Source organism: Cibotium barometz, chromosome 14 (assembly GCF_041138505.1).
Source record: "Cibotium barometz isolate CiBa-2024 chromosome 14, ASM4113850v1, whole genome shotgun sequence".
In the NCBI taxonomy this organism is placed as follows: Eukaryota; Viridiplantae; Streptophyta; class Polypodiopsida; order Cyatheales; family Cibotiaceae; genus Cibotium; species Cibotium barometz.
The window spans coordinates 36,581,680-36,651,706 of record NC_141059.1 but is presented as its reverse complement, the minus strand read 5'-3'; the positions used below and the strand labels follow the sequence as shown (position 1 = coordinate 36,651,706).

At 43.7% G+C, this 70,027-nt stretch overlaps 1 protein-coding gene across 2 annotated transcripts; it reads right to left on the bottom strand.

Annotated features, from left to right (window-relative positions):
- Positions 1 to 18,868: 18,868 nt before the first annotated feature.
- LOC147631968 (Thioredoxin family protein) lies at positions 18,869 to 56,828 on the bottom strand. Of its 2 annotated transcripts, none has more exons than XM_086808509.1 (10): positions 56,447 to 56,828; positions 55,897 to 55,935; positions 55,551 to 55,671; positions 35,505 to 35,566; positions 35,311 to 35,378; positions 20,251 to 20,300; positions 20,042 to 20,111; positions 19,807 to 19,930; positions 19,544 to 19,660; positions 18,869 to 19,378 (listed from the first exon to the last, which is right to left on the bottom strand). In XM_086808509.1, the coding sequence occupies exons 1-10, from the start codon at positions 56,684 to 56,686 to the stop codon at positions 19,268 to 19,270; spliced, it is 1,002 nt and encodes a 333-aa protein (XP_086664635.1). In that variant the 5' UTR covers positions 56,687 to 56,828; the 3' UTR covers positions 18,869 to 19,267. The 2 variants fall into 2 exon arrangements, with proteins under 2 accessions (XP_086664635.1, XP_086664634.1); XM_086808508.1 differs by having other exon boundaries at positions 18,869 to 19,384; positions 56,447 to 56,824.
- Positions 56,829 to 70,027: the final 13,199 nt, after the last annotated feature.

Genomic DNA, 70,027 nt, shown 5'->3' with positions numbered 1-70,027 from the left:
CATGGCTCTACCATCGATATTTTGAACGAAAATTGTCTCACCAAAACCTATATAAACCTCAATATCTCCCTAAAAATTCACAGAATCCAAAGGATCCAAGCAAAGCTAGAGAAATACTAGTATAGCCTTTAATCTTGAAAGATTTCAAGATTTCAAGAAAATCAATAAAATTTTCAAGAAAAATAGAAATGTAAAAAATTAAGAAACACTAGTCAAGAAGATTATCAAGAGGTTGTGTAGATTAGGGTTTCTAAAAATTGTGATTAGTTAAGCATTAATCTCACTCTTAATCCTCTCAAAATGAAGAAAAACAAAATCTAAAAAATTGCATAAAAGCACTAATTTAAAAATGGATTAAGCACTAATCACTCTCTAATCAAAACATCAAGATCTAAACCAACGGCTCTGATGCCAATGCAATGAACAAATCCATGACTTTGATACCAATGTAATGAAGGAATCCATGGCTCTAATATCAATGCAATGAAAGGAATCTAGGGAGGACAGAACTCATAGGTTCATGAAGAAAGCCATGAAAGCTTGTACAATAAGCTAATATCTCCAAGAAATATTAGTGTATAATATGTCAAAAAGATAAAAAAAAGGTACAATTGCCCACTAAGCGACTTATATAGCCACTTGCGTCCACACAAAAAAAAGGTACAATTGCCCAGCGTCCACACTAGCCCACACCCAAAGCCTACGTGTCTCAACCCAATGTGTACATATGCTAGTGGAAAATAGCTTTGTTACAAGGTGCCTAGCAATGATTATGACTTAAAAAATAAGATACACAAAGGCATTATAAGATTTACCCCACTCTTGACCATAGTGAAGCTATAAGATTTATCCCAATCTTAACCATAGGGATTTTAGAAAGAATGTTGAGAAATGCAATGTAAAACGTGATCAAATAGACATGCCACACTCATGCATCCATAATCTAGTAACCATTTCAAATTTAACGAGACTTCCATAGTCCTTGAGTCGCAACTTTGATGATCACAGATCCTCTAGATGCAAAGTCCGAATGAGGTCTCCACCATTCCATGAACAATTCCAATTCCTCGAGTCTCAACTCAGATCAGATCCTCTAGTTGTTGCAAAGTCCAAACGAGGTCTCCACCATTCCATGAACAATTCCAATTCCTCGAACAATTCCACAAACAATTCCAATTCCTCAAGACTACTTATAATTTATAGGAAATTTCTTATAGCTTCTTTGTTGAGAAATAAAACATGACTAAGCTCAAGGTGGATCAAACCATACAAGAAACATGATTTATCATGTTGATTAAGATAATACACAAATAGGAGTAAGCTAATATCAAGCTAGTGACGATAATACACCACCATAATTTCATTGCATTAGAGTTGATCCAAGTACATCCTTTTATAGCTCTCATAGAGCTCCCAACTCACAAGATGTGTGCACCCTTGTGCCAACCATGTGTCCATAAATACTCACACTACATGTGCCTTTCCATGTGCTACCTTTTTGACCTTTGACTTCACCTTTTACAAATGATCATACAAATCAACCTTTGCTAATGTACCCTTAGTCTATCCTTTTCTAATGTGCATGCTCCTCCCTTTTCTCTACATATGTTTCACCCTCACACATTGCATTACTCAACACCTCCCCTCAATGTAATGAGGATCTAACACCTAACATGTATTGACCTGACCTACACTCCATACTCATATGGTTGGAGTGGTCCGTCTAGGTTGCTCTATGAGCTACAATGTTGGCTTTGTCTTGCCACTTTACACACCGTAAGAGTGGGGTTACAACCATGGATTAAGAGCCATGCTCCTCATATCATCTAGAAGAGGTGATCTGTGTTGCCTACATCTTGGGAGGCCTCACTGTCTTCCTTCTTTGACGTTACGTGGGCTTCTTTAGCTCTCTCTTTATGCCAACAATCCTTTGCTATGTGACCAATTTTGCCACAATGATGATAGGTTATCTTTGTCCTTGGTCCTTCTTTGGTCCTTGGTCCTTGTCCCCTTGAGAAGAGTGCTTTCTCCTCACTTGATGTAGCTTGAGCTGTCTTCCCTCGAATCCGCTTCTCTTCTTTTATGAGTGCTACTTTCATTACTGTAATGGTTGGATCTTGGAGGTTCTTCAAGGTAGCCACTAAGGACCCATACTCCTCAAGTGTTATGTTTTTTAACAATATGGCTATGGCATCCTCTTCTTCTACTGGTGCCCCAATACTAGCCACTTGTTGAGTTATACTCTTCATTTTGTTAAGGTGTGCTGAAAGTGATTTACTATCTTTAATGTTCAACCCAAAGAATTGAATTTTTAAGCTTATTTTTGAATTCTTTTGCTTTGCTCCAAACAATTTCTCTAACTCATCCCAAGCACCCTTAGCTGTATCTTGTGATGCAATGTGATGGATAAATCCATCTCCTAATCCTAATGCAATGATAGCTAATCCATTTTCATCCCAGCTTAACCATTTGTTCTTTGCATCCCCTTCATCCTCCAGATATTGTCCCTCCCATTTATAATGCCCCATATTCCATCCTTCATTAACATAAATTTTATTTTAACTTGCCATGTGTGGAAGGACTTTCCTTTGAACTTGTCAAGCATAAACAAAGTAGTCATTTTTGGGTTTGATGAGGTCTTAACACTTGAGTACTACTTAAGGTCAATGTCTAATCTCAATATACAAAGGATATTTGAATGCAAGTGACCACTTCCTAATGCAAAAATTAGTTCCAATTTTTCAATTCTACCTTCAATTCACCCCAATTGCTGTTAGTTATATCTTATTGATAAGATTAGTGGTTAGTTAGCTTGTGAGTGTGGAGGCTTAATGATAAGATTAGTGCCCAAAAATTGTGGTTAGTTAGCTTGTGAGTGTGGAGGCTTCAGTTGAGCTTGTAGGAGCACTTCTTGATGGGTCTTTTTACATACATTGGAAGAACTTGATGAGAGGAGTAGGAAACCAAGAGATTATACCTCAAAGTTTCCAAAAAATGATGCCAAGAGATTGCAAATCAGCGCGACTGGATTTTCGCGCGTTATGGTGTGTACACTTGATGATATTTGACAAGGCTTGATATGAGAGTTCCTTAGGGTATGGGTAAGATACCCACCACAAGAGGGCTTGGCCCAATTCAATGTGTACACGGAGAAAGAAGCCAAAGATCAGTTCGGCGTTCTAGCACGAATTGCAGGTAGCCAGCAATGAAATTCGTCATTTCCTCCACATCATAGCTTCGCCAGTGATGAGGAATATGTTGCTAGAATATATTCCCTAGTAGTGAAGAGAATCGGAGGAACAAGCCACTTGAAATTTTGGCACAAAGAGAAAAGATGGGTAATGTGGGATTAGTGGGATTAATCAAGATTGATGGAGCCTATTTTAGCTACTAGCTTGAGATAGGATGAGTGACGAGGCATGGCTCTGATACCATGTTGAGAAATCAAACATGCCTAAGCTCAATGTGGATCAAACCATATGAGAAACATGATTTATCATATTGTGGGATTAGTGGGCTTAATTAAGATTAATGGAGCCTATTTTAGCTACTAGCTTGAGATAGGATAAGTGAAGAGGCATGGATCTGATATACCATGTTGAGAAATCAAACATTACTAAGCTTAAGGTGGATCAAACCATATGAGAAACATGATTTATCATGTTGATTAAGATAATACATAAATAGGATTAAGCTAACATCAAGCTAGTGACGCAAGAATTAAGAAATACACCACCATAATTTCATTGCATTAGAGTTGATCTAAGTATATACTTTTATAGCTCTCATGGAGCTCGCAACTCACAAGATGTATGCATCCTTGTGCCAACAATGCGTCCATAAATGCTCACACTACATGTGCCTCCTTGCACTTTCCATGTGATATCTTTTTGACCTTTGACTTCACCTTTTACAAATGACCATACAAATCAACCTTTGCCAATGTACATTGACTTCACCATTAGGAGTAGCCTACGCCGACGCTGCAGGCTGCACAGGCTAGCACATTAATGCACATTAAGTCCCTCATAGAAGGCACGCCTCCCCACTCCACTAAACTTTAGGTTTTGAGGTGGGTGAGTGCAGCAAAGTTTTGAGTCTCATAGCAACAACGTGGAAGGAGCATGTGGATGCTCTGCAAAAAAGAATGTGAACATGTTGCAGGATCAACTCTTAGCCATGTGTGAGTCCCACAAGAGTGTGGAGGAGAGCTTGAATCAAAGGCAGAAGCGGCAGAGTAGGGATCCAAACCTTAGTATGGATGACCATAAACATCTACAACGCCATAGCTTATGCGATAGCCATCTTAGAGTTTGTTTTAACAGTAGTGCTACTATAAATGACCATAGACTTGTATAGGCCATAGCTTATGACATAGCCATGGCCATGGCATGTAGCCCATGGCAACGCGGGCTGCGCAGGCATACATAGGCCATAGCCATGGCCATGGCCTATAGCTCGTGTGCCGGCGTGGGCTGCACATGCCAACATGGCAAAACACTTGTCTTGGCCATAGCGAAACAAAATGTTTTTCCTTCCCAATCATGAAAAAACATGGGCCATAGCAAAACACTTCTCTTGCCTAATCATGAAAAACACAGGCTACGCTTAGAAAAAAATGCAAGCACAAGACAAACCCAAACATGACAAACATCAACATCAAACAAGAGAATTGCCCAGCCTATAGCCCGTGATGGGCGAACTAGAATTGAAGTAATGCACAAATCGAAGTGCAGCAAATTGAATGCGAACAAATCAAAGTGTTGCACATCAACTCAAGAATAATTGGGCTAACCTACAGTTTCTTAGTAGCATGGAGAGCTCGAACTTCCTTGGTCAGCGAAGAGATTGAGAGATGGAATGCTAGGGTTTGTGGAGAGATGGAATGCTAGTGTTCATGCCATGGGCAAGTGTAGGGTCTGTTTTACTAGCAAAGTGCTGAGGGTGGAAAAAAAACGATCGGGCACACTAAAATTTTCAAACATAAAACTGATCTCTCTCTCTCTCTCTCTCTCTCCCCCTCCATATCTCTCTCTCTCTCTGTCTGTGTGTCTCTCTCGCTTACTATTGCTTTACCTCTCTCTCTCTCTCTCTCTCTCTCTCTCTCTCTCTCTCTCTCTCTCTCTCTCTCTCTCTCTCTCTCTCTCTCTCTCTAATCTTCACTAGATCCATCTCTCTCTCTCTCTCTCCCCTCCACTTCAAAGAATAAATTTCTTTGGTGAGAGGCATTTCAAATTTTGTGGTGAGAAGCGTTTCAAATTTCTTAAATTTTAATTATTTCATTGTTTTTGTGGTGAGGAGCCTTTTAAATTCCTTTCATTTTATTTATTCATTTACATCAACATGGCCATCACTCTAAGTATAAATTGGGCCATCGTGATGATTAAAAGGCCATCACTCTACGTATAAATTGGATTGTCGTGATTAAAAGGCCATCACTCTAAGAATAAATTGGGCCATCATTATGATTTTTTAAAAATAGTGCTCAAAGGCCATCACTCAGAATAAATTGGATCATCTAAGAATAAATTAGGTCGTACACAAGAGTTGCTTTTCTTTAATACAAACCCAACTACACTTGTTTTCTAAAACGTTGTGTGTTGCTTTTCTAGCAAGTTCTTTAGTTCGTGCTTATATCCTCAATATCTCCATGTGGCTATTGGTACTTTAGGAGTAGAATGGTTTAGTTTTAAGATCTGTTGGCTTCTTTTTCTTTTTTGTGTGTGTCCATATCAAACGATCAATAATGCCTCATTGTGTCACAATATATGGGCCTACCACAAGAACAAAACGTGACCTTTGTTCTGTCATCGATATTGCGAGGTATCCATTTTGAACCTTCAAAAACATTTTGAATTAGGAGAAATATAGACATTCTTAATGCATTAATCGTCACTACAAACTCCTCCTTGCACCGGGCCATGCTGTCTTGCCTATCGTTGTGGATGATGATGTGGCTATGGATGAAAAAAAATCAAAGAGCACTGACGAGAGGAGAAAAATTACAAAGTGTGTTTGACATGATTAAAGTTCTCTCACTTAATAGTAAAGAGAATGTGGGGGAGAGGGAGAGCTTCAAACCCTAGCAAGCAAACACACACACACACAAGACAGAGCAAGATACAAGAGAGAGATGAATAGCTGAATTTTCTTCTATCTTCTTCTTTTCTACTCAACCAACATAACATAAAGATAAGAGTACACAGTATGTGGTGTAGTGCTCAACGGCTACAACATACAAGGGTCGGTCCATAATGTGAACCTGACTAAATGAGCTGGCGCTATAACTATGCCAGTCTCTAGTAATCCAAAATGGTTGTCACACACAACCTGTCATCCCACTGGCTGCATATCACCTATAATCTCACCAACCATGCCAATGGTGTAGATGCGGAAGCTATCACCCAGGTGGGTCATCAATGTCCGTCGTAGCACTAGTTGAGCTCGATATCTCAATACTCTCCCTCGAGCTCAACTCCACACACTGCACTCCAAAAAGTAAGATCCTAAACTTATGGAGCTTCTCTATGCCCAATGCCTTCGTGAAGATATCAACCACCTGATCCTCTGTGTTGACATATACCAGATCTACATCTCTTGCTAGAACCTTCTCCCTCTCACAAAGTAATAATGCACCTCAATGTGCTTCGTTTTAGCATGATATACTGGGTTACTAGCCAAATGTATACTGCTCATGTTGTCACAATATATGACAGCTGCCCTATCTACCACGGGCACTCCCATGTCACCAAGTAGCTTCTGAAACCAAGCTACCTCACAAGCTACCATAGCAGCACCCATGTACTCTGCCTTTGTACTCAATAAGGCAACTGTTGTGGCTGCTTCTTACTACTCCAACTCATCGCAGCACTCCCAAATGAGAACATAAAACCACTGGTAGCTCACTTGTCTGTAATACTACCATCCCAATCAGTATCTGTGTACCCATGCAACTATATCTATGTACCAGTCTCATAGAAAAGTCCATAATCAATTGTGGAATTTATGTACCTATGGATCCATCTAGCCACATCCAAGTGTGGCTTCCTAGAGGCCTGTATAAATTGACTTACAAGTCCACAACAGCATAGCTCAAGTCTGCCTTGTAATGTTCATGTAGATCAAACTACCCACTATGCGCCTGTATATGCAGTGGGGTCCTCCAAAAACTCACTTGTACTATCTGTGGAAAGCTTTGTGTTCTACTCCAATGGCACTGAAATAGGCTTACAACCTATCATACCATACTTGGACAACATGTCCAAGCCATACTACCTCTGCAATAGCAAAATGCCATGAGGTGATCTCACCGCCTCTATGCCCAAGAAATATCGTAACTCACCCAAATACTTCATCTCAAACTTCTGCTTTAAAAGCAACCTAACATCATGTATATCTACATCACTATCACCAGTGATAATCAAGCCATCCACATAGATGACTAATAGCATGATCCCTCTATCTGTCTTTTTTACATATAGTGAAAAATCTACATTGGATATCTAAAATCCAATGGTAACAAGACACTCCCCGATCTTGTTTGACCATGCTCTGGGTGCCTACTTCAAGCCATACAAGGCTTTGCATAACCTACACACAAAATATGGATGTGCATCACTCTCATAACCTGGTGGCTGCATCATGTACACTTCTTCTTGCAAATCACCATGCAAGAAGGCATTCTTTACATCCATTTGATGTAAAGACCAACCCTTCGCTTGCAGCCATAACAATGACAGCTCTCACGGTTGCCATTCTTGCAACCGGACTGAATGTCTCCTCATAGTCTATGCCATAAGTCTGTGTATAGCCCTTGGCAACCAATCTTGCCTTGTACCTGCTCACTAAACCATCAGCATTGTGCTTGACTTTATACACCCACACATCCAATTGCCTTCTTTTCCTTAAGCAAAGGCACTAACTCCCATGTTGCATTTACATCCAATACTGCCATCTCCTCATCCATGGCATCTTCCCATTTCTTATTTCCAATTGCTTGCTCAAAGTAAGTGGGCTCAACCTCCTGTATTGCTTTTACCACATGTAAGCATAATGATGGGTTGTATATAAGCATAATGATGGGTTCTATATCCATCATATCTCAACCTATCAATAGGATATCTAACCCTTGTAGACCTGTATCACTGCCAGGTGTCCTCATAACAACCCTGGTTCTTCTTACACCAGGAGTAACCATAGACGAAATCCCAAGCTCCTAATCAAGGTTCTGCTCAGAGCCACTAGAGTCACCATCCACATATGAGTGGCCTGCTGATAGATCAGGCACAAAAGGTTAATCTACCTTTTCCTTCCCTTTTTATGATACAGTGTGCCTGCATCACTCCTCAACCTACCTAACCATGGGCTAACATTGGATCCACTCTACTTTTCGAGGACTCCCCAAGTCCACTCAGCACTTGTGATTGCTGCTCTACACATGGTGCAACATCAGTACTTCTTACATTTGCATCTTATGTTGCCTTCACTACTAGTGCATACCAGCCACTCATCTTGACGAAGACAACATCTCTGCTTACTCGCATCTCACGAGTGGTAGGGTTATAGCATCTATAACCTTTTTGCTCCATAGCATAACCAATGAAGATGCATTTCTCTGCCTTTGGATCCAACTTTGTTCTCACTTCATCAGGAACATGTACATATGCAATACACCCAAACACTTTCAAGTGAGACACATCCAGTCTTATGCCTGTAAACTTCTGTTCAGGAGTCATACCATGAACAGCTTCAATGAGTGTCATGTTCATAATGTACACAGTAGCAGCTGCCTCTACTGCTACTGCTTCTACCCACCACCAAAAGTAATGTGGCATATTCTTTTCAGCCATCAAGGCATGTGCCACTTCTACAATGTGTATGTTTTTCCTTTCTACAGCACCATTCTGTTGCGAGGATTGTACCTGCACACGTAAACTGCCTCTTGATTGCCTGCTTTCTCAGGAAATTGCTGAACTCATTGGAGAAATATTCTCTCCCCGCCATCTGATCTTAGGCATTTTATTTGCATGCATTTTTTCTTCTCGACTAAGGCTTTAAATCTCTGAAAAAGTGAGCAAACACCTCACTTTTCTCCTTCATGAAATAAGCCCACACTTTCTTAGTGTGGTCATCAATGAATGTAACATAGTAACTGCAACCTGCAATTATTGCAGTCTTGGTCGGTCCCTATACATCTGAATGTATGACATCCAATGACCATACTGTCAACCTTAAACTTTGGCAAACCTGCAATAATATTTTGGGCCTACATAGACTTCAGTCCTTGTACATTCACGTGACCAATGCGCTTGTGCCATATGTCAATATCTTCAATGACACCTATTCCATGTGCAAACATGGCTACCTTTATCTCAGACATGTTCACATCCAAAGTAAACATCCTGCCATTTCTGTTACCCTTTGCAACCAAGCCACACTTATTTTTTTGAAGTCTTCCACAAAACATTCTTGAGGATTAAACCTCACTTGCAGACCCTGGTGGTCGACCATCTGTCCAACAGAAACCACGTTCTTTGTAATATTCAGAACAACATGAAGTACATCAGCCAAGTACTTCATTTTACCATCCTACATGGACAATGGCACTTTACCAACATGCGCAATGAGATGCGCAGTATCATCATCTATTTCTCAATAACCTGGTTTTTCCATTTTATGCATATCTCTAAACCACTCAGCATGACTGGTCATGTGGTTAGAGGCGCCAGAATCCACATACCATATATCTTGAGATCCTGACACATCCCCTGTTATGGAACTAAGCATGTGCTGCATCACAAACAGCTGCTCACTTTTGTCATCACCTCCATGTTTGCTAGGTGATGCATAGCTACCTTGCTACAACTTCCCACTTTTAATGTCATTCTCCTTTTTGTAGCAGTCCTTTGCCATGTGTCCTGGTTTACCATAGTAATAGTACTCTATGCTATTTGCATTTTGATTTCTTGGCCAACCACCTCGGCCTCTTTAGCTCCCCCTGCCTCTAGATTGACCTCTTCCACCTGTGTATGATTACTGATGTGAATCATTAGACTATTGTTGTTCAGAATTCTGATTTCCTTGTCGACCACCACCTTGGCCGCCTCGACCACGGCCTCTACCTATGCCTCTACCTGAATTAGAGTAAAAGGCTTGTTCCAATGTGTTTTTGCTTTGTGAAGAAGAATCCTCACCTAAAGCCTTTTCTTCTATGATCAGCATAGATATTAAGTCCCGAAAGTTGAGAGAATATTCTCCCTGACTACTGCAATGGAGGTCTTGAATGGCTCTTGTACTCTTTGCCAAGCCCATTCAGAGACAGATACTCAACCAATTCATCATCCTCCACTAATACATTAATAGACCCAAGGGATTCAACAATGTCCTTGATCTTTAAGGCATATTCATTGATGGACATGTTTTTCTTTTCCACAGTATGCAACTCTTGCTTTAACTGCAACTTCCTTACCTTTGTGTTAGTCTGAAACATCTGAACCAGATTCTGCCATGCAACTTCTGGAGTGTTTGCATCATGTATGTGTCTTATCATAGTGTCTGTGACATTAATTGAAAGCCAGTACATGACTTTTCTTGCACTTTGATTTCAATCCTTGAATGCCTTTATATCTGCAGGAGTGGCATTCTCCTCAGATAACTCTGGAGGCTCCTCATCGTTGTCTCCTTCTACATAATCCCAAAATCCTTTACCCATTAGGAAATTGGTCACTCTGAACTTCTAGGCATGGAAGTTATTCTTATCCAGCTTCTCATTAACAATCTAATTAATTCCGTTAGACATGTTTTCCTGTAGCAATCAAATAACCTGCAAACAGACAACTTCTGTATACAACCTATAATACAGCAATATCTCCTGTAAACTGCTGCAAAGAGCAGTGATACTTCAACACAGCCTGTGTCACCAAATGTGACCAGAGTATATGTACATACATCTAGTATCAACAATACATGTGTAAATCCCGTCTACACTTCCAAAATGCACTGCAACAACCAAATTTCGAGCAAAAACAGTTCTCTACCAAAATTTTCAAAAAACTGCCCAAAATACCCTATAGTGACGAAACGGGACCCGTAACACGCCCGAAACATTGTCCAATCCAATAGGATAGTATACTTGTCCTGTAGCTCCGTCCCATGAGTGAAGACAACTCCTCAATCGGAGATGTGTAGCTCCCAGAGCTACTGAGGGGGTGTTGTACCTAAACCAAGAAGGGGAAAGAGATGATGGTGCTATTACCCGTGTAGTATCGCTTCCTTCCTTGCTTGTTCTTGCCTCTTGCCTTCTTAGCTCTTATATGAACCAGGCTCTAATACCATAAAGAGAATGTGGGGAAGAGGGAGAGATTCAAACGTTAGCAAGCAAACACACACACACAAGAGAGAGAGAGAGCAAGACACAAGAGATGGATAGCTGAATTTTCTTCTATCTTCTTCTTCTCTACTCAACCAACATAACATAAAGATAAGAGTACACACTATATGGGTTAATACTCAACTACTACAACATACAAGGGTCGGTTCATAATGTAAACCCAACTAAATGAGCTAGTGCTATAACTATGCCAGTCTCTAGTAATCCAAAATGGTTGTCGTCACACACAGCCTGTCATCCCACACTGGCCGCATATCACCGATAATCTCACCAACCATGCCAGTGGTGTAGATGCGGTAGCTATCACCCAGGCGGGTCATCAATGTCCACCGTAGCACTAGTTGAGCTCGATATCTCAACAAATAGTATCCTGCATATGCTGCATTTTCTAATGTGCAAGATAGACGAGTAGTGCAAGAGCTCACATCTTCATATGATGGTTATATAGCCTTTGAGCTTCCACGGTGCTTGGGAGACTCCTCAATGGTGGGGATGAAACATAGAAATGATAGCCATGTTTGGGTGGATTATGTAACATGTAGCTCTAATTGCTTTCCAAGTCATTTGCAGTGCTAAAATTTGGATTGCCCTATCCTGTCATGATGTTTTGTTGTGAATGAAGCACACTGGTTAGGTAAGACAAGAAAGGTGCCCCCAATAGGGGAGGTGAAGGATGAATTTGGATCTTTGGTGTGTTTGTGGTTGCCACTGGAATGTGTGAAACATTTCCCTACAGTTATGTATTATTTCATTCCTAGAGATCATGTGAATTGCAGTAGATGTGCTAGATTCACTTGGGTCACCGCATGGCCATCCATTTGCAGATGGTTCATCTAGAGTACAAAAAAGGTTGCCCCATGTAAGAGCCACTCCTTATGCGACACCGAAGCATGTTGAGATTGTTGTGGCCCAAGACATGGAATTGGATTTGTTGCTTAAAGAATCCCAAAATGCATGTGGTGAGTTCAGTGGGGGACAAGGAGATGACTGGTTACTTCATTTTTTTACAAGAAAAGAATCCAAAGATGTTTGAAAGAGGGAAGAAAAGGCTCCATTTATGGAGCCAATAGGCTAGAGGCAATTTTAGATCTCAAGAATAGAATCTTGTACTCATTCATTCACAGCCTTCTTTTCTCGTGTCAACTGGATATAAAACTTCAATCTCATGTTTTCAAGATGTCGACACTTATATTGGAAAGTGGCCTGGATTTAGTGAATAGGATGAGACTTGGAGAAAATTTTCAAGGGATATGGGTACACTTTGACCATGTCCATAAAGTAAAAGGCTGGTCCACAATGGGTGCTCATGTCTATGACTCATATCTCCCTAAATTGTTGACAATTGCAACTTGTGAGCTCATAGTTGAGGATAGATATGCCCAGATAGAATTTCGAAAGATGTTGAATGCTACTGTGAAGAAGTGTGGATACAAAGTCACTTAGTTCAAAGGATTTATGGCAGATAAGGGCAGTGCAAATTAGATTGCAGTACTTAATGTATACTTCAAAGAAAAAAAATGCCAGACAAAGAGTGGTCATGTTCATCTCATTGGGAGCAGAGTATGACACAACACACAAAAAAATGTATTCAGTCGAAGAACACAAGGTGCTTTGTAGAAAATGGAGAAACGCAACAACGGAGATAACTGCAAAGAATTGCAAAAACAAGAGTTGCAGTAATGGTGGAGAAAGGGACGTGCCTTTAAGAGTGAGTTGCCATCCTTGGAGACATGGATTGCATGGTGGGAAGCGTGTGTTCCATTGGGGTGTCTAGTTTTTGAAGCAAGAAGATGATGGGCCTTTTGTCTCTACCACTAATTTGGTAGAGTGCAAACACTCTAGTATGAGAGCAACTATTGAGTATAGGAAGCACTTGATATTATTTGAGGCCACAACTGTTGACCTCTCTATGGTGGTCCTTCAAAGTCCACACTGTGATGCCCATCTCACTGGTGGGTATACTAGAACAAGCCCAAGGTTGGAAAAAATCATGGAATGCTTTTACTCTAAGAAGGGTGGTGCCTTCTCTAGCAAGAAATTGGTAGACTTGACACACTCGATCATGGAGGAGGTGGGTTTTAATAGTCCAAAAATGTAGCATGTTCACCACTATGAATAGAGAAGCTGATGAAAGCGACATATATAGGCCAATCCAAGTGATATACTAGAAAATGATAGTCATAGACCAAAATATGTGACGATCGTTGTGAACCAGAGGAAGGTAACACGTAGCATGTCTACATAGGACTCTCGGTAAGTGACCAGATAAAGACAATTGAATCGGAGCTTCTGTCCATTTGTGGAGCTGAGCCGCAGAGCAAAGTTAAATGTTTTTGGGAACACCGCACTTACCCTAGTGGTATCAGAGAGAGCTTTATTTGGTTCTGTAGTTCCAGTAACACACACTCTTGAAAAGTAGATACTACAAATGTGATTGGGCCACCAGCACCGCCTGCTCCTAGGATTTGGTATGTGGTCCAAGGAACTAACTTAAGTATTGGTGAAATAGCAAGTCTGCAGTCTCTACGTACATAGCAATTATGTGTACTATTTACCAATACATAACTTGTGAGCGCATGAGAATTCCAAATAAGCAATATAACTTAGTGAATTGAAGAGAAGATTCATACCTCACCAAGCTTCCCATTTTGTAAATAGCCTCACCTTCTTGTCTCCACAACCAACTATAGATATTGGAAGAATAAACTACGCATAGAAAAAAATCGAAGTTAGTATATAAGCTTACAAATTATGTACCACAAAGAGAAAATGAATGAGTATTTATATACGTGTAATATCTTGTGCCAATCATGTGTCTTGAGGCCATATAATTGTTCCTCTCTACATGATTTATAATAGAGATAGATGCAGTTGTCTCGACAGCTCCGTTAGCTAGGGAAGGCACTACAATCGCACCAAGTCCTAGGCTCTGTTCGAGCAAAATATAGGGATGGCAAGATAGTGCGATGGAGAAGCAAGCTAACTAAAGAGTTCTCTAAGAACATTGAGAAAGGTCGGGTCTATTGCAGCTGAGATCCTAAGGGAGGTGATTATCCTTCGTAATGAGACACACATTTTTTATGTCAACACAAAGGGCTCAAAGACGAATGGTGTGAATTACTCACTCACAATTTTTGAATTCCCAAGGTGTACATATCCAGACTTTCAAAAGGGAGAGGCTAAGCACTCGATTTACTTGCCTTCCAAGCACCTCTACTATGTATTCTTACAAGTGCTGAACTTGGATACTATTGCTCGTGATTTCATGCATCGACAAGCACTCACAAAAGTTGAATTGCTTTAGGCTTTGTCATGGTGTCTATTGTCAGAATACACAGCGGAGATGATGACCAAATCTGGGAACACGAGCAAACGCAATGCATAAAAACAGCACAAGAGAGGGAGAGAGAGATATAGGCGTGTAACTCTACTCTATATACACAAAGAAGATCCCGAATACAAGATACAATGGCAAGGGGCTGTGGGGCCATTTTATATGGCCCTAATGATGCAGTCGGCATGTAGAAGGGCAGTCGACAGGCCCTAATCCTCCATGACCAACCAAGACAGCCAGTCGGCCAATTGTCAGCAGTCGGCCTGCACATGTGAGAGGTCGTGGATCTGAAGCATCAGTCGGCCCCTCCTGCCAACACTGGGCATCTACCCAAGCCAAGAAAAATATGGAAAAATACGGGGAGTGAGGAAAAATAAGAACAACACCTACGAGGGCGGGCACACCCAAATAAGAACAACACCTACGAGGGCGGGCACACCCACCAAAACAAAGGCCCTAGTGTCTACATAAAGACAGGAGATGACTTCTAACACCCTCTCAGCTCCTAGCTGTGAAACCAACCATAGGGAGCTGGGTGCTGCTGCCTGAGCAAATCTTGAGATAGCGATTTCGTGAAGAGGTCCACCGTACAGTCCTCTGTTGAACAGAACTCTAGCAAGATGTCATCAGCCAACGATCTGTTCACGAACAAAGTGTCTCTGGATGACGGTGGGTTTCTCCAGTGGAAGCCCAATCCTGTACTGCAACCTCTGCAACCTCACCACCTCACAAGCAACATCACAAGCAGCCCGGTACTCTGCCTGTGTCGACGGACAAGGCAAAAGATGACTTCCTTTTACTACTCCATAAAACTACTCCTGGGCTTGAAGTAGATCTCCTCGTGTCCGGATCTCCTCCCGAATTTGAGTCACTCCAACCGTGTAGTCGTTGTACTCCATCCATCAATCCCCCTCCTGTGTAAAAGAGTCCATGATCCTTCGCATGTCACAAAAACCACAAGATACGCAATCCTGCCTCCCAAAGAGTCATTTGCAACCATGAGCTCAACTACCTCATCAGGAAGCTCCCGTCCAATCTGGTATCCATCAACCAAATCAATGAACCATTCTGCTTCCGAGTCAAAGAGGCATCACACTGCTCACAAGGAGCAACACTTGTTAACGGTGGAAAGCCAAATCCTGGAAACATGCAAGGACTTCTAAAACCTGTCAACCATCCCCTCTGAATCCGAAACCACAAAGCCTGGAGAGTGCGCAACATCCACCTTCTTCTGCAAGTAATCAACTGCCACCTGCCTGGCTTTCCAAGAGGTCCCCGTGGAAAGAACATCCTCATCTACAGGAGTTTTTGTCCCGAATACTACGAGACATCAGAGCATAAGTTACTTGTTCAATTTTCTCTGACTGACGAACACAAGAACCACGAACATCAGTACTGGAAAGTTCCTGCCAACTGCTGCCATCAACTGGCAAGCTATCCTCCATCTGGTCCCCCCAGAGAGCCTGTACCTGCAGCGTATCCACACTTAAGTGGCCATTACCAGACTGCCACTCATCACAAACTTGAGGACCTAGGAGAGAGAGTGCTGAAAGCTTGTAAACTCCATTCTCCACTCTGCCTTCCCAAACTACCTGGCTTGTTGCCTTGTCCCGGAGAGCAACAAATGCTCATCAAACTCCACCCGTACGCCAGTCTTACAAACCTGATGCACTGACACAACAGATGAAAACCAAGTGACGGAACATACAACACTTGGGAGGATACAACACCTGGGAGGATTACTTCCCCCCTTTGCCATCGAGAACTATCTCCAACCTACCCTCACTGTGAACTAGGATAGTGGATATATCCCCAGTAAAAATGTGACCAGAATACCTGCAGAGATCCTGTATATCTCAACGGGAAGGAGTCGTGCCTGGAAGCAGCAATGTCTAGAATCCACTCCCGAGTATTCGTAGCGGCGGTGAGTCCTCCAACCTCCTCCCTGCCTGAAGAAAATGAAGCATCAGTGTCCATCACCTCCAAGTGCACAAAAGCCAGAGTCTTCATGATTGCTGCTAAGGAATCTTCACCCTTCTCGCTCTTCCGCTTGGAACACTGCCTCCAATAGTGGCCTTTCTCGCCACAATCATTACAGGTCCTCTCTGCCTTTAGTTTCTCGCGGTCAGCGTCGAACTTCTTCTCAGAAGACTTCTCCGATGAAGCCTTCCCTTTGCCCGTGTTACGGCTTTCGATCGTTGACCAGTTAAGGCCTTCGAACCTCCACCCTGAGGAGGGTTCGAGAATCTTTCCTCCTAGTCCAAGACCATGGGCACAAGCTCCTCCCAAGTAATGGTGCTGAGCCTGCCAACTAGTAATCAAAGACGAGTAGAATGTTAGAGTACTGAGAGGGCAAATGCAACAGCAACGTTATGGGCATGTCCTCCGATGATATCTCCTTCCCAGCCTGGAGAACTTTCTACTGAAGAGCCTGCAGCTTGTTAATATGCTCCCGCATCGTCAACGACTTTACAGGGCTCATAACTCGCATCTGTACTTCCAAGAAAATCCTCTTCACGGGCGAGATACCATGTTGTAAAGAGAAGCCAAATGCTGCCATATACCTCTGGCCAGCATTATATGCTTGATATGATTGATAGCCTACGATGTGCAGTTGAGAAAGATAAATGAACACACCCTAGCATTGACACGATCCCACAACTGTGCATGTGCCTCCCGGTCCTTTCGGATCGACGGTAACTCCCCTTTCTCTACTTTCGACCGTGAAACCCCAACAACGATGAAATCAGCAAGGTCGTAAGACTCCAGAACAGATTCCATCATAGCCTTCCATATGTCGTAGTTGTGCCCGTCCAACTGACGATCCACCGAGAACGTGAGGTGTGTAGGGATGTTCACATGCCTCTCAGCCATCTCTAACAAATCTGCCATTGCGAAGATGTACTCTGAAAAGGGTGGGTGGGTGGGAACAAAGAAGAACTTAATCTGCAAGTGGCTGTCCAACAAATCAGCTCGCCGTCCTCTTGCTTCTCTTCCCGAACAGTCCCTAACAGTCCACCAATCAGCAACACAACAATCCCTCTTGCTCACACAAATCCCAAGAACTATCAAGAGCCTAGGGCTCTAATACCATGTCCAAATATGCAACAGAGATGATGACCAAATCTGGGAACACGAGCAAACGTAACGCAAGAAAATAGCACGAGAGAGAGAGAGAGAGAGAGAGAGAGAGACGCATGTAACTCTGCTCTATATACACAAAGAAGATCCCGAATAGAAGATACAATGGCAAGGGACTGTGGGGCCATTTTATATGGCCCCAATGATGCAGTCGGCCTGTAGAAGGGCAGCCGACAGGCCCTGATCCTCCACGACCAGCCAAGACAACCAGTAGGCCAACTGACAACAGTCAGCCAGCACATGTGAAAGATCGTGGACACCTGAAGCATCAGTCGGCCAACTCATGGGCCCTCTTGCCAACACTAGACATCCACCCAAGCCAAAAAAAAAAAGGAAAAAATACAAGGAGTTAGGAAAAATGAGAGCACCTACAAGGGCGAAGCTACTTCCCCGTCAATGCTACATGTCTTAACTTTTTGGTACGAGCATCTCCAAATGATAACTTTGCTCCTCTCAGTTCTACCCATGTGGCAAACATCTTCTGATATTTTCATGTAGCTAGTTTTGATATTTTAGTGGGGTTTTGATAATATGGTGGATCGATGTAGCTACTTCGGATAAAGTGGTGTCTATATTTGTCCTCAGATAACTTGTGCTTCTCTTTTTAATAGTCTACTTATATTGCAAGATGAATAGTGTTATGTTGATCAAAATTTTTGCAATTGCTCATTTTTAGTGTCTCTCACATGAAATGGCTATCCCCTATACGCAAGAAATAGTATATAAAACAACCGTAATTTTGTTGAATAATGAGACTGCTGAATCAATGTTCAAAAGATACGACCAATGACCTGGTTCAACTCATGTGAGCTGAAATGGACTAGAAAGATGGCAATCAGTCCATCAGATGCCTTGAGAGAGGAACCATCTCAAGTCTTTGTGATAGCATCTTGCCTTTGTGCTGGCCAGCTGTACAGCACTACAATCAACTTTTTAAGTACCAAATTCTATGAAGAGAAGTGACAATCCCAATCCTTTTTTGCTACAACAAAAAGAGCCAAATAAAAAAAAGGTTGATTTGTGAGTTTATTCATTATTACAAACAACATTGAGGAAAATTCAGCCCACGCAACCAAGTACATCACATCTGCTATATATGCTAGCAGAGGGCTTTCACCAATACTCCAGAGAGTTGCTTGTATACTAGCAATTCATTGCACTCATTTAAGCATGCCACAATCTATCTATGCACGTCACAGCTAGGCCAAAGTAACATCTCTCCAGATGGCCTGGTTGGTACCATTTCAAATGGTGCTCTTGCTCTGGAAGAGTTCTAGCGGGTCCTGCTGCTGCCAGATGCATCCAAGGTAACATCTTTTCGCTCCTTTTCAATGCTCCTTCAAAGGATCATGTTTGGAAACGTGGACCTTTGGTAATGTTACACTTCCATGCTTTGAAGAAGGTCATGTACCAACTGCAGTCTCACGGAGGCTGTAGTTCTTGAACAGATACTGGAGAATGTCTTCATAATTCCCCAAACTTATACCGGAATTGGGATCCACCAAGAAAGGAATCTGTACCTGGAAACAGCATACTCTCTTTAAAGTGTTCTTTTGGAACCTTCGACAATGTCCCTTTGCCATCACCACCAACATACGGCACAAGAAAGCCAAACACAAGCATGTAGACCATCAAAACCTTTCAAGGCAAGTGCTAGGACTACATTACACAGCTTCTACCTTTGTGGATCCGTTAAGTTGTTGTAGCTTAGAAGAACTAGCAGAACCAATTCCTGCATTGTGCAGAATATAGGGCAGCTCCAATTCACAGAGTGCTTCTCGCACTATCCTTGCTGACTACGAAGGCATGAAGCAAAAACGTGCTTCTCTCAGCACTAACACCCACATATCAAAGTCCATTGAGGCAAAAAATAAGGTGTACAACTTATCTTCCTTTCAGCAGTACACGGATGAGATATTCTGACATACTTGGAGCCACAAACCTGATTGTTCTCATAGGAAAAGAGTTCAAGCTTCTTGGCTGGAATGTCCACAGTTGCACCTTTCCATCTACTCATCCCACGACCGACCCGCAGTAATGTGGGTACCCATCCAGTAAGGATTGTGCTGTACACAATGTAATTAAAAAGAAAAAGCGACATGCAAAACAGTGTTAAGCCTCAAGAATTAGAAGAGAAAATGTGCAAAATCACAAGGGTGACAGTACAAGGTTTGAACCTTTCCAAAAGCCAACTGGAAGGCTCCTTGCCACCACCATACGTTTTGAACAGATACTTTACAATGTCTCCTGTGCCGAAAAAACAATACATGAAGCAGAGACAGAGGTAAACCATGAGCATGCCCAGTCCTGTGCTTTAGGAGAGGACAACTTTGAGATATTTACTTGGGCTTACTGGCACATAAACCACGACAGGCATGAGACATACCGCTTTCATATAATTGGACACTTGTATTTAAATCAATGAGATATGGAAACCTGCAAAAAAAAGGCCAAAGCAGAGATACTTCATACAACTTGAACAGTGTTGTGCTAATGCAAATTTTACAAAGATTCTCTTGGCCCGGGATCAAAGTATTGCTTCTTTTTTATTCAAGCAGTACAGAGGATTTGAATTCTCCAACAGAAGTGCACATAGCCCAGTTGCCAATAACAGCCACAGTTTGACGTGCTTTCTCAGGAGGTGTTTCTTACATAAATTCAGGAGTAGAAAATATTGAGCTCAAGCTGCATGGTTGGACAAATGCACACATTCAGGGGTGATGCCTTTGCAGGCACCCAACATTATTTTGGGGATTAAATTCATGCATTAATACAATACAATTGTCAGTTGAAATCATCACATCGTTACTATGAGTAAATGAGCTGTTGTTTTTTCCAGGAAAGAGTATTAGCAGCCTGAGGACTAGATGTACATGCTTAGAACTCTCATAGGAGGCAAAAAAGAAACTGGGGAGGGGTGTTTCCCTCCATGGCTAGCCACTCTCTGGGGAGGGGGAGGGGGAAGGGGGGGGGGGCGCGGGGGTGGCAAAACTGGCGGAAGTACTCTAGAGTCTAGCTGTCCCGATCAGGGAGAAAGGGACCTCTACGCCATGTGCGCCTGAAGGCCTCTCACCGTCTATGCATGCGATCCGACCCTAAAGCTTACCCAACTGAAACCGCATAGGGTATGAATGATGTCAGTCCAAATGGAGTAGATGGACTCAGTTGGAGGGGTGACAGTACCCTCGATGGCCTCGCTCCAACGGGCCCACCATATATGCCATGCAACGATGCTGCTGATGATCTCCCATCTTGGACCGGTTCCCAGAGTCCAAGGCTCTGCCAACCTCTCGGGAGTGGGAACTGTATCAATCATGCAGTGAGAGCAGACCCCACCGACATGAATAGGTAAAGGTTGCGCTTTGGGACAGTCCCAAAGGCCGTGCCACTGCGACTCCCTGGGGGACCACATCGAACTTGGGCAAGGGGGAACTGTATGAGGAGGAATGTCACACACCTACACCTACAGGTATGACTGGCCAAGGACAGGTGGTTTGGGCAGCCAGGCACACCCCTGCTCCCCACCCCCCCTTTTCTCTCTTAAATAGTGTGTTTGGGCATTTGTTGAAGTATCTCATGATTCTGAACATCGGAGGGCAAGTCCAAAGGCGATTTGGGAGAGCTTGGAGTGCATCTGCAGCCAGCATTGTCTGCTAAGGTACAGCCTTCTACAGTAGATCTAGGGCTGAGAACAAAGAAGATCTCTCTGAATATATTTTGTATTTTGTACTTTCATTCTTGAACATAATCTACAGATTATGGCTGGGTTTACTATGTGTGTGCTTGCATTTGAATGTGTTCCGCTGCTTTTCTCTCTTTGATAACTCTTGAACATCTGGGGTGGGTACGGGTGGTGGTCCGCCCATGCGAGCCTCTATGAACTGTGCTTGCATTTAAATGTGTTCCGCTGCTCTTCTCTGTTTGATAACTCTTGCAAATCTGGAGTGGGTAGGCGTGGTTGCCCGCCCATGCGAGCCTCCATGCGCTCAATCTTTTTGTTCATGATGCGGGAAAACATAGTGGTCATTGCATCTGCATCCATGAAGACAAACTAAGAAACTAGTGGTCAGTAAAGAAACCCAAAAGAACTTTTCCCAGTTCTGATTTATGAACTCAAGTCTAAGGGCTCTATCCCTAATAGGCAGTCAACACACAAATGAGATGTGAGAATTGCCTAGGCTTTGATACCAACATAAGACTACCTGTGGTGTGGCATCCATGAAGACAAACTAAGAAACTAGTGATCGGTAAAGAAACCAAAAGAACTTTTCCCGATTCTGATTTGTGAACTCTCAAGTTTAAGAGCTCTATGCCTAATAGGCAGTCAACACACAAATGAGATGTGAGAATTGCAAGTACCCTAGGCTTTGATACCAACATAAGACTCCGTGATCTCTAGCATGCAGCTCATATTGCTATGACCCTCGAGACGAGGGAAGGTCCCAAGCCAAGGACTCAGGTCCAATAGCAGAGTGGGCAAGGAGATTCCAAAGGATAGAACTATTAAGGCCAAAAAAGAATAAGATGGGTTCTAGTTGGGGAGTGTCATAGATAAAACTCTTATAAAGAGTTCAGAGCTGCGCAGCTGGCCAATCAATGTTTTGTGTGTGACTCCACATGCGCATTTCAAATGACGAAGGTCCAGTTCAAGCAGCAGGCGTCTTCAAGACCAGAGAATGAGTGAGGAGGAGATTCATGTGTAAATAGCTCTTTTCACTTCTTGGGTTAGTCACACACCAGGGTGCAGAATTGCGTAAGGCCGGAGGAAAATTTGTTCTAAGATCTCATGACACTACCACGTCGTCCGGAGAACCATTACCTAGATTATGCCAAATGCATGCAGGAGCTAGCCAGGAGGTAAGAATTTTCTGCCGATATTTCTCTTAGGCCATAGGTTTCCAGCCAAGATTCTGATGGACAGTCTACAGAGCCAATAAAGGAGTTGGAAGGGGAATCTTTGGCTTCACTAATAGCTGCCTCAGTTTCTATGCCAATGCAGGAGGATTCATCAAATGCCATCAAAGAAGTTGGTTGGAAAGTCTTCAAAATTTCAGCAATTTTTGGTGGTTTTTCAGCAAAAACAGCACCATACGCTGACACGTCACTGGATCACAGGAAGGTGTGTTAGTAGATGAGGTTTAACCAGAGCTGAACTTGTCAGCCGCTGATTAGACAGAGACCGGAATGTTTTCTTCGGTGTATCACACAGTGTACAATGTTTTCTTCAGTGTATCACACGGTGTACAATCTTGAATCTGTTCCACCTGCAAATATCCATGAGGAGGACCAAGCATTGGTGCACAGCATACAACGAAAAATTGGTCTAAATATACATGTTCCAAGAGGTACTTATGGACAGAAGGTTGATGCAGCAGTTCTAAGAAGTCTTGTGTTTCCTTGTGATAAATTCATCGGCAAGCCTACGTGGGTTTTTTTGAAGCCATGGTTGGTCAATATGTGGAGATTCATATGCCCAAGTGCTTGCCACCAATGAGAGAGGTTGATCATGCCATTGAGTTGGAGCCACATGCAAGGTGGTCAACAAACCTCCATATATAGGTTGTCAAAAGTCGAAAAAGATGAAGTGGCAAAGCAAGTTAAAGAGCTCGTGATATTGGTTGGGTGGAACCGAGTCAATCGCCATTTGCATCGCCCGTTTTATTTGTGAAGAAGAAGGATGGGACTTTTAGAATGTGCATTGATTATCAGGATGTTAACAAAATCACCATCAAGAATAGGTATAAGACAGCATTTCGTACCGAAAGAGGTCTATCATTTCATGGTGATGCCGTTTGGTTTATGTAATGCACCGGCTACTTTTCAAGCATTGATGAACAAAGTGCTACAGCCATTCCTCTTCAAGTTTGTATTGGTGGTTTTCGATGACATCTTGGTGTATAACAAGACTGAAGAGGAGCACGTGGTTAATGTGAAGGAGGTATTTGATGCATTGAGAGCCAACTACCTATATTTCAAAGAAACCAAGTGTACATTCATGGTAAAAGAGTTGGAATACCTTGGTCACATTGTGAGCATTGATGGCATAAAGGTGGACCCCAAGAAGGTGGAATGTGTAAAGAATTGGCCTACTCCCACCAATCTCACTCAAGTGAGGGGATTCTTAGATCTCTCATCATTCTATCACTGGTTCATTGAGAGGTATGCACATATAGCGGCTCCTTCGACGGATAAGTTGAAGAAAGAGGTATTCTTTTGGGATGCAACGGAACAAAAGAGTTTTGATGAGCTGAAAAGAATACTTACTTCAGCACCTATCTTGGTATGCCCGGATTTTTCCAAGTCTTTTACTATTACAGCGGATGCATGTGGAAGAGGCATTGGTGCGGTGTTGTATCAAGACCATGGGGTCATTGCTTATGAAAGCCGCAGACTTGATGACAAAGAGATGGAGATGCATGTGTATGACCAAGAGATAGATTGCTATTTTGCATGCAATCAAGAAATGGCATCACTATCTTTATGGAAGCAAGTTCTATGCACAAAGTGACCATAGGGTTCTTCAATTCTTCCTATCTCAATCAAACCTCTCACCTAAGCAAAGAAGATGGTTGGCTATCCTTCAACAATATGACTTTGAGATCACATATATGAAGGGAAATGAGAATGTGGTGGCGGATTCACTCTCTAGAATGTGGGCATGTTCTTTGTCGGCCATCACGGAAGTACATAATGATTGGGTTCAAGAGATTCAAGAGGAATATATGCTTGATGATGAGGCTTCACAAATAGTGCACAAATTACAGCATGGTGTTTGTGATGATTTACCTCATTTTCAATTGCAAAATGGTCTCCTCTATTATAAGGAAAGGGTGTATCTTGTATCCCACTCATTCTTCAAGAAAAGATCATGGATGAGATTCATTCTACTCCAATGGTAGGACATTTGGGTTTGTTCAAAACCTATGATGCCATAAGGAAAAGTTTCCATTGGAAAGTCCTATGGAGAGAAATCAAGAATATGTTGCTAAATATATGCCTCGTCACCTCAACAAGGATCCCACACACACAAGCCCGGTGATTTGCTTCAGTCTTTACCTATTCTGGAGGGTAAATGGACGCAAATTGCTATTGCTTTCATTACCGGCTTACCTTCTACCAAGAGGGGATGGGATAGCATCTATGTGGTGGTTGACCGATTGACAAAAGCTGCCCATTTTGTACCAACAAAAAGTGAGACACTCGGCATCTATGGTGGCACACCAATTCATGAAAAATGTGTTCAAGTTGCATGGTATGCGGCAGCAAATAGTGAGTGATCGAGATGTGAAATTTATGGGCACATTTTGGCGTACATTGTTTGATAGCATGGGCACTAAGTTGACTCCTAGTACGGCCTATCATCAGGAAATCGATGGTCAAACCAAAAGGGTCAATAAGTGGCTTGAGACTTACTTGAGGCATTATTGCTATAAAACGCAACATGCATGGGACAATTGGTTGCATTTGGCGGAGTTCGCTTACAATAGCATCTATTATAATAGTATTGAAATGTCGCCTTTTGAGGCTATGTACGGCTACAAGGTGCATGTACCCATTGTAGCATTCAAGAAAGAGAATGTAAATCCACATGCAAGGGATGAAGTGGAAAGAATGTAAACTCTTTTGCAAACATGCAAAGAGAACATCAAGAAGTCTCAAGAGAAGATGAAGCATTATGAAGATGCACATTGAAGGCCATTGGAATTCAAAGAAGACGACTTTGTGTTCTTGAGGATACCTAAGACTCGATATGGATCTCTCAAAGGTAGTACCCACACAAAGCTTGCACACCGTTATTATGGGCCATACAAAGTATTGAGGAGAGTTGGTGAAGTGGCTTATCAATTGCTACTTCCATCTACTACAAGAATACATGATGTCTTTCACGTATCACATTTGAAGGCATATGTTAGTCCGGAGGTGCAAGTATTGGATGAGCTTCCGCCCATGAGTGAAGATGGCATGGAAGTACATACCCGGGAAGGTGTTGGGAGAAAGCGAGGTGGTGTTACGCAACCGCACTTTGCGTGAATACCTTGTCAAGTGGAAAGGTTTACCACAAGGTGAAGTAACATGGCAACCCGCCTTTAGGTTGGAGGGGATGGAACACCTTTTTGATACATCCGAGATGCGTAACAGGCTAGCTAAAAATCTAGCGGGCTTCCGGTGATCCCAAGCTCATAATAGGCTGGCTGCAAATCTGTCCTCAAAAGCTGGGCTGAAGCCACGGGCCCGCATCTTTGTGAAGATCCATCGGCCAGGGCCCCCGAGGCTCGGTGTACAAGCTGAAATCTTGGCCAAGAGGAAATCCTTCCATGGCTCGCCACTTGGAAGAAGTCCTCTAAAAATCAACTTGCCCAACAGGGCACTCTGAATGGCGCGGTCGAATATGCTTGACCCCCCTTTACGTCGCAGTTGTATGATCACTCTCTAGGCCACCTTGGCCTAGGCAAGCCTCCCATCGCTGAACTTGACCAATGCAGGCCCGAGAAGAGGTCCAACAAGAAGTAATATACCACATGGTGGCAAGAAGAACCTGGTTCGTCACCACCACTCGGCCTGCTAGGGAAAGCCTCGCTAAACTCCAGTACAGAAGCTTCTTCTGAATGCTCAGAAGAAGAGGGGCTAGTTGCTGCTCCGGGGAGATATCGATGCCCACCTGGCATCCAAGATAATGGATTGGATTGCCCCACGGGATCCACTGGAAAGCCTCAACTAGACACCAAGTCGGAGCGGGTGGAGAGCCAACCAAAAAACCACACGACTTGTGCCAGTTGATCTATGCTCCTGATGCGTGATAGAAGATCTCAATCGCCTCTGCAAATCTCTAAAGATTCCCCACATCTCCAGATAAGTATGCTGTTGTGTCATCTACGAGCTCTGAGTCTAGCAGCTCCTCTTGAGTACGGATGGGGAGATGCAATCCCTAGAGCACAGTCTCCTGTGCTTCTCAGGATCTGAAAGAAAACTGGTCATGGAATCCACGACAAATAGAAAGAGGTAGGGTGCTAGACGGTAGCCTTGTTGGATCGAGCGAGATAGGTAAAATCTGGCACTATGGGCTCCCTAAATGAGAACGTGACTATGAGAGGCCGAATAAAGTCCGGAAACACCACGGAAAACCTATCCGGTACATCGTGCCCTCTAGAAAGCCCCAGTCAACTCTATCATAGGCTTTCTCGAAATCCAAAAGGAGCACAAGGAGATCTTGTTGCGGCATCTTGGCCGAAGCCGTTGCCTCCCAAAAAGTGAAGATGTTGTCTAGAATGCTCCGATCCTAAACAAAACCTGTGTCAGACTCTTTACTTTTCAGCATTCGTGAAGAGAAGACAGCTTGGGGAATGTGGCAGAGATTGCAGGACTTGTATGCCCAGCAAAGTGCCTCAAGCAAAGTGCCTCAAGCAAAGTGTATTGATTGAAGAAACTCATAGGTCTTCAAATGAAGGAAGGGGCGTCTACGGCAGCCCATCTAAATGAGTTTAATGGTATTGTCAGCCAAGTTATAAATCAAAAGGTGGCTTTGAACTCATCGTCCATTGCCAACTTTTGATTTATAACTTGGCTGACAATACCATTAAACTCATTTAGATGGGCTGCCATAGACGCCCCTTCCTTCATTTGAAGACCTATGAGTTTCTTCAACCAATACACTTTGCTCGAGGCACTTTGCTGGGCATACAAGTCCTGCAATCTCTGCCACATTCCCCAAGCTGTCTTCTCTTCACGAATGCTGAAAAGTAAAGAGTCTGACACAGACAACATGATAGTAGATCTTGCCAGCTCATCCATATCTTCCCACTCTTCAGCAGTAAGAGAAGCAGGCTTTACACCCCTTTCTTTGATAGGCTTGTGCTGCTTCTTCTGGAGCAACACATTATAGCACTGGGTTTGCCAAATATCATAGTTATGTGAGCCTTCAAGCTTCTTGATGTGAAGCAATGAAGAGCTCTCACCTGTGGTTGCCATAGCAATATGCAACCTGTCAATGCCTGACTCCCTGCAAAATGTGCAAACATTGCACCAAAAGCACACAAAGTGCTCACAGTTATTCTCCCAAGCTTTATATCCCATTGCGGAAGCACAAATGCAACTCTACTCCCACTGTATGTGATGAAATCACCAAAATCTGGTTGCTGCAAATTTAGGAGAGCACCTTAAATGTGCTCTGTTCCCCTTCCAAAGTACTATACAGCAGTACTAAGTGCTCACCAATGATGTACCAAACCTGTACCGGCAAGTACAGCAGCTGAAATTGAACCTTTTGCTCACTCAAATCAATGTGCAGCCATGCCAAAACTTGTACAAAGCTGTACCAAAGCTGTACCAGTAGGTACAGTAGCAATAAATGCTCTCCTAGCTGTCCAAAAGAGTGAAAATCAGACTTTTACAGTCCCGAACACTGCATACAACAATCCCCCGAACAGAAATTGGGCAAAAGCCCCTTGACTGCAAGCTGATTTCTGAGGATTCAAGGCATAAATGTCTTGCCTGCTGCTTTGCCAAGCTCAACAAGCATACGATCTTGAAAAGCCCCTTGATTTAAGATCAATTGCTGATCATACATGGTACATTGACGCACATGAAGGCATCCAGAGTCTTCGTGATGCTTCCCCCTGGCCACATATACATCCAATACATGAAAGCCCCTTGATATACAGGCACATTGAGTGCTTGACAGGCATCAACACATTGCCCAAAGCATCAAATGCGATTGCCTGCATGAAAATCAATCCAATCGGCACAAAAGCCCCTTGATCTGCACTGCAATTTGCTGCAATTTTGCCCGAATGTGCGATTTCTCACATCATACAGCATGTATGAATGCTTAATTGCACAATTACATCAAAAGCCCCAAATTTCGACATCCAATTTCTTGCAAATTGATCCTGATTGTGACCAATGTCACCCAATTTTGCCAATTTTGCTCAAAAATTGAGCAATTCGGCACCTGTACCTGCTCAATTGATTGAATTGATAAGAAATTCCCAAAGAATTGAAGCAAATACCTCTTAATTTCTGATTGCAAGAAAAGGGGAGACGTCGAATTCGCTCTGATGAGGTGCTGCTGCAGAAATCTGATGCTGTTGCATTGATGAATCGGATGCTGCTGCTGCTAAGAAGGGTGCTGCACGTGTGTTAATGCTGATGCAGAAACGGGGGGGCGCATCAGGCAGGGTGCTGCACGTGTGTTAATGCTGATGCAGAAACGGGGGGGCGCTTCTTGCTGATGTGCCTGATGCTGTGCGGGTACGGACGGCTGGGCAGCCCTCTGCGCTGCCTGGGGTTGGGCAGCGTGGCTGCTGCTGGGCAGCAGCTGAGCAGCCTACGCTGCTGGCTGGGCGGCCCTCGTTGTGTGCAACACAGTAGACGGCGCCAGGGACACGTGTTCCCAGATATTCGCGAGGCAACCAATTTAATGTTGCCGGGCTACCCGTCGCACGTCGCGTGTACTGGTGGCGTGCCGTGTTTGTTGCCGCCGACTCAAAGTTGCCGCCGCCTTCGCCTATTCACAAGCAACTTGAAAGAAGCTCCGCCATCACTGCCGGTGTGGGGTTACGCCTTGTGGCCACCAACACTTTGCTGCACTGCCTCTTCTAAGCCGGTGCCCTTTGTTACGCTACTGGCTAGTCGCCTGCCTGCCAGCCTCGCAGCACCGTGGTGTACTACGCGTAGCTCTGCCCGCCTAGTCGACCTGCTATCTCAACGATCACACACACTGCTGTAGGCGCCTGGCTCCACCATCATGTTGGAAGTAAACTGCACATGCAGAGAGCTGCAGGCTGGCTCTGATACCAGTTGAATGGGAGAGTTAATTAGGGTTAGAGTTCATGTGGGAGACATACACAGAGAGGAGGAGGGAGAGAGAGAGTTGTGGGGATAAGTCAACTCATCAAGATTAGTGTGTGACTCCCCTATCACACATGTATATTGCACTAGTACACATAGTGCACTTAGTACATTAAAAGTACTAAGTGTACTATGTACTATAACTTATGGGCTTGTACACACTATAAGGGTGGACATAATGCCTTTACCCCAACATGACCTTGGCCAAAATCTTGTAGGTGGGTGATAGATCTCCACTGTTGAATCTCCAATTTGTCACCACTCTCCTTAGGAATCAAGTGAATTAGACCCTTTGAAGCCTCTCTAGCATGGCCAGTATGTTCTTGGAGAAGATTTGACTAGAGCTTTTCCACCCATATGGATACCACACAGCTGAGGATAGCTGTGATTTTAGTAGGGGAGAATGTGACACGCGTTATACCTGCAGGTGTGGCCAACTAGGGACGGGGGGTTCAGGCAGCCAAGCGAGTTGGGAAGGGCGCACAAGATAGGCCGTGCAGCAGGTATTAGATGGGCTGCCATGTGTGCAGACATGCATCTTTTCAAGAATATAACTGCAAATTGCCATAAGTAAGAAGTCTTGATAGACAACGACATTAACTGAGTCCTCTTTCTTAGAACTCTTATCATCGCAGGCAGAATTTCTAGAACCCTTATTGGATTCCTTCTTCTTCATTTTCATTGTTTTGAAGTCTAGAGCAATTTTGCATGGCAAGATTTTTGCAATACCAGCAAGTAACCTTCTTTCGCTATTCGGAATCACCCTTAGTCTCAGAAGTTTTGTTGGAATTGGTCTTCCGCTGAAATTTATTGCAACTCCCAGAAACATCTTCCGCTGAAATTTATTGCAACTCCCAGAAACATTTTTTTTGGAATGTTCCTCCTGCAACACTAAGCTTACAAGCTCTTGATAGGTGAGAGGTGTTGCATTGCCTATCGATGCAAGACAGAGGGAAGTATTGAAACCCAGATAAGATTCAAGCAAAGAATTAGGGTGATGCTAATCATGTTCTTTTTAAGAACGACTTCATCGATATTGAGAAGTTGCTCTCTCAAGTCGTGTAACTTTGTTAAATGTTCATTCATGGATCCCATTTCTTGCATATTTTCATTGTCAAGTTGTCTTTTGAGATAGGCAATCCTTCTATCATCTTTAGCCTAATACGTAACTTTTGGAGTGTTCCATGTTAGTATACACTCAATGCCCACCTCTCAGCATGTGTCTCACTTTGATGTATAATACACATTTGGTTTGCCCCCATTATGAGTAGCCATGGTGCATATGTCTTTAGTGAGAACCTCGGCTTAGACGCCGATGGGATCATTATTGTGACCATTGATGATGGTTAGGAGATGGTCAGGGGTACGAGCATTAGCTAGGGTCCAAGGCATCGCCCCGACTGGGTGGTCCTAGGGGAGCTAGCAACCCCTTTGGTGGGGGTTCAAGAGCGGGAGCGACGGTGTAAAGAATATTCCCTATAATATTCTCTCGAATACTAGGTCCATCATTAGTGGACGGTGGTCGATGGGCCGCGTTCTTGATACGCGGGTGGTGACCATGTCTATGCAGTGTAACCGCCCTCGATGTATACGCATCTACCACACCGCCTATAGTACTATATATGGACATGGTTGCCATGAGCTAAGGTATCCAATGCTTGTGAGTATCCACCCCCTTCTACACTTCGTACATGCTCCATCCAAAGTCTGTCTAGATCGCCATCTAAACTCTACTTGAGAGCGCACGGGTGGACATCACCATCACTTGTACCTCTTTGGTATAATCAGAATTTTAAAGCCTCTATTGTGTATCTATTGCATTGTCTATTGTGCTTTGTCTTCGCTCCGATCGGACGATTGGACATGAAGAATCACACGATTGAATTGCAGGAGAAATCGCCGATTGGACTTTTGGATAGCCGATTTAAATAGGTAAAATCAGACGACTGCAAAAATGCATGATCGGAGAGGTATGATCGGGTGATTGGAAAAAATCACGGATCGAACGATTGAAAAATCTCCAATCGGACGATTAAAGGTCATTGATCAGGTGATTAGATTGGTCGATTGAAGAAGCCGCGATTGGAAAATCAGAGCGATTGCTCTGGGAAACGATTGGAGAAGTCGGCGATGGGTGAATGCGATGCAGCCACACACTGGTTGTTGTTCTTTTTGTTCTTTTGAACATACTATGTGATTTCTTTAAAAAGTTTATCAGCTTGCTGAAGTTAGAACAACTGGTGTAGCAACATTTTAATAAAGTACAGGTGTTTCATGCGTTTTGGCATTTTAACTTAAGCTCCTTCCATGCATGATGTTTTAAAGACGCCAAAAGAATCAATTCGTAGTAGAGGCCAATTGTTCTTTACAACACTTTTCATCACAAGGTGAGACCTACTAATTGCCATAGGCTCCCCACAGCATCTAGGCTGATTGCAGAAATAATTGTATCGCCTTTGGGAGGAAGACCAAGCCACCTTCGGGTGGGCACTCATGTTGCTACCATAGATGGATCAACTCAAGGGGAGGGGAGGGGGAGGGTGAGACTTACTAAGGCCTATCTATGTAGTGAATACAAAGGAGGCACTAGTCCTCGAAGAGAAAGAGAGATTGCATGATGAAAAGCTGAAGAGTTATAGGAGATTAAGAGGTACAATTTTTTCTTGAAAGAGAGATTTTAAGGAGGAGAAAATTTCAAAGTGGTCTCGACTTTTTAGCTATTTAAGATTTAATAGCTTTATTGCTTTCATGACACTAGCTAAGATTCTTTCATGATAAAAATACTTATTCTTTATGCACTAACTGACCCTCCATCTGCCGGCTCCAAATCAGAACATTCTTTGGCACCACCACATGTAGTATTGTAGCCTTGTACTTGTCCATGAGGAGGATGACACATGACGAGTCCAAACACATGAAGTTTTTCTGCCAACTTCATTGTAAACACAAGGCCCGCGTAGTACGTAGGGCCCTGTTTTTCTTTTGGTACTAGTTTTTCTTTTCATGTTGTCTTGGCATCCAATTTACTCATGGATTTCTATTTTTGTAATTTGTAACAAGGTGAGAAAGGGTGATTCTCCATCTATAAAAGTAGCCCTCCTCTCCCTTTCAAATGAACGAGTGAAGCCTCCACAATAGATTATTCTCTTGGTCTCATAGACCCTTTCGGTCTTTTGTAAACATTTCTTTCTTCTCTCTCTTTCTTTCTATCACTTTAGAGGGCGTGTTGATGGCCAAGTCTTGGTCAATATTATGGCTTTTCAGCCATTTCATTGTAGACGCCCAATGCGCAGCCAAGTGTGGACACTTTTATTATATCTGGACATTCTTATTAATAAGTTAGGGTTGGCAGCCAACCAACCCACCCTAAAGGCCATCCAACTAGCCCATAATACACTATAAATAGAGGGTTAGGGCTCACGATCATTCATGAGTTTAGGCATGTGCTCGAAGACGGTGGTGGGCAAGTAAGATAAGGCCACACCCGACATACCCTGAGCATCATCAAGTTCTCATCATCACAAATCATTCATGTTAGTAATAGACAATAAATTAGCTCTACATCCATCTTGTCTATTGGATGGTTTCATTCACGCTTCCGTAATCTGCAGCTTAATATTTGTTTTTGTGGTAATCTCCATTAACTTAAGCACTTATGTTACACTATGAATTAAGAGTCATCCTTTCCACCTCTCTTATTAAAACCTTGCAATTGGAAAAGAATAGACAGAAAATATGTGCACATTCATACAGCACTCTGTCCCAATGACCAAGACGGGCTTTACAGAAGGAGAATAAAAGTACAGGCTGTGGCTGAAAATTGCAAAATTACCTTACTCGTGGTCTCTGTATCAACAAAGAGGGGACTTGAGCAATCAACCCTCTGTTAACTTCAACGTTCTACTGCAAATTCAGGCTTAAGGCTTTCTGATGAGCACTCCAGCTTTCAGCAAAGCAAAATGCAGGCGCATGAGGGCCCTGCAGTTAATCAGTGTGAAGGAAGAAATCATATTGGAGGCGAATGAGGAATGAGAGGATTTGGGGACCTAAGTCACTTAACACATTCATCTTGAGCAAAAAAGGTGCCAAACCCTAGGTGCCTTGGCCAGCCTGGTCTGAACCTACTTGGCAGCCAAAAACTGGTCTAGAACTGCCCCAAACCTGACCATTTCTGCTCCATTCTAATCTGCTACTGCTTTTGCCCCAATAAAGTGTGTGACATTTCAATAGTGTCCAACATTGGTCTTCTGTTGCTTTTTTGATTACCAGTCTGCTCATTTTCATTGGCCATTTGCCTTCGTTAACTCTTCACATGTGTGCACCTTGCAACCCAGTGCATACCCTTAATTCTCACTGATCATTCAATGACCCTGTCCCTATGTCTGATTCAGTAATCTGTATGGGTCTTAACTTTCTCCAAGTTTTCTAGCATGAAAACTTCCTAAGTCATCTTGTAAGAGAAGGTTAACCTACAAACAACTTGTTCTAGGTAGATTATTGAAAGAGTCCTTTCCTTAAGCTGGCCAGATGAAGGCTCAAAACAAAAGATTAATTCTTCCCTAGAAGTTCTAGAAATGCATCTCATATCAGCTGGGAGAAGTTCCTATTTGATTTATACCCCCTGTTCTCTCATCTCGCTCTTCGCCCCTCATATATGATGAACTCCATACATCTTCATTTTTCAAGGACTCCAAACCACAATACTAATAACAACAGTCCAAGACGTTTTTCAAGGACTCCAAACTGCATTACTATACGAACAATAAAAGATTCCGTCCTTCTAATTGACGACTTTAATACTGACTGCAACGGATGTAAGGTGAGAGTGAACTAGAAAAAGAACAAAGGCACAACACACTTGAAGCAAGAGAGGAATCTCCTCCTAGCTGACCTTAAATATATTGAAAGAATCCACAATAACAAATGCATAATTGGTGTTGAGCAAATTGTCCTCCCTGGCTGAAGGAGAGATATCTCCTAAAGCTTTTATAATACCAAGATAAGTAGTAAAGGTCTACTTCTAGACATCACACTTTACACAGCAATGTGGGAAGTTTCCGAGTCTGAAAACTTGGAGAAGTTTGAGGCCCATGCATAAACTTAATGTTTTCATTCTCACATAACAACTACTGATAGAATTGGCATTCACTGGTTCAGCTTCTGTAAATATTAGTGTTCTTTTCTAAGCCTTGACACACTCCTAAGGACTTTAATATTACTAAAGAGAGGACGCCCACCAGCAGGCACACGGACAGTGTCTTGTTGTCTTTAAGGTTTCAAAGAACTCAATATTCTGAGCAATCTTATGGCTAGGATGAGGGGCTCATCCCAAGACTTCTCAATCATGGGCAACTACATGATAACCTTGGAGTCGTCCTGGACAATTTAGGATTTCTGCAGATATCACATCTGACCTTGACACACCATCTAGATTTTACACAGGTGCAGTGTCTTCTTTCATTCCACTATTTCTTCGAGTGTAGCCATACTATTTGCATGCTATGCACTGCCTAGTCTAGATTGCTATTCTTTTTATTTTAAAATAAAATATTCAACCTCTCCATGAAAAAAAAAAAAGTTTGTGAGGTCAAGGACGCACTGCTCTTTCCCACCACTTTCTCTAACAATATGTCGGTGATGCATGGATCCCTTTGGGCAAGGGTATATCTGCACAACACCACACAGCATCAAAAACATGGAATAATAATGAGACCAAATAAATGAATAAGTTTGGGGTGTTTTTTTTTTGTTTGGGTTGGGTGGGGGGGGGAGATCTCAGTTCAAAAAAAATACCTCAGCAGAAAGATCCAATTCAGTTAAGGCCTCCCTCACACGCCTACAAAAAGGACACGCCTCTACAAACACAGGAAAGCATCACAACTCAGTGTTCAAATCACAGGTTCCATCTATGCCAACATTTAACACAAAAAAACATCCCACAAGACCAACCTCTAAAGAAAAATTAGATGCCAATTATACATCAGATTTTTCACAATTTTAATGCTCGAGCACCTCTTCTGCAGCACATCAATGAATGCTTTGAATCATATGCACTTCACAAACAATGCCCTAGTCATACTTGCAATGATGGATTCACATAGCTTGCATGCACATGATCCAAGAACCAACATGCCTGATTCAGCAACTGAAAAAAATTGTTGATCCAACAACCTACTGGGGGAAGCTGCACAAGCATGATCTACAGATGAACATATTCCACTCAACAAATGACCTAGGAACACATTGATTACGCAACATAAGGCAAAGCATTGCCGGAAACTTATTGTAAACATGCAGACAATGGTCTCAATGCCTGAAGTGTTGCATTGGGGTCATTATTTAGCAGCCTGCCTTATAAAAGCCTACTCGCGCACCTATTCCTGCGTTGTATCCTTCCCAGATCTTTGAGTGCTTGCCAGCAGGTGTGCTTCCCACGCAACACCTGGGCTCAAGTGACCATCTCTATGTCCAGGGAGCTGTCTTGAATGCCAAGACCAAGCTCAAGCACCTAGACCAAGCTCTGGGCGCCTTGCTCTTTGTACTGGATAATCTGCAATTCCCAAAGCTTGTACTTTCCAAATATTTGGGCGTCTTGGAATCCACTAGACCCCTTTCGCACTTGAATATGTCACTAGCAAAGTTCACTCTTCTTGGTTCGATACTGACCCTGCTCTTTTTTAACTGCTTTCTGTTCAAGCCTCTGTCACTAACATTTGGAACTCTCACTTTTAAACTGACCTCTATCCTGCCTATAGCTGGTCTGCAGCCATTAAAGATACTCATCCCTGTACTGTTGCCCTGCTCAACCTTCCTCTCTTTGAGGAAGAACTTCATTCTGTTGTTCTATCTGAAAGATGGAAAATCCCCATGGATACTAGCTAACTGGAGGCCTATAACTATGCTCACCACTGCCTATAAGATTTTTGCCAAAGCTCTAAGCTCTTTCAGAAGACTATCAAATCAAATGGCCTGCTCGATCAGACCTGCGCATAAAGGTTTTATTAAGGGCAGATTCATCCTCGATGCTATTATAGTTGTTTGGGAAGGTATTGAGAGTATGCAAAGAAATCCGACAAGACTATCTTTCTCAAAATTGATTTTGAGAAAGCTTATGAGAAAGTGGAGTGGCCCTATATTATCCAGTCCATGGGAAAGCATGGACCTTTGACCTAATTTTGTTAAATGGACTCAATCCTATTAGGCCATATCTTTTCCCAGAGTACTCATAAATAGAAATCTTTCTGACAGTTTCCCTCTAAATAGATCTATCAGGCAAGGATGCCCCTTAGCTCCTCTGTTGTATGCCATAGCAGCAAATGGTTTAAATTGGCTTATTAAAAAAGAAAGATGGAAGAGGGGAAGATTAGGGGTATTTCACTGCCCACAACAGTGGTTTACTGGCCAATGAGCAGTTTGCTGATGACACCAATGGGCTGTTTCACATAATCTTCAGACCATTAATTCATTTTGGGAATGTTTGAATATATTTTGCACTGCCTGTGGCTCCATTATTAACCATTCCAAACCGGAATCAAGACTACTCCCCCAAACATCCTCTTGACATTAGGGACGCCAAATCTTCCCTGGGTACAATATTCAGGCTATTGGGTATCCCCATGGGATTCAATGTTACATTGCATCAGAGTGAGCAGTGGGCTCTAGCGAAGATTCAGAGTAAGTTTGAAGGATGGACAGGTATGCAACAATCACTCCCAGGCAGAATCTTTGTTCTGAAATTTTTCCTTATCCCTACTTGTTTATATTTTTCCTCTTGTTGGAGGCCCTCAGTAGCAAATCTGCCCTCTCTTAAAGCCCTATGAGACACTTTCTCTGGAGTGGTTATCTAAATGCCCTAAAGTGATGAACATGCGCGAGAGGGCCCGGCACACGAGAGAGGTGGTTCCCCCTGCTCTTCAGTCCTTATTGACTCCACAGAGGAGCTTGCAGAGGCATTCACAGCTACTCCTAGGGGCAAATGCCTGGGGGCGGATGGGCTTCTAGTTTCTTTCTTCGGCACTAGGACCTCATGGAAGGCGGCCTTCGAGCTGCCTTCAATGACATTATGATCATAAGTGCCATGCCAAAGAGGCTTTCAGAGGGTTTGATACACTTGATTCCTAAGGAGGGTGGTGACAGATTGGAGATCCAGAAGTGGAGACCCATCACCCTTCTTGGGACCGCCTACAAGATTTTGGCCAAGGCCATCAGCAGGAGACTTCAGCCTTTCCTCCCTGGCTTGATCCATGACACTCAGACTCAGGATTGGAGCATTCTCGATAACATCTTCACCTTCTGGGAGGCGACAGCTTCAGTCAGGATGCAGCAGCAGGACCTCATAGTGCTACTCCTAGACTTTAACAAAGCTTATGATAGGGTTGATTGGAGCTTTCTGGAGGGCATGGGGTTCCCCGTGGAGTGGATCCACAGTGTTTCAAAACTTTACTCAGCCTCTCACAGTCAGGTTCTCATTCAATGAGCTCATGGAGACAGATCCCCCCTCCCCCGCTCGGTCCCCAGCAGAGCTGTCCTTTGGCACCTTACCTTTTCTTATTCGTCGACGAGGCCATGAGAAATTTTCTCTCAGCTCACGAGACAGGGCTCCAAGGATTGTGTGTCCCCCTCCGTACTCAGGAGGAGCTACACGACTCTGAGTTTGCAAATGGCGCAACAGCTTACCTATCAAGAGATGTGCGGAATCTCCAAAGATTCGCTGAGGCGATCGAGATCTTTTGTCGCGCATCAGAAGCGCACATCAACTGGCACAAGTCGTGTGGTTTCTCGGAAGGCTTTGTACCCGCCCTGACTTGGCGCCCAATTAAGGCTTTCTAGTGGATCCCGAGGGGCACTCCAGTTCACTATCTTGGATGTCAGATGGGCATCGATATCTCTCTAGATCAACAGCTCGCCCCTCTTCTTCTGAGCATTCAGAAGAAGCTTTTCTATTGGAGTTCTACGAGGCTCTCCTAGCTGGTAGAAAGGTGGTGGCGAGGCAGGTCCTTAGCCACCATGTGGTGCCAGGTACAACGGTTGATCCGGAACTACTTATGGGCCGGTGGTGACAGGAGGCCCGCCAGGGCCAAGGTGGCATGGAGAGTGATCATTCAACCGGGCCTAGGCATCATTGACCCTGCTATTCAAAGTTGCGCCCTGCTGGGCAAGCTGATTGTTAGAGAACTCCTTCCCGGTGGTGAGCCTTGGAAGGACTTCCTCTTGGCCCGGATTTCAGACCACACCCTTGGCCATAGAGTACCAAATGGATCTTCACATAGATGCGGGGATTTAGTCCTGCCTTTGAGGATAGATTTGCAGCCAGTTTACTCCAAGTTTGGGATCACCTCAAGCTAGCCCTTAAGCAGCTAGCTCCAGTTGCCTCAGAGGACCGTCTTTGGCAACCATTGATCTGGAGCCCCTTGATCCGTTTACCCAGTGGCCACATATTGGGGGTCCAACCTCATGTATCATGGGGCGCATTGAGCTTAGGACCTACCAGGTCTCTTGGAGATTGGCTTGCACACAGGCACTTACCCCCAACAGTTCAGGAGGGAGGCTCGGCAGGGATCCAAGGTAGAGATAGGCTCAGCATCGATATCGACTCTGCTATTCCTCAAGAGTGGCTGACACCTATCCTAAACCCGACCCCCCCACTGTGGCTAGGAGTGTTTACTAGGCATGATATTCCACCGAGCGTATAAGGACAATGGTTTGCTCCCCCATGGCAAATTAGAGAGATCCGAGCCCCCCCTTGGTGGATTTCAGCGGATGAACCTTATAGAGGATGAGGGTAATTGGATTTCAATCATCAATGGATGAACCTTACAGAGGATGAGGGTAATTGGATTTCAATCATGTGAGTAGCACAAAGACCCCCCACCCGCCAACGTGGCTAGGGAGAGATTCTCGCAGTTATGGATATGGGAGAGCCGACCTCTCACGCACCTCCAATGGGACCCGAGAGAGTGGACTTGGCATGATCCCGTTGATCGGGAGGAGACTCTGGATGCCCCCTTTTTTGCATATACAGCGTGGCTAGGCCGCAGGGTTCAGATGCCACAGATAGATGGCACCCCAACAGCAGCAGTACATTGGCAGTCATAGAGCTTCTCCCAACGTTTTCTTAGATTTTTGGAAGAGGCTCTCGGACAGTTTTCGGCCTCGAAAGATCACCCTCTTTCTTTGGCTAATGGCACACAGGAGCTTGGTGATTGGCACGTGTTTGGCCATTGGAGGTCGACCAACAGCTTGCACGAGGTGCGGCCACCCTCAGGAGTCTCAACGACACTATCTTTGGGATTGCCCGAAGGCTCAGCACGTTTGGCAGCAGATTCTCCGCATCTTCACGATGGATAGGGCCTCGACCCGGATCATTACATGGGGCATTGTCACTTGGGCCACAGAGGCTGAGGTTGTTAGAGCTTATCAGGAGGATGGTGGGGGGCTAGCCCTTCAGGTTTCTCACATCCGCATTTCAGCAGTACTAGTCATAGCCCCATCTACTGCCCACCGCTAGAGACCGGGCTCATGTCAGAGATGGGAGATTTGCAGCAACATTGCAGCCTGGCACATATGGTGAGCTAGATGCAGCGAAGCCATCAAGGGTACCAACACACCGCCTCCAGAGTCCATCAGGAGCATTTGGCTCGACCTCATCCATAACCTCCGCGGTCAGTGGGGGCAGTTTGCAGGGTGGCTCTGATCGCATGCGGAAGCGGCACGAAGCTTTCTCGAGGCTCTAGCGGCCAAGCTTTCTTGAGGCTCTAGCGGCCAAGCCCTTTTCTCAATGATAGAGGTGGTGATCCCACTTGGCATTACAGACCACCCGTGTGGTTTTCACCCCCCCCCTTTATGAGATAGCCTTCTCCTCATAGAGCAGCCAGCCGGAGGAGAAGTGCATCTTTCTCCACCTTCTGATTATTTGATCCCCGCCCTGTACATGAAGCGAGGTTGTATCTATACCTTCGTGTGGTTGTATTTAGCCCATTGTGGCTGTTTTTTCATCAACTAATAGAAGGATCTATTTCCCGGGGAAAAAAAAATTGCCCTAAAGTTAAGTGGGAGAGCCCCAAAGTTAAGTGGGAGACATGTACCTCCCCTAAGCTATTGGAGGGCTTGATATCCCAGATATCTCTCTCGGGCCTCATGGCTAACAAACTGGGTAGCTAAATAGATTATGAGAGCATCCAACAATAGGGAGGAAGATCATAGCATATTACTGACCAGAGATACCCAGCTCTTTAGTGTTGCATACTACGATTCCTTGAAGAAGATCCCTTTTTCTTCTATTCTATTTCACCCTGTTCCTCTCAAAATTGTGGGTAATGCTCTTGTCAAATCTATCAAGAATGCTTGGTGCTCGGTCAAACACTATACTAAATGGATGGGCTGCATCATAGGAAGTCTAGTAACCCTTTGAATGACTCAAGTCTGGTTTTCTTCCCTATGGAAGAAGGATACCCTCTATGGGCTACTTTGCATCAGATGGTCACAGAGGACGTGTTTTTTCACATGCATCCCACACTTGGATGCCTTGTAGACATATCTGTATAGAAGGTGCAGGACCTGGGATGGAAAACTAGGCCCATGGGCGCCCAGTCCGGGACAAGTCAGCCAGGGTTCCATTCCAGTCGTCCGAGGTCAGGAGTGCATTGTCCTGCACATGAAACAATGCCAGTCCGCGCTGTGAGTCTCCCTCTGGAATGATGTCAGGTGCTCTGTGTGTTTGGTCAGCGACCAAATGCTAGACATCTGTGTAGGCATGTTGGGTTTTGCATGTAGAGATGGGGCCAGCCCATAGGGGGAGGTGTAGACCCACCCCCAAGGGGCCAGGAGGGCCCCGGCTGTGCCCACCAGCCATGTGATGGGCTCGAAGGGGCTGTCGGCCAGCCTTAGGGCCTTGGGACAGCCAGCCGACTGGGCAACAAGGCCTAGAATGGCTGTCGGCCAAGTGTGGGACAGCCCACACAGGCTGCCCAGCAGCACAGTACCCTTGCACAGGGCTGTCCAGCAGTCAGGGATACTGTTCTTGGTTCATGCGCAAGATGGCCAGCCCATCGAATGGTGTGAAACCATTTATTTACTTTTTCCAAAGACCTAGTTGTGAGGCTCTTTAGTAGCTGGATGACTGCATATAGTAGAGGGTATAAATGTTAGCAATCATCTCTTGTCTGTATATTTACACCAAAGCCTTTGTTGTGGGTGTGCCCGCCCGATTTAGGTGTTTTCTCATTTTTTCCCACTCTCCATATTTTTTCCCTATTTTTACCAGGTGTGGGAGGCTGTTTTGTGGCTCCTAGCTGATCCAGACACTAGCCGACTGCTAGTCTGGGTGTCTTGGATGCTGGCCGACTACTCCTGCTCGTCCCCATCTTCATCTGTGTGCTGGCCAACTGAGTCTCTGCTGGCCGACTGAAGACAAGTGCAGGCCGTGCGCTTTTTGCTCATGTCGGCTGTTACGCCTCTCTCTCTCTCCTTCTCCATTGCTGTATTTTTCTGCAGTGCACTTGCTCTTGTGTTCAGATTTTGTCTTCATCTCCGCTGCATATTCTGACATGGTATCAGAGCTCTAGGCTCTTCATAAATCTTGGGAACTGTGTGAGTGTCACCAATTGGCCGACCATTTGGTCCATCTCCAGTTTTTGCGTCTCATTCACTTGAGGCCAGGCCGGTGTCTCTTGTGAAGAGGCCAGTATTTTGCTGACATGGACGGGAGCCAGACTGGTGCCACCCGTGTGTTAGCAGGATGGTGTCGTATGGACGGGAGCCAGACTGGTGCCACCCGTGTATGACCTGGACTGTGTTCGACCCATGGGATTGTCACGCCATGGAAGAGCCAGTATTCGTGCCGTGTTTTGCCTATGGGATTGTCACACCATAGGGAAACTCGTGCCTGGAACTGTGTCTTACCTATGGGACTGTCACTCCATAGGAAGACCAGGTTTTTATGTTTTTTTACGTCGTGCCAGTTTTGGGCCGACAGATATTTTGTACTTGTTCCATGAACGGGAGATATGTCCATGTTACTTTTTGCATATGCACATGTTTTGCATGTTTGAAACTGTTTTCGCATGACATGTATTTTTGTGTTTGCCTGCTTGACGTGTTACTTACTGAGCGGGGACGCCTGCCAGTGAGTTGTGAAGTCTGCTCTGTATTCTGACAAGTTTTGGTGCATGTGAACAGGTGGTAAGTATATCGCACATGTTGTTTTAATACTTTATTTCTAACCTTTTGATTTATAAGGTTACAGGTTCACACCCACTTAAAAGTGGGCACCCCTTTGGGCACCCACTTAGGGGCCAATGTGGGGAGCCCCACTTAAGTGAGTGTGGGGGTGGGCATGGTCACCTACCCACACCCCCTTAGAGCTGGCCGCCCACATGCAAGCGTGGGGAGCCTGCCAACACTTATAGTTTAAACTCCCTCTCCAAACCTTACAAAAGGAAACCATCACCTCCATCGTATACACGCTGGCGATCATTTTTTTTGTATTCAATCTTTTTACAAACGGCGCCATCTTCACGAAGACGGCAGGCGGTTGTATTCGTTCAGGCGGCTGTTTCTTCTTCCAACCGGCGGCTGTGTTCTCTCTCTTTCCCAGGCTGCTGCCTATCTGTATGAACTTCTCCAACAGGCGGCTGCCTACCCTGCACAATGGCTGCCACCTTTTGAAGGCTACGCTTCTACCCCTACAGCCAGCCGGCTCTTTGCAGCCAGGCGATTCTTACCTCCAGGGCAGCTGCTTTTGCTATTATATGGTCGGCTGTTTTTCCACGCCAACCTCTCTACGTTCAGCCAGTGCTCTGCCTTGCCCTCAGGCGCCTATACTACAGTTTGCTGTACAGTCTATTACAGCAGCCGGCTGTAGATTCATCACCAGCAAGTGTGCGTGTGCTCATCTACAGTAGACAGCTGCACTTACATCACCCCCTCTCCTGCAGGCGCCTGTCCACAGCAATCTACTTCTTCCCCAGCTGCTATACCCCTTGTTGGTAGATGTGCTACTGCAGCCAGGAGGCCATACCTTTCTATAGGCAGCTACTCCTCTCGACATGCTGCTGCATCATGGTGTTTCTCTCAAGGAACTGCGTACTGACACCATGAATTTTGGTCTTCCAACTACAATCCACAAGTGAATTTTCAGATTTAAGTAAAAGTATTTTGTGTTAAATCTGATAAGGGATTCATCCCGCTCGGTAACACCCGTTCGGTGCCGGGTTGTCCAAGCTCTATTGGAGAACCTCGGTCCAAAGGTGCTGAGATCGGGAGAGTCAGGCGTTAGTACGAGAGCGCCTGTTTGTGCGTGGTCTCGGAACACCAGTGAGGCGCTCTCCGCGGAGTCCAGTGAAAGCACAGGACCGTAGAGACTAGACCACACTAGTGGTCATTCTGCTTCGAGTATATTCTTCGAACGTCGACTTCGAGCATATTTGTTTGGTACTGTTTTCATATGTACATGGACATCATCTGGTTCTTGGAACCCGTGGAGCATTGTATTTATTGAATACTCCCAATAAATATATCATATATTGAGGGGGGGGGGGGGGGGGGTCGGCCCGTTCCGGCCCCAGTGCTGGTGTCCATCTTTCCATTTCATTTCATTTCAATTTCAAGTTGAATTAAGTTGTCCATTTCAAATTGTGGTTTTAAAGTTGTGCTATTAAGCGTGTGGGTGTCCAACAGGAGTCTTCCCACTTGACGGGATCGGTTTCAGTGAGCAAGAGGGGGCCTGTTTTGTTGCTGATTGGTGGACTGTTATGGACCGTTCGGGAAGAGGAGAAGCAAGAGAAAGGCGGGCTGATTTGCCGGACAGTCACTTGCAGGTTTAAGTTCTCTTTTTTCCCACGCACCACCCTTTTCAGTTACATCCCCACAATGGCAGATCTACTTGAGATGGCTGAGAGGCATGTGAAGATCCCGACACTCCCCACGTTCCCAATGGACTGTCAGTTGGACAGGCACAACTATGGCATATGGAAGGTAATGATGGAATATGTGTTGGAATCTTATGACCTTGCTGATTTCATTGTTGTTGGGGTTCCACGGCCGGAGTTAAGAGGAAGGGGAGTTACCCTTGATTCGGAAGGAACCTGAGGTACAGGCACAGTTGTGGGATCGTGTCAATGCCAGGGTCCGTTCTTTCATCTTCCTCAATTGCACACCGCAGGTAATCAATCATATCAAGCATATGACGTTGGCCAGAGGTATATGGCAGCATTTGGCTTCTCTCTATAACAAGGTATCGCCCATGAAGAGGATCTCCTTGGAAGTACAGATGCGGGTGATGAATCCTGCAAAGTCGTCGATGATGTGGGAGCACATCAACAAGCTGCAGGCTCTTCAGCAGGAAGTTCTTCAAGTTGGGAAAGAGATATCATCGGAGGATATGGCCATCACGTTGCTGTCGCATTAGCCCTCTCAGTACTCAGCATTCTACTCTTCTTTGATTACCAGTGGGCAGGCTCAACACCATCACATGGGAGGAGCTTGTGCCCATGGTCTTGGACCAAGAGGAAAGATTCTCGAACCCTCCACAGGGCAGCAGTTCGGAGGCCTTAACTGGCCAACGGTCGAAAGGCCGTAACAACAAGGGCAAAGGGAAGGCTTCATCGGAGAAGTCTTCTAAGAAGATGTCCGACGGAGACTGCGAGAAACTGAAGGCACAGAGGACCTGTAATGATTGTGGCGAGAAAGGCCACTATTGGAGGCAGTGTCCCAAGCAGAGCACCGAGAAGGGTGCCGAATCCTCAACAGCAACCGTGAAGACTCCAGCTTTTGTGCACCTGGAGGTGATGGACACCAATGTTTCATTTTCTTCAGGCAGGGAGGAGGTTGGAGGACTCTCCGCTACGGATACTCGGGAGTGGATTCTACACAGTGGTGCTTCTAGGCACACGACTCCTTCCCGTTCGGCTTTACATGATCTCTGCAGGTATTCTGGTCACATTCTTACTCGGGATACATCGACTATCCCAGTTCACAGTGAGAGCAGGTTGGAGATAGTTCCCGATGGCAGAGGGGGGAAGCATTCCTCCCAAGTGTTGTATGTTCCTTCACTTGGTTTTCATCTGTTGTCCATGCATCAGGTTTGCAAGACTGGCATACGGGTGGAGTTTGATGAGTATTTTGTTGCTCTCCGGGACAAAGCAATAGGCCAGGTAGTTTGGGAAGGCGGAGTGGAGAATGAAGTTTACAAACTTTCAACACTCTCTCTCCCAGGTCCTCAGTTTTGTGATGAGTGGCAATCTGGTAATGGCCACTTACGTGTGGATACGCTCCAGGTGTAGGTTTTTCCGGACCAGATGGTGGATGGCTTGCCAGATGTTGGCAGCACTTGGCAGGAACTTTCCAGTACAGATGTTGGTAGTTCTTGTGTTCATCAGTCAAAGGAAACTTTCCAGGTAACCTATGCTCTAATGTCTCGTAGCATTCGGGACAGAGAAACTCCTATAGTTGAGGAAGCTCTTTAAGCCTCCGCTTCCAAGAAAGCCTATGCTCTGATACCAATGAAACTCGCGGTGGGTGCTCGGGGGACTAGGGGCTTTGACACACTTGTTGATACCATCAATGCATATTAAAACATTTAAAAGCTGGACAAAACATCCACAAATGCTGAAAATGGAGCTTGCACGTGTGACACCGCATAGACGCCGGAATGGGCCGACCCCCCCTTGGAGTATTTTATTACCCAAGGAGAATAATATCATGTACAAGCTTTGAGGGCCTTACTCTCCCCACGGGAGATGCCGGATTATCCATATACAAATGCCATAACACAGCCCAACACGAGGCAACCAAGCCAGAACATAGGCTATAGAAATGCCAAGCCAACAACATAATCCATATACCTCCGTGTGGGTACTGATTCTTCCCCAAAAACCACGGGTCTTCATGCAATAGAGCTGGTACAGCAAGTTCAACTCTCCATTCAACCGGTACAACAGGTACAATGGCTGGTACAACCGGTACGATGGCTGGTACAACAAGTACAAATGCTGGTACAACATGTACAATGACTAATACAACAAGTACAGTGGCTGGTACAACAAGTACAAAAATTGGTACAGCCAGTACAATGGGTGGTACAGCAAGTACAGAAGCTAGTGCGGCCGGTACAATGGGTGGTACAACAAGTACAGAAGCTGGTACAATCGATACAAGATTGGTACAACAAGTACAATGGCTAGAAATCATAATAAATGATTAAATACCCCTGCCTTTAGTATTTCTTTGCGATGGAAGCCTCCAAAACACTCCCCAACAGCCGGTATTCTTCATGGGCAGCCTTCAAGAGAGAGAGAGAGAGAGAGAGAAAGAGAGTAGCCATCATTAGGGCAGCCTATAACGGTGGTAGAGGCTAGTGTGCAGCAAGAGAGCCTCCATTAATGAAGAGAGAGGGCTCCAATTTATAGATTTGGGCCTCCAATGAGCTAAAATGGCAAGAGAAGGCTACAATGACAAGTGGAGAGCCACACAATAGCTGAAGTGACAAGTGTGAGGCCACTTGTCTCACTTTGATTCACTTTCTAACAAGTGTCAGGCCACTTGTCTCACTTTGGTCCACTTTCTTGCCACATGTCCCAATCTAAGAGATGGGTCCAGATGGGTCCTTCCATAAACTTTATCTCTAAAAATATCCCAACTCGTAGACATTCTGTCATAGGTAGATGGGTCCTTCCATAAACTTTATCTCTAAAAATATCCCAACTGGTAGACATTCTGTCATAGGTACTTTGCCAACTCTTGGTATCTGCTCAATTCCAGATGCAATGACGCGAACAGAATTTCCATCGGAGTCGGGCCAAAAATAGCAACTCTCCTAAATTTTAGGAGTGCGGTCCTTTGTATTCTAGGATAATCCCCCATTCCCAAAGCTTGTACTTTCCAAATATTTAGAAATCCTGGAGTCCACCAGACCCCTTTCATACTGGGAAATGTCCAGGCTGGTGACACATGGACCCCAGCAACTACCGGACTATCATGATTTGTCACACCTTGGCCAAGATTTATGGTTCGATTTTGGAGCATGAGCTTAGTAGATGGTCCCAGGAGCAGAGACTCAGAGCACCGGGGCAGGCAGGCTTCAGGAGAGGGCACTCCACACTAGATCATATCTTTACACTACGGGGGATCATTGGGGAGGGGAGAACTCACGAGCATCAGATATACTGCTGCTTTGTGGATTTCCGCAAAGCTTTTGATACCGTCCCACAGGCCAAACTGATGAGGAGACTGCAAGATATGGGAGTACCAGCAGAGATGCTTTGGGGGATCATTACACTCTATGAGTCAGTCACAAGTAGAGTATGAGCTCCAAGAGGTGGAGATCATACACAGCACTATTAGGGTGAAGCAGGGTGTCTCCTACTCTATTTGGTCTATACATTGACGAGATATCAAATTACATAGACAGACAAGGACGACCAGGAGCACATTTAGCAGGAGTCCTGATACCGATCCTCTTGTATGCAGATGATATTGTTCTTATTTCTGGTTCACCAGAGGGGCTGCAGAGGCATTTTGATGCATTACGGACCTTTTGCGAGGACCGAGACCTCACTGTGAACCTTGGAAAGACCAAGGTCATGATCTTTAACACCTCCTCATAGTAGATAAGTAGATCTGCAATACAGTTTACGTATACTACAGAGACTGTGGAGTATGTTACCTCATATGTATACCTTGGGATCACTTTTGCTAGACCTCAGTTCTCGATGCTAAAGGCGACCGAAGCTAGATTGATGAGACGATATGCATCCCTTGGCTTGCTAGAGAGGCAATGCTCACAGATACAGTTTCAAGAGCCGAGGACAAAGCTTTAGCTATTTGATACTCTAGTTACATCTGCACTACTGTATGGTGCCCCCATCTGGGGTCCCAGACCCAACTCGTGGCCCATGAGGGATGTACTAGGATGATATGAGAGCTCTCTGCTCATGTACCTAGATCAGATTTTATAGCTCTAGATTTTTGTTATCTTTTTTTAGTACTATTTTGTACCCAAGATGATGTACCTCATGGATATGATGTAACCTTTTGGTCTCATAGGTCATTTTGGGCTTTTGAAGACGTTAATACAACTCTCTCTCTCTTTCTCTCTCTCTCTCTCTCTCTCTCTCTCTCTCTCTCTCTCTCTCTCTTACTTCCACCACATTGTGCAAATCGTCAGGAACCAAGGTGTTGAATATTATTATCCAAAGTATAATCCTATCTGTAAGCTTCCACATGTTACAGCAGTCCATACAAAGCCCATATCCTGAGAACCAAGTGGAGGGTAAGTAGGGATGTTGTTTTTGATGAGATGAGCAATTGGTATGCTGTTCAGAAAGAAGCTGTTGGGGCTGATGTGAGTGGAAATGTGGTTGCACAGAATACAAGTCCGCAATTACAGTCTTTGAGTGGACCAGGAGAGTCCTCCTCTAGTGGTTCGCTAGGCGGCCGGTGGCTATGCTCTGAAAACAGGCGGATACTTCTCCGTCTCCAACGGGCTGCTCAACCTATCCATAGGCGGCTACGGCTGCTCCTCTTCCACAGCAAGCGGCTACTCATCTCGACATGCTCTTGCACCTTGGTGTCCCTCTCAAGTAACTACACACAGACACCGTGAGTATTGGTCTTCCATATGCAATCTACAAGTAAGTGAATTTCAGATTTAAGTAAAGAACTTTGTGATAAATCTGATAAGGAATTCTCTCTACGGTAACACCCGTTCGGTGCCGGGTAGTCCAAGCTCTTGGAGAACCACGGTCCAAAGGTGCTGAGATCGGGAGAGCCAGGCGTTGGTACGAGAGCGCCTGTTTGTGCGTGCTCCTGGAACACTAGTGGGACGCTCTCCGTGGAGTCCAGTGAAGGCACAAGACCGTAGAGACTGGACCACTGAAGTGGTCGCTCTACTTCGAACGTCGACTTCGAATTTCTTGTTTGGTACTGTATTCATTTTGTACATGGACATCATCTGGTTCTTGGAACCCACGGAGCATTGTATTTGTTAAATACTCCCAATAAATATATCATATATTAAGGGGGGGGGTCGGCCCGTTCCAGCCCCAATGCTGGTGTCCATCTATTTCATTTCATTTCATTTCAAATTCCAGTTGTTATTAAGTTGTCCATTTCAAATTGTGATATTAAGTTGTGCTATTACGCGTGTGGGTGTCCAACGGAGTCTATTCCCACTCGATGGGATCGGTTTCATTGGTATTAGAGCACGGTTGTTTCCCTCTTCTTAGTGGAGAAACGAATCTGTGTATTGGACACCCCGCTTCTAGCACACTTAACACAATGAACAGCCAAGGCAACTCTTTGGAAGTACCTAATTCGAGGGGCCCATCAAGTGCCTCGCGTGGTTCTGATGCTCTACAAGGAAGGCACAAGCCCCTTGAAAGGGTAAATGACAGTGATTCAAAGGGACAACTGTCTCGAGGAACGAGAGTCATGCTAGAAGAAGAGCCTGATGCAATGAGGGCTGAAATGGAACATATGAGAAAGATTTTGCAGGCACAAGAGCAAGAGCTAAAATTTTTGCATGAAGATCCCCATGTGCAAAGTGCCATTGAAGCAAGGAAAGCTAATGCAATGGTAGATGTGACTTTTGAGTCCATGGCACGGGAAGTAGGCAAGAAGCCAAGAGAGTTGGCACTTTCTTACCTCCTCCGCAAAAGGTGACATCAAAGAGGGGGAAGACGGAGAGCTGAAATTCAGAAATCCACCTCGCTTGAAGCATGGAGATCCCGCATCTCAAAGGTTGAGATCTTTTATGCAAAAGGAAGAGGTGACAGTCACCTCTCGTCATGCGTCTTCTCCACAAGGCACAAAGCCTGACAAGTATATGTATGCTAGTGCTCATGGAGGGCATGAAGGTCACATGCATTAAAGACATGTATCCCATGGTAGGGGTGACAGGTCTCCCACTAGAAGAATTTTGGGGGGATGTCACCAATTGGCCGACCATTTGGTCCATCTCCAGTTTTTGTGTCTCGTTCACTTGAGGCCAGGCCGGTGTCTCATGTGAAGAGGTCAGTATTTTTGCTTAACATGGACAGGAGCCAGACTGGTGCCACCCGTGTGTTAGCAAGATGGGGTCGTATGGACGGGAGCCAGACTGGTGCCACCCATGTATGACCTGGACTGTGTTCTATCCATGGGATTGTCACGCCATGGAAGAGCCAGTATTCGTGCCATGTCTTGCCTATGGGACTGTCACTCCATAGGGAGGCTCGTGCCTGGAACTGTGTCTTACCTATGGGACTGTCACTCCATAGGAAGACCAGGATTTATGTTTTATGTCGTGCCATTTTTGTGCCCAACAGATATTTTGTACTTGTTCCATGAACGGGAGATATGTCCATGATACTATTTGCACATGCACTCATGTTTTGCATGTTTGAAACTGTTTTCGCATGACTTGTATTTTTGTGTTTGCCTGTTCGACATGTCACTTACTGAGCGGGGACGCCTGCCAGTGAGTCGTAAAATTTGCTCTGTCTTTTGACGAGTTTTGTTGCATGGGAACAGGTGGTAAGTGTATTGCACATGTTGGTTTAATAATTTTATTTCTAACCCTTGGTTTTATAAGGTTGAATGTTCACATCCACTTAAAAGTGGGCACCCGCTTTGGGCACCCACATAGGGACCAAGGTGGGGAGCCACACTTAACTTGTGTGTGTGTGTGGGGGTGGGTGCATGGTCACCTACCCACACCACCATGGAACTGGCCGCCCACATGCAAACATGGGGAGCCAGCCAACTCTAGTCGTGCAACTCCCTCTCCAACCTTTACAAAAAGAGAGCCACCACCTCCATCGTAGCAAACCTGGCGACCATTTCTTGCGCTCGTTTTCCAACAGGCGGTTGCCATCTTCAGCAGACTACGCACGCCCCCTCTGTCCAGCAGGCTACGCCTGTCTACTGCAGTCGACTAGGCGCCTCCTCTCCTTTCAGCAGCAGCCAGGCGGCTGTGTGTGTGTGCGCCTCCTGACAGGCAGCCAAACAGGCTGCGCTGCCTAGCACAGCAGCCGACTGTGTTTCCACCCCTTGCAAGCGGGTGCTCCTCCTCTCAGAGGAGGCAGCTGTGGCCTTTGTACAGGGCTGTGTTCTGCATACTGGCGCCTCCTCCACTTCAGTACTGCTGCGCCGCCTCCATCTCATCAGGCTGCGCTTCTGCAACCCCTCTGTTGGCGGCTGTACCCTCTGTTGGCGGCTGTTCCCTCTGTTGGTGGCTGCGCTGGTTATCTAGTGGGCTGCCCACTACACAAGACGGCTGCGCAGGCTGCAGCCAGGTGTTACACCTCTCAACAAGGCTGCTGTGTGTGTGCGTCCACAGTCAGGCAGCCATACAGGCTGCGCTGCCTACCACAGCAGGCGGCTGTGTATTCGTCTCCAACAGCTGTGCTCCTACAGCTAGGCGGCCGGTGGCTGTGTCATGTGCATCACAGATGCCATGGACATTTCTAGGGCTAGATCCAGAAGAGGCAAGCAGATAAAGACTAGGAAACAGATAGAGTCAGACTATGGAGCATGTGGCTAGTTTGGATGTGGAGAAGAACCAGGGTACAGTCGGCTGTACCAGAAAACAGGTCGGCTGACGTGGCAGCAGCAGGCGCATGAAGACAAGGCCAAGATCACCCAGTCGGCTGAGTGAAAAGCCATTTAATGAACTCAAAACTGGCCGACCAGCAGTCGGCCAGCTCCTACATTGTCCAAGGCCCATATAAAAAGGCTCTAGTACTCATCATTGAAAGCATTCCACCCACTAGGGGTGTGAGTCAGTAGGAGGGTCCCATAGGGGGCCAGAATTAGGGTTTATCACCTTTTCAAGAGGGCAGCCAAGTGCTGCAAGGATCTGTACCTTTTTTGTACATAGTATATACTGAAATTCCAGCACTTCTCACTCTCTCTCTCTACTCTCTCTCTACCTGCGTTTTTGCATCATGGTGCGTTTTTGCATCAGGAGGTCTTCAAGAGTGTTTAGGGCTGAAAGAAGACTACCCAGAGCTTCCGCGCGTTACATTGGTATCAGAGCATCAGGCTCAGCCAAGCTAAACACTGATTCAGTCCCAGATGATGGTGTACAGGTCCAAGGTACAGGAAAGTACACGGATTGGAAGCCCAGATGATGGTGTACAGGTCCAAGGTACAGGAAAGTACACGGGAACACAGATCGGGAAGAACTCCCAGGAGGTTTGTTGGTGGTGTTCCACAGTGCCAGATGGGGATGTCAGTTCCGTGAGCCAGATGGGTTCTAAGGGAACGGTCCCAAGGGAGGTTGATCCTCCAAGGGTGATGTGAGAGTGCCAGACTCAGTTCCAGGAACGAAGACCAAGACGGTGTTCAGAGTCAGGGCAGGAATGGATTGTGGACTAGAGGAAGACCAGATGCATAGATCTTCATCAGAGACAGAGTGGTTTGGAGAACAGAACGGATTTTCAGAGAAAAAAAGGTTTGCCAGGGATGGATGATGACAGAGGGACTTCGGAACAGGATTGGGATGATGACAGTCATCCAAGAGCAGGTTGGATTCCCGTCATCAAGTTTAGCAGAGGGGGATGTCATGTGCATCACAGATGCCATGGACATTTCTAGGGCTAGATCCAGAAGAGGCAAGCAGATAAAGACTAGGAAACAGATAGAGTCAGACTATGGAGCATGTGGCTAGTTTGGATGTGGAGAAGAACCAGGGTACAGTCGGCTGTACCAGAAAACAGGTCGGCTGACGTGGCAGCAGCAGGCGCATGAAGACAAGGCCAAGATCACCCAGTCGGCTGAGTGAAAAGCCATTTAATGAACTCAAAACTGGCCGACCAGCAGTCGGCCAGCTCCTACATTGTCCAAGGCCCATATAAAAAGGCTCTAGTACTCATCATTGAAAGCATTCCACCCACTAGGGGTGTGAGTCAGTAGGAGGGTCCCATAGGGGGCCAGAATTAGGGTTTATCACCTTTTCAAGAGGGCAGCCAAGTGCTGCAAGGATCTGTACCTTTTTTGTACATAGTATATACTGAAATTCCAGCACTTCTCACTCTCTCTCTCTACTCTCTCTCTACCTGCGTTTTTGCATCATGGTGCGTTTTTGCATCAGGAGGTCTTCAAGAGTGTTTAGGGCTGAAAGAAGACTACCCAGAGCTTCCGCGCGTTACAGGCTGTGCTCTGAAAACAGGCAGCTACTTCTCCATCTCCAGCGGGCTGTTCAACCTATCCATAGGCGGCTACGCCGCCTCCTCTTCCACAGCAGGCGGCTACTCATCTCGACATGTTGCTGCACCTTGGTGTCCCTCTCAAGTAACTGCACACAGACATCATGAGTATTGGTCTTCCATCTGCAATCTATAAGTAAGTGAATTTCAGATTTAAGTAAAGAACTTTGTGATAAATCTGATAAGGAATTCTCTCTATGGCAACACCCGTTCGGTGCCGGGTAGTCCAAGCTCTTGGAGAACCACGGTCCAAAGGTGCTGAGATTGGGAGAGCCAGGCGTTAGTACGGGAGCGCCTGTTTGTGCGTGCTCCTGGAACACTAGTGGGGCGCTCTCCGCGGAGTCCAGTGAAGGCACAGGACCGTAGAGTCTGAACCACTCAAGTGATCGCTCTACTTCGAACGTCGACTTTGAATTTCTTGTTTGGTACTGTATTCATTTTGTACATGGACATCATCTGGTTCTTGGAACCCATGGAGCATTGTGTTTGTTAAATACTCCCAATAAATATATCATATATTGAGGGGGGGGTCGGCCCGTTCCGGCCCCAGTGCAGGTGTCCATCTATTTCATTTCATTTCATTTCAAATTCCAGTTGTTATTAAGTTGTCCATTTCAAATTGTGATATTAAGTTGTGCTATTACGCGTGTGGGTGTCCAACGGAGTCTATTCCCACTTGACGGGATCAGTTTCAGGCTGAGAGTTGGCCACTTCTCGGATTCAGATCGTCCACACAGTTCCATTGTGTGCATAGTTGATAGAGGGTTTTTTCCTGGCGGCATCGTCATTGCTCGAGAAAGTGTATTAGTTGTCTTGACCGTCTATTGTCTACTATTTTTGTCCCCCCTTCCCCCTTTTTCTGAGTTTGTTTGTGTTCTAGCCCAACTATTGGCCATGAGGCCTATGTACATTACCTTTGCATAATATTACTTTCTTACCTTTACGAAAAAAAAAAAAAGAGAGAGAGACTTTTATTAACGTCTTCAGACCACTAGGGTTTATGAGACAAAAAGGTGTTACAAATTATCCAAGTGTTACACTGATCCTGGTACTAGAAATAAAAACAAAAATATGGGAGATGCTTAGGTCTACACAAAATTATTCAAGGGAGACAGAGATAAGAATGTCATTTTTTTTCTTGAATAGTTTATTCATTATGTATTATAAGTCATGTAGTCAAGGCTGTTGCTCTCATGGTTACTACTAAAAATTATTGCTCAAAGATCAAAAGAGAATGACCCGTTATATACTACAGAGGAAGTGCACCAACTCTCTCACACTAAATATTCTCATATGTGGATCGAGAAACATTTGTAACTACAACCTTGGTACAAAGGCCATGCTGCTCTTATGTATTCAATCCGACTTTATCAAACACTATTTTCAGTGAATAAGGTTGATGAGCTGCACTAACCATACTTTTTTATTGTTATATGCATATACACAAAGACATGGAGAGCTATATGTGAAAAGCAAAAACAAAGAGGATTATCTTCACAACGATCCGCCATTAATGGAATACACAACTTTGTGTGTGTGTGTGTGTGTGTGTGTGTGTGTGTGTGTGTGTGTGTGTGTGTGTATACATGTGTATTTGTCGTAATGAGGAAAACCTCAAAACTGATGCTGCACAATTGAAGCAATAATACATTACCAAATTCGTAGAGCTGGAGAGCTCGTCCAGACTCTCTGCTCCTTACAAGTGCTGCAATCTCCGATGACACCTTTGAGCCCCATGGAAGCCGTGCTAGCGTGGATACCCCGGAAGTTGTCATCTACACATTTGTACCCACAATTGAGCAGATAAAGACTAGGAAAGCCATCTACTCCTAATACCTTGGACTCTATCCATGGAAAGATCATGCATATCCATAAACTTAATAATTTTTTGAGATTATACACATGTAAAAGATGGGTGAAATGCACATGTAATTAATATGTTAAATATGGGTGAAATGCAAAATACAAAATTAAAACAAAGGAGAAAAAATCAGAAATACCTCTAGCAGGGCATTGCGAGGTGCTGATGGATCACTGCCCTTCACAAACCGAACGATTAATCTTTTAAATTTCATTCCTTGATTCTTATGTTGCTTTTTTTTTAGCATACCCCATAGAAATAAAAAAAGTTTTTTTTTTTTACTTTAATGTTTCGAATTCTATAAAAGAATAGCATAAATCTAATTGCTGAATAAGCCTAATAAAAATGTAAAATCTAATTGCTTAACTAAATCGTGTAGAATACCCCAACAAAATGTAAGTTTGAGACCCACTTCTTAAGCTGCTTAGTTATGAAAACGATAATCTGTGAGAATGTAGCAAACCCCAGGCAAATAAATTTCTTTGGCAGGGATGGGAAATTTTTTTTTAATGAGTTCCTATGCTGCTAATTAATATATAAATGATACACGGATAAAATAAAAAATGTGTGTGTGTGTGTATGTGTGTGTGTGTTGTGAATGTTGCATGATACCCTGATTAATAAAAAATGGAAAACCCAATTATGCAGCTAAATTGGGGAAAAAAAACGTGAATTGATTAATAGCATACCCCAAAGAATTTGAGAAGGGGGCAAAGAAAAGAGAGGAGGCTGGCATTTTGGGGAGCCTGAGTTGTGGAGGAGGCCTCCCCTGGTTCGCCCATCTTTGCAGTGCAGCCCTGTCGCCATGGAGACCTCCATTGCCGTGTGTTCTGACGTCTTCTCGACACTTCCCACGCAACCGCAGGAGGAGGAAGGAAGGAGGCTGGCGTGCACGGAACTGTTGGACAGTAAAACGAGAGAGATGCCATCCCGTACAACGTATGTTGCAAATTGGTGCGTACAGATTATATGTTAATACTAGTTACTCACCCGCTCTTTGAGGACTTACACACACGTGTGTGTCTCTCTCTCTCTTGTGAATGTTCTCACACGTGTGTGTGCGTTATCTCTCCATGTACACACCTCTCTCTTTCTCTCTCTCCATGAAAAATAAGCATAAACACGTGTATTAAGTATTATCATCGAATAAGTAACGATATCTTAATAAAAATACAAAGAATATCCTCTTTGTATAGTGACGAAAAACATCAATATCAAAATAAACAAAACAGTAAAAACAGCAAGAATCAATCAATCGATTTAGTGATCAGTAACAAAGCAAGCTTCTGCTTCTTAGAGCCATCAACCACACGGGCAATGCATGATTTCATTGTCCAACATAGTACAATGGCGCCACATCTCCAACACACTGACCATGAAGTGTGGATGTCTACTTTTTTTGTGCACCTACACACAAAAGAGAGAATTATTAATGAAACATTAATTATAAAAATTAATGAAACATTAATTATAAAAATTAATAAAAATCTATTCCAGGTAACACAAACAAAGACCGAAATAAAGTTATACAAGGTGCCTCTAAGAACTTGTATCCAAAGGAGAAGCTCTTATATGTCGTGAATAAGACCCAAGCCTACCCTCAAAAGAGGTAACACATCTCTCCATGTCATCGTCGATAGTGTCATAAATACACTCTTTCGTAAATAAATATACCCCCAATTCCTCATCAAAAACACTAACCCATATCTCTCAATCCCCTCATCCACAACTCTGACCATGAAAAAGTCCAGCATAGGTAGAATCCTGAAATAAAGAAGAAATTAAGAAGTTTAATAAAGAAACATGCAAATGTTTATATCTCAACACCTGTAATGATTTCTTCTAATTTACGTACCCATACTTGTGGTCGTCTAGCATAATCCCAGCAATATGTTGATAAGTAAGGGGCACACATCAAAGTGGTGGCTCTACAAGTAAGTTATATAATGTTATGTATTAAATATAAATAAATAAATAAAAATGGATATAAATTTGTTAACCTTCAACCCTCGATTCCAACATATTTAAAGTGACTACAATATTATACATACTTGTCCCTAAAACAAAAGGAACTTTTTTTAGAAAACATACACAAAAGAAAGCACAAAGAGCCATGGAGACTCCTTTTGCATGCATCCTGCTCATGTGGCAGAGGAAGAAAGTGTGCTCAATAGGAAAGATACACATGCATTAAAAAAGGCACACACAAAAAGACGCATACAAAAATTAGGCACATTTAGCTTCTCTTCATGCAAATCATATTCAAATAGTCTCCACTGATGCATCCAAATACCTTTCTACCTCATCAATGACTATCCCACCGTGGAAAACATCACCACCTTATAGAGGTTGAAATCTTATTGTTCCTTTATCATGTCCCTTATATATGTACCTATACAAATACTTCACTATTGAAATTGTGAAGCATATTTGCACATTTAGATGCTTGGATGTAAACTCTATAAATTGAGGCATTGGCCTAATGAGAACTTGCTGGTTTTTGATTATCCATGCCTACATTAAGCTATCACTTAATTGCTCACTAATCATATCTTAATTATCATCTAATCTCTTTGTTAATGATGTTGATTCTTGCATTTGATCCACCATAGCTCATCACATTACTGTAATTTTAACATGGTATCAGAGCCTAGCCTAGAATCCATCAAGTTTATGAGCCCATTATCTAACTAATTAAGATTAGTAGATAATTAAGAAATAATCATTTTTTTAGTTATTTTCAACTAGCCCACTGTACCCCTAGCCAGTGGAGGAGCTCCCTCTCCCTGTATGCTCAACATTAGCTCAAAAGGTTTCAGCCATAGCTAGCCATACCCATTGGGCTCCAGCCCATTCAAGAATTTCATCAAACCGCCAGCGCAATCAGGAGAAAATCGTGAATTTTCCAGCGCTTCTTTTTCTGTAAAAAATGGAGATCTTGTCTTCCACATATGCAATGGGTCTAATTCCTCTTAGCCCTAGGGGTTTTCAAGGGTGCTCTACAAGTTGGTGAAGTCAGAATTTGATTTGATCAAGTCTACAGGGACACATGGCAAGAGACTACTACAACAAACCTAGTGGAGAAGGAACGACATTGGCAAACTTCATGGAGGCTCCTAAGGAAGTGGAGTCGGATCATCTTTTCTAAGAGAGAGAGAGAGAGAGAGAGAGAGAGAGACCCCACAACCCAATGTAACAAGCCACCGATGATGTAGGCCATGTGGTAGATGTATGTGTGAGCACTTTAGTCAAGGTGACGAGCACTTATAGTAGCCTTGGACACATAGAGAGAGAGAGAGAGAGTGTTAAGGACTATGAGTTTAGGGACTTGAGGCACTGGTCGCGGACTATCAAGTAAGAGGGAAACTTGGTATAGGGTCCAGGTGTGCTAGGAGTATTCACTTGAGGAGAGGTGTTGAAATATACAAGTGAATAGGGTATGTGCGGGAACAAGCCCTTGGCTAGAGGCTGTAAAAGAGAATCTGTAAATGTGAGAGAACCTGTGAAAAGGTGAGAAGAATCTACTGGGAGAGAATAAAGGGTAGCATGAGGAGATTTAGGAGGTGTGGAGATATTCTAGAAGAGGTGGAGAGAATCAAGCAAAAGAGGTGGAGTGAATCAAGGAGAAATCAGTGGGATTAGATGCTTGGATGTAAACTCTATAAATCAATGGGATTAGATGCTTGGATGTAAACTCTATAAATTGAGGCATTGGCCTAATGAGAACTTGCTGGTTTTTGATTATCCATGCCTACATTAAGCTATCAGTTAATTGCTCACATCTTAATTATCGTCTAATCTCTTTGTTAATGATGTTGATTCTAGCATTTGATCCACCATAGCTCATCACATTGCTGTAATTTTAACAATATGTCACTGATAAAAAAGGGTTATATGGCACAACCCATCTATTGTCAATGTTACATTTTCTCACTATTACTATTCTACCATCATTGCGATACATAAACACAAAATAACCACTACTATCCATAGTAGTCTCTTTTATAAACCTACATGGATAGTTTCTTGTGCATTTCCCTTCACTCATATAAACAATGTTTAGATTAAATGGTCTGTAAGCCCCATGTAACCCCCATGGGTATTGTAATGCAAGACAACCTCATGCAAAGCAAGAAACATTTGCTTACATGGCAATTTAGCACACACCACTCTGTTATGTCCTAAGTAGTCATAGATTTCTGGAGATTATTCCATATCAATAAAGTGGGTGAATGTGGTAATCCTCTTTTTTGAAACTCAGTGTGACTGACACATACCCAACCACCTTACTAAAAAGCTCTTAATGATATCTCTCATCATATATGAGTACTTTTGGTTTAAAAAACTCTTCCTGATAAATCAGGTCAATCACATGCACTCTGTTCTAGAAGTAAAGTATCTAAAACCTCTTTGCCAGTTTGGATTTCAAGTAAAAGTAATAAATTAATTAATCTTTCCCATGGAATGGACAATTACCTTTGCATCTTGATATAGTTGATACATTTGTCGTGGTCCACTAGTAAAAATCAATGGTAATACTATTCTACATCCAATTGAGCTACCTACAATATCATTTCTTCTCTCTTGTGCATAAACCATATTTTCCAAACCATTATAAACTTCAAATTTTTTTATTATTGTGGATCCATGATAACCGTGATTCTTCAACACTACAATAAGCATCTACCATAAATTGATGCCAACTGCCATGATAATCGTGATTCTTCTCAACACTACAATAAGCATCTACCATGACCTGTTTGCCTACAACCTTCCACCTCGAGGGGATTTTTTATGGCGAGCTATTTCTAGCAAGCACCTTTTCTGAATCGAGCAAGAAGATTCCAAAAAGATTCCCTCTCTTCAACTCTCTCTCTCTCTCTCTCTCTCTCTCTCTCTCTCACACACACACACACACACACACTTTTTCAATTGCCTACCACAAAGGTAACACAAAACAAGATATTGCATAGTTAAACACCCTACAAAGAGGTCACATAAGTCCTAAAATACTATAGGATATGAAATGAGAAAATTTGGCATGGGAAATTCCATGCATTTAATGGTAGGTTCTACGAGACAAGGCTTTGTAGAGCTCCAAGTCTGAAAGGATAGGTTGGCGGATGAACGTCTTCTCGTTCTGGCTCAAGCCAAGAACACGCAAATACATGAAGTACAAGTACTTGCTTGCAAGATAAGGCTTCTTCTTGAATTCTCTATATACAAATTCTAGACACGAATAACATAATTTGTCATTGACATGCACATCGTATTTTCCAACGTGTGCATCATCCCCATACGACTCGATCTTGAAAACTTCATGTTTGTGCTCTAACCTCTGTACTTCTTCTACCACCTTAGCTTTCATTTTCAAAGCACCTTTAAATTTTTTGTTGCTTCCTTTGATATCGATGTGTGATACACCTAACTCGTATGCCTCTGCATTCTTGCTCTCCACCTAGTATCCTCCCATGATGATGAATACACCTCCTCATTTGTGAGGTTAGTTCCCACAGCAACTAGCCATATCTTGGGTGGCGGATTGGGCTTTGGGTCTATGTTGGCATCCACAATAGAGTAATGAAGCACGTGATTTGGATAAAACCACATCCATTGATGAGACTATTAAGGTGCTTGCAATACCCTTCGAATGATGGTGTAGGCACACCCTTTGTAGATCCGGCTATATGTTGCCAGATCTACATGTGACCTTGCTACTAATGCATGTCCTTTAGATTGCCCACATTGCTTCATTCACCTTGTGCTCAATCACACTAAACTAACTGCTGATAGGTTTTGTGATGTTCAGAGGAAATTTTTTGAAGATTCTTGAAGTTGGAGGAACTTTGAGGAGATTCATTGGACTCAGGTCAGCAACCAGAATCCAAACCAATATACAGTCAAAATTGGTCAGCTGAGTGTCACCATGATGGGGGTGTTTTTGGTCAGCAAGTTATCAGTTGAGGTCAGCTGAAGGTTTGGGAGAGAAGATCAAAGCTATGGGAGGTCAGAGCTGACCTGGGAGGACAACAAGAGGATGTAGCTGAGTCAGCTTGGGGTATGAATAGGTGTCTAAAGGTGTCAGTTGAAGGGTTGAGGATAGGTGCAGAGTTGATTGGTGCCCTTGGAGTTGGGATTTTAGTGTCTCGTAATTCTGATCCCTTTATGTTTTCTTCTTGTGTGTCAGCTGGTGGTGTTATGGAGGCCATCACCCGGCACACTCACATGCTTTGGTGCCCCCACTGAGGATTAGAAGGTTCTTGTTTAGGGCTTTGGTTAATAGGTTGGAATCCACTTGCTGATCAACTCTGAACCAATGGCTGGGTTTGGATTTGATGTGTTCAAAGGTGAAAAGGGCAAAGATGTCCCTATGTTCCTCAGGGGAGTTGAGTTAACAGTTTTGAGGAGCAATAGAGATGATGATGCTTTCAAGTTGAAGCTGGTGAGTTCGTTGTTGGAAGATGTAGCTAGGCAATGGTTTGAGTATGAAGCCATGAATGCTGAGAAAGGAAGCTGGGATGGGTTGAGAGAAGCCTTGAGGAAAAGATATGGAAAGGTAGATACTCCTAAGGACTTGTGGAGAGAACTCAACAGGTTGAACCAAGGAGAAGATGAAGAAGTGTCAGATTTTGTGAATAGGTTTGAAGCTATATGGAGGAAGATACTCAAGACTTTGGGAAAGAACCAGGTTCCTCCCTCGATTTATGAAGAGGACAAGTTTATTGAAGCTCTACATGGGAGGATCAAGGAGAAGGTGGAGGTGAAAGACCCACACACTTTTGCAGAAGCTATCAAGATTACCATGTACAAGGAGAGGAAGGTGAGATGGAAAGTTGGTTTGTGTATGCCATCCACTAGACCTGACATTGCAGGTTGTATAGCTATGGACCCATGATTGGAGGTAGTAGATGCTGGAGAAGGGAAGAAGGTTTGCTCAGAGGTTGGTGAGTCTATTGTGGAGGGGTAGGTGATCCCTAGTATTCTCGAGGTGTCATGGGAACCTGAGTTGAGAATTACTTCACTAGAGGATGCCATTATAGAGTCTACAACTTTGTTTTGTGATTTGGTAGAGGTGAGGTGGAGAGTCTATTAGAATTGCCTTTGTATGATGACACACGTGATGATAATGGTAGCATGAATCAGCAGTTACATGTGCATGAGTATATGGATAGTGGTGTGGATAATGATATGGTTGCTCTGTTGGATGACTCCTTGGAGGATGTCTTTGCTTTTTTTGAAAAATCTATGGATCTAGGCGATGTCGAGCAGGTTGATGCCTATGTGGGTACTAGAGTGTGTGTTAGTGAGTGATTGATGAACTTTCTGATACTGTGAGCAGACTGTGGAGTGAAGAAGCTGAGGATGTTGATCACGAGATGCAGTAGGTTGTTAATTTGGGTTGTCTCGAAGATAGTTTTTAGGATGTTGCTAGGACCTTTTTTGTGATGGTGAGAATGATGCAATGGTTGATGCTAAACCTTTGGAGATGGGAGATGAAGATATCCAACCAAATGACTATGATGATGTAATAAAAATTTGTGACTTGTATGATGTAGAGAGTTGGAAAAAGACCCAAGACTTGGATGATGACTTGAATGCTATGAAGAATGAACATAATAGTGTTCATGTAGATTTTGTTTTATAGAAATGGTTTGAGAGAGGGCTTATATGCTTGAAGAGAATCATCATCTTTACGTATATGTTTTTAGTACTATGTTTATGCCCAAGGTTCCTAGAGGAGGTCTGTGTGAACAAATCGCACATGATGGCAAGGTTGTGCTTGATAAAGGAGATGTATTTGATGATGGTATAGGTGTTTTACAGGGACAAATGACAGGTAAGTATACTAAACATGTGCTTGATGAGGCATGTGATCCATGAAGTCTATGGGCTTATGAAAGCTTGATGGGAGTACATAGAGTTGAGAGGAATTCTGAGTTATGTGAAGAACTTAAAGCTAACAAGGATAGAGAGGCATGGAGGAGGCTGGTCAGTAAGTTTGCTTGGATTGAGCAGCCATTTGATAGGGGCAAAGCATTGAGGTTGTTTGTAAATTGTTTGCAGGTATTTAATCCAGGGGGTGGATCAATTTGATTGGATGGATTTGTAGGATTATGTTGTACCCTTTTTATCTAGGAAGATGTTGGAATGCTGGATGATGCCTTCAGTTAGCTGCTAATGGAATTGTATAGAGTGGTTTTTGGAAGGGAGGAAGTTGAAGCACAAGAGTGTTATGAAACACTTGAAAGTGTTTTACCTAGGGGGGTGGGGAATATGTGAGGGGAATCCCAAGCCCAATCTAAACATGGTGTATAGGTAGATATAATGTATATATGATGGTGTGTAAGGTGGCAAAAGCAACGCATGGCAGCCAAGTGTGAAGAAAAAAAAGAAAGGCCAATAGAAGTGTCCACCCAAACCATAGGAACTGAATAAACCTAACAAGTATTTATGGAACCTTAGGGAAGAAGGGGTCATTGCATGGCCACTTGCAACTAGTGAGCCATCTGTTACTAGCTGCAGTTAAGTGAGGAGTGAATTGCTGCATTGGTAGTATGGTTGTAGGGTAGTTGTTGAACGGGGGATGCACAATAAGTGCATGGGAGCAATAGGAGTAGGGGTACAGGAGAAATTGTGGGAGGGAGAAGAGATTTGAGAGAGCCAAGGGGTCTTGTTGTTGTGTAGCAGCTCTGAGGAAGCTTGTTGGGATTCTTTTGTTTGGGAGACGATGTAGGATTGGATTGAGAAAGCTTGGGTTTAGCTAGAGTAGAGGATGCAAGAGAGATAGAGGGTATTGTAGGAGGTTGGTGCCCTAGGACCTTTGAAGCTGCATCTCTCTTAGAACTAGGTCTAGCCCAAGGCTTTGCTTAGTTGTTCTCCGATGTGTTTGATGGTGGAAGCTTGTAGAGGGTAACTGGAGTGTTCAAAGATACTTGTTCTTGTGGAATTGAAGGAAAAGGCTTGAAGAACTCATGTTGAGACGATCCTCTATGGTAAATCCCCCTTTTTCTTGTTACTTTCTCTCTTTTCTGTTATATGCTAGGTCTCAGGGTTGTTGAGAGAGGATGAATTATCATCTATATGCAAGAGGCTCCTTGTGTTTTTTGGGATGGATGAATTTATTATGCTTTACTCTTGTTGTCTGGTTTGATATTGTTGAAAGAATATATATGTGAGTGAGGATATAAGGTCTGGTGAATTGGATATGAACTAGAAAGCTTAGATTGAGTCAGCAGAGTCAGGTAGAGTCAGGTAGAGTGTTTGGATCAATCAGCTGATGTCATTGAAGAAAAGATTTGGTCTTGTTTGAAGCTTGTGAACTTGGCTAACAATCTAACCGTATGCGGAAATCAGTCTGATAGATTGGGGACTAGATGATCTGTGTTAGCTGAGGGTTGTGTTGTCAGGTCAAGAATTAATAAGCTTGGATCAGTTGAAGAACAATAGAAGTTAGTTGTGGGTATACAAGGGTAGATTTGGTCTATTTGGGTTGAAGGGGAAAGTTCTAGGTTTGTGTCTAACTCTCAGAATTTCAGCTACTCAGTAGCATTAAAGATTTCCAAAGTTGAGGGGGGGGAAAGGATTCGAGAGTCAGCAAGCTATCAGCTACTACTGCTATCAGCCTTGGGTGGATAAAGCTAAGTCTTGGTGTGATTTGGTTTTTTTAAGGGACTGGAGATGCTAGAAGGGGAAAGGATTCTAGAGTCAGCAAGCTGTTAACTGCTCTGTCACCCTTGGGTATGTAAAGCTGAGTTGGTGTGATTTGGTTTTTTTAGAGGATTGGAGATGCTAGAGAGCATTGAAAAGGTTCAGGACTGATTTAGAATTAAGTCAACTGCTGCTGGGACGGTTGGGTCAGAATCCAATCAACAGAAGGCTGTCAGGGGACTGCTGATAGAATTTGCTAGGTTTAGAGGAAAGTTATTTAAGATTGTTGAAGTTGGAGAAACTTTGAGGAAGCTTGGAGGACATTCTTCGGACTAGGGTCAGCGGCCAGAAACCAAACCAGTATACATTCAAAATTAGTCACCTGAGTGTCAATTGTGGGTGTTTTTTGGTCAGCAGGTTGTCAGCTAGCTGAAGGTTTGGGAGAGAAGATCAAAGTTGTGGGAGGTCAAAGCTGACTTGGGAGGATAGCTAGAGGATGCAATTGAGTCAGTTTGTCCAAAGGTGTCAGTTGAAGGTTTGAGGATAGGTGCAGAGTTGATTGGTGCCCTTAGAGTTGGGATTTTAGTGTCCCGTAATTTTGATCCCTTTACATTTTCTTCTTGTGTGTCATTAGTGGTGTTATAGAGGTCATGTTAGTGCAAAGACAAAGGAACTAGTTATGTAGGTAGATGCCAAAGGAAAGAGACTCAAAAAAATGCTATGGAGGAGACTCAAAACAATGCTATGAAAGGGAATGCAGATGTTGAGAGCCAAGCAAATAGAAAAAGGTTTGAGATAAAGAGCATATCTTCACTTGTGTATGTTGAGGAGGAGGCCAATAAAGCAAGACAATAAAGAGGTTGTGATTGGTGATCTAGAAATCAAAGAAGTACTACATGAGTTTATAGATGTGATGCCAAACAAGTTGCCAACAAGACTTCCAACCAAAAGAGAAGATAAGATCGAGGTTATTCCAAGAAGTGAACGGCCATCAAAAGGGCACCTTACCACATAGACTTAGAGAAGTTAAAAGAGTTGAAAAGGAAATTGAATGAGCTTGAAGAAAATGGATTCATCAGACCAAGCAAGCCACACTATGGTGCACGTCATTTTTGTGTCAAAGAAGGATGGCACGACTAGGTTGTGTACAGATTATAGAGCCCTTACTAAACTTATCATCAAGAACAAGTACCCCATGCAAATCATAGATGAACGAACTCATGGATCACCTAGGTGGTGCCAAATTTTTCACTTGCATCATTGACTTGAGGTTAGTTTGCATAACAAAAGAGGATGTATACAAAACAACATTCAAGATGAGATATGGCCATGAATGGATGGTGATGTTGTTGGGGCTATCCAATGCCCTAGCCACTTTTATCATGATGATGAATTAGATATTCAGGAAACATTTGGATGAATTTTTGATCATTTACTTTGATGACCTCCTGGTTTACAACAAAACTTTGATAACCTCCTGGTTTACAACAAAACTTTGATGACCTCCTGGTTTACAACAAAACATTGAAATAACACAAAGAGCACTTACAAAATGTATTTAGCTTGTTTTGAGAGAACATAAGATTTATGAAAAATTAGAAAAGTGTGAGTTTATTGTATAAGAGATAGACATTACAGAGGGAATCATGTTAGACCCAGGGAAAGTGGAGGGGGCAATGGCTCACTGGGAAAGACCCCGTAGTGTGGAAGCCATAAGAGAACTCCTTGGATTCACAATATTTTGTAGAAAATTCATTTGAGATTATGGCAGCACAACACCATTATTAGAAATAACAAAAGAAAGATGCCTATTTAGATCGACATATAAGGAAGAAAGTGCTTTTCAGAAGCTTAAAGTGGAAATGTGCGCATACCAGTCCTAAAACTTCCTAAGTTTAACAAGCCATTCGAGATACATACAAACACATCCAAGGAGGCTTTGGGGGGGTGCTCGTTTAAGAGGGCCATCCCATAGCATACGGATCAAAGAAGGTTTTAGACACAGAGCAGAGGTGGACCACACATGAAAAAGAGATGATGGAAGTGGTACATTTTTTGAGGAAATGGAAGCACTATGTACAAGATAAACACATGAAGATTTATACCGACAACATTTCCCTCAAGTACGTCCAGACACAGTTGAAACTCTTAGAGCAAAACATGCACATTCGCAAGACTTCTTGGTAGAATTTGACATAGAAATCATACACATGCTAGCACAAAACAAGATGCCTAATGCCCTCAGTTGTGCAAAGCACGACTCTAAGCAGTCTCACCATCCCCTCAAGCGATCTCTTAGAAAAAGTCAAAGAGGCTATAAAAAAGGATGTGGTAGTTTTAAGAATGATGCAGGATATATAAGCAGGGAGACCAGCATTTGGGATGTTTGAGTTTAAAGATGGCTTATTCTATGCTCATGCTAGGATTTACATCCTAGAAGATGCACATTTGAAAAAGATGCTCTTAAGGGAATTCCATGATTTACAAGATAGGACATGGTGGGGGAAAAAGATCACTCGAGAAACTCAGGAAGAACTACTTCTAGCCTAAGATGGTGGAAGGCATCACAGAAAATGTGAGGACTTTCCCAACTTGCTAGTTGGGCAATGCGCAAAGAGCCAAACAAGTTGTATTACTTCATACAATGCTAGGGCCGACTTGGCCATGGGATGTAGTGAGCATGGACCTCATGGTAGACCTTCCTGCACCCATGGCTTCAACTCAATTTTTGTGGTGGTAGATTACTTCACCAAGCAAGCACACTTCATCTCGCTAAATCACCCATAAACGGCTTACCTCATAGCCAAACTATATTTTTCATATGTGTTCAAGTACCATAGGCTTCCAACGGTGATTGTCTCAAATTGAGATGATGATTCTTGAGCAACATGTGGAAAGAACTCTTTGAAATCCTTGACACCCAATTACGATTCTCATAATCTTACAACCCCCAAATGGATGGTTAGTTGGAGAGGATCAATCAAAGAATAAAGGGTTACATCCATGCCTATGTGAGGGCAGATTAGAAGGATTGGGAAAATCATTTGTATATACTAGAATTTCACTATAGTAGCTTAATCCACAGTGCCATGGGATTCTTGCCCTTTGAGCTCACCACACCACAGGAAAAGATGTCATAACTCACCATAGGAAAAGGTGTCATAACTCCTACAAAATTGACATGAGGGCAGATCCAAGTAGTAGACGACCCCGATGTTGATGATTTTCTCAATGCTTGGAAGAAAAAGATGGATCTTACTAAAAGAAGAGCCTCATCGAGAGGAAACTCAAAATGCAAACAGTGAAAATTTGCATCGTCGGGATGTCGAATTTCATGAAAGTGTCCTAGTATTGGTCAGCTCGCAAAAAATCAGTTTACTTGCAAATTTAATGCTCAAGTTTAATGATACTATGGCCCTTACAAATTCATGAAATCATGCAATGGAGGCACATACAAACGCGCCTTACCCTCGTCGTAGGTGAGCATTCATAATGCGTTTTGTGCTAGTTTGTTAAGGAGATTCTATCCTGACACACATTATGGAAGGATGCTTCCCATTCAATTGGGCAATGTTGTAAACCTCCCATATGAGCCGGAGGTCATTTTGAAATCCCGATTGACCCAAAAGCATTGACCCAAATTCTTTGTAAAATGGAAGGGTGGGCCTATGATAGAGTGTAAAGCATCGACCCAAATTCTTTGTAAAATGGAAGGGTTGGCCTATGATAGAGTGTAGTTGGCTATCTGAAGATAAGATGCTCAAGATAGCTTGCCCCTTAGTCATGCAATTTTATAATATGATGAAATAGCCCCTCTTATAGTGTGATGAAATAGCCCCTCCTATAGCATGATAAAATAGCTTAACGAGGACTTCAAGCTCTTTTTTGAAGGGAGGGTGAACGTGGGACATGGCTTAGCCTTGGGAAAACTACCCCAACCCTGTAGGGGCTTGTGAGCAAGGTATCCCCGTGCCTCGGATCCTCATGAGTCCAACCCACCATTTGTAAAAATTTTGCGTGATTAATACAAGACAACAATTTTATTATCAATCATCCCGTGAATCGTTTCGTAGTGTTTCTGTTATAGGTATATATTTTATCATATTTTTGATATAGAATAATCGTAAAAAAATATGCTTGATTTAATGTGTACAGAAATCAGCTTAATGGAATGTGTGAATGTGCATGGGGTTATTATATGTGATAATGTGCACAAGGTTATGAGTTAGTTTTATTAGCCTTATGCCAAATGTTTGTACAAATTATTTAGGCACGCTTGTGCATGGTGTTGCTATATTCCTAGCACATATGCTAGAAGAGTTTTGATTATTTACATTTAGTGTGTGAACAAGCTCTAGTGCTTGAGCTATTTTTGTAAAAAATAAGTGTAAAAGAAAAGCCCAAATTTGTATGCACAACTATTGATAGCTCCTTGGGCTATTTATTGAATGCAATTCTAAAAATACTCATGTCGTGGACGTGGAGCTACACGCATGAGGAGGTGGAATACAATTAATGGCTTTGTGAAAACCACAAAACCACCTTTAATCTCACTGAGAACCATAGCAAGATTGCTAAGCCAGTTAAAGTGTTCAAAATCCATAATGGACAGCTATGGTGGG

Coding starts and splice junctions, on each gene's coding strand:
- LOC147631968 (XM_086808508.1), bottom strand. CDS start 56,686: ATGGCATCTCTCTCGTTTTACTGTCCAACAGTTCCGTGCACGCCAGCC. Junction 20,301..35,310: donor GAAAGTGGTGGGAAAGAGCA/GTGCGTCCTTGA, acceptor TTTTTTTTGCAG/GTTTCCATATCTCATTGATT. Junction 19,385..19,543: donor AACTTAACGGATCCACAAAG/GTAGAAGCTGTG, acceptor TGCTGTTTCCAG/GTACAGATTCCTTTCTTGGT.